The sequence below is a fragment of the Micropterus salmoides genome, unplaced genomic scaffold (assembly GCF_014851395.1).
Source record: "Micropterus salmoides isolate LMB-PRFRI ecotype aquatic unplaced genomic scaffold, ASM1485139v1 Ms_hic_scaffold_16, whole genome shotgun sequence".
In the NCBI taxonomy this organism is placed as follows: Eukaryota; Metazoa; Chordata; class Actinopteri; order Centrarchiformes; family Centrarchidae; genus Micropterus; species Micropterus salmoides.
In genome coordinates, this window is record NW_024040707.1 from 4,022,257 (window position 1) to 4,094,345 (window position 72,089).

At 39.9% G+C, this 72,089-nt stretch overlaps 3 protein-coding genes and 1 long non-coding RNA gene across 4 annotated transcripts in view; 2 read left to right on the top strand and 2 right to left on the bottom strand.

Moving 5' to 3' along the window:
- Positions 1 to 1,950: 1,950 nt before the first annotated feature.
- LOC119905069 (rhamnose-binding lectin-like) lies at positions 1,951 to 38,327 on the bottom strand. The gene is made up of 18 exons (XM_038721777.1): positions 38,282 to 38,327; positions 36,502 to 36,534; positions 34,580 to 34,669; positions 16,052 to 16,187; positions 15,366 to 15,475; positions 15,230 to 15,274; positions 14,987 to 15,119; positions 14,782 to 14,885; positions 13,745 to 13,757; positions 4,487 to 4,677; positions 4,055 to 4,087; positions 3,805 to 3,888; positions 3,442 to 3,577; positions 3,033 to 3,142; positions 2,906 to 2,950; positions 2,685 to 2,817; positions 2,481 to 2,584; positions 1,951 to 2,227 (listed from the first exon to the last, which is right to left on the bottom strand). The coding sequence occupies exons 1-18, from the start codon at positions 38,310 to 38,312 to the stop codon at positions 2,214 to 2,216; spliced, it is 1,545 nt and encodes a 514-aa protein (XP_038577705.1). The 5' UTR covers positions 38,313 to 38,327; the 3' UTR covers positions 1,951 to 2,213.
- LOC119905034 lies at positions 25,200 to 26,444 on the top strand. The gene is made up of 2 exons (XR_005444776.1): positions 25,200 to 25,330; positions 25,978 to 26,444. It is a non-coding gene; the product is annotated as an uncharacterized LOC119905034 (long non-coding RNA).
- Positions 38,328 to 41,107: 2,780 nt separating the features above from the next.
- Positions 41,108 to 46,545, bottom strand: LOC119905030 (L-rhamnose-binding lectin SML-like). Its single transcript, XM_038721713.1, has 9 exons — positions 46,406 to 46,545; positions 46,142 to 46,174; positions 45,521 to 45,625; positions 44,582 to 44,717; positions 42,896 to 43,005; positions 42,757 to 42,801; positions 42,508 to 42,640; positions 42,193 to 42,296; positions 41,108 to 41,472 (listed from the first exon to the last, which is right to left on the bottom strand). The coding sequence occupies exons 1-9, from the start codon at positions 46,434 to 46,436 to the stop codon at positions 41,453 to 41,455; spliced, it is 717 nt and encodes a 238-aa protein (XP_038577641.1). The 5' UTR covers positions 46,437 to 46,545; the 3' UTR covers positions 41,108 to 41,452.
- A 6,060-nt stretch (positions 46,546 to 52,605) lies between these two features.
- LOC119905070 (galactose-specific lectin nattectin-like) overlaps positions 52,606 to 72,089 on the top strand; it is a 22,128-nt gene continuing 2,644 nt past the window's right edge. Inside the window, exon 1 of the mRNA XM_038721778.1 lies at positions 52,606 to 52,645. Within this exon, the coding sequence (XP_038577706.1) occupies positions 52,606 to 52,645 (40 nt within the window). The remainder of the gene's footprint in view (positions 52,646 to 72,089) is intronic.

Genomic DNA, 72,089 nt, shown 5'->3' on the forward strand with positions numbered 1-72,089 from the left:
TGTGTGCCAAACACGTTAGGCATCGCAGGCGACAGTGACGCTGGGGAGAATTGTGTTTTCTTGGAACTACAGAACACATTGTGTGAGCCAGCTGTGGGTTAGCCAAACGGCTAACAAGCAGCCTGGGCTTGCTACAAAGCTGCACATCCTCTCTCCCCTTGCCCCCCTCCTGAAATGGTCAGGTGGCTGGCCTGAGCCCACATGTACGCCTCCCCCGCCCTCTTCCCTTAGCGGGCGAGCGGCGCGCCGATGAGCCCCTGCCTCCCTCCCCTCACCAGGTGAGTGGCATAACGGACAGGCTGCAGCTGGTCGGATGGCTTTCATGCAGTCTGGCTTCGATGCCACAAGCAGAATATTTCCTCCTCGGCCCGCCACCGTCTCTACGAAGTCAGTGGCTGCCGTCACACCGCGTGGACCAGCTGCAGCTGGCCGTGCGGCCTTCATGCAGCATGGCTTCGATGTCGCAGGCTGACCTTTTCAGCATTGGCTCGCTTTCTGCTCGATGCACAGATGGATGGACAGCCTGATCCGCTGGGATCACAGGCTGCAGTTCGCACCCCCCCCCTTCGCCGGGATTGTGGAGACTGTGCTCTCCTCCTCGGCTCAGAACGCCGCTACTTCCTGGTCAGGAAGAAGACGGGCGGTGTGAGGCCCATCCTGGACCTGTCACTGTTCAACACGGCAATTATGGTGAGACCTTTTCGCATGTTAACAGTAAAAACAGTTGATGGAGTGTGTGCACCAGGGAGACTGGCTCTCTTCCATCTACCTGAAGGTCGCGTACTTTCATGTGTCCGTCATTCCCGGACACAGGAACTTCTGCGGTTTTCATTCCAGGGCGCCCAGTACCAATACAACCGGCTGCCCTTCGGTTATTCCCAAGTGTGTCGAGACGGCCCTGGAGCCGCTGCGGCGGTCTGGCATCAGGGTCCTATTTTACCTGGTCGACCTGCTGCTGGCGCCGTCCCGGGACGAGGGGTGGTGCAGACGGCCCAGCTAGTCGAACACCTGTCTTACCTGGGCTTCACGGTGAACTGGAAGAAGAGTGCTCTCTCCCCTCCCGGAGACTCACCTATGTTGGCGTGGTACTGGACTCCTCTCTCAGGAGAGGGTGGATGCTCTGATGGAGCTGCTCCACCATGTTTATTTTGCCTCTTCCTTCTGCTAACATTTTTGGGTGTTAGAGACACTTACAAAATTCAGCATTTGAGCTGCTTACGGGAAAGACTCTGTACATGTGGTCAGAAATAAACCTGGAGCTACAAGAACCCCTGAAGTAATTGTGTCCTGTGTGGCATCTAATTCCAGGGGCTACACAATATAAGCTGATAGCGGCCCAGAATGACTGAGATTCTGGTAGCATTAGGAGTTTGAATTGTCACCTGCCACTTGAATTTTGTGTTTCTCTTTACATAACATTTACCATCGAGTGCAGAAAAATTTATCAGAATGCAGGAATTAGAGTGTTTAATGCTCAAACACTAAAGATTTCTTAAAATCGCATCTCAGTCTCGAATCTACAGACTTTCATCTGTTTGCAATTCAGATAGCGCAACAATGCTTTAAGTGGTTTCCCCAAATTCAGCAGAAAATGCAACTTCTGACTTCTCTAGTCTCAAAAGTCAAGCATTTTTAGTACTTGCCGTTATGACCTGCTGCAAACGAGATTCTGGCAGAGTTCCTGAGGAATCCGGGCCCATTGCTCATGAGCAATGGCCTCCAGTTCAGTAATATTCTGGAGTTTGCGTGCTTCAACTGCCTTCTTCAAATCCCAGAGATTTGAGGTTCAAGTCAGTCGGCCGATACAAGCTAGTTGCATTTCAAACAGCAGAGACAGATCTTTGCTTTTACCACCACGTCAAGTTAAAAATTATTGCAACACAAATAATATTAGCTCTGGGACTGAACTATACCATTTGATCATTTATTGTAATGAACCAGAACACAAGGTGAGGCGAGGCAGATTTTATTTGTGCATCACAAGATGATAACAGAAGAGGCAATTCCTTGATCAAAGGCTTATTAAAGCAAGTTTTGTTCCCATTTTGAGTCATTTGTGGAGCAACTGTATTTGGACACTTAGCCCAGTATGAGATGGTGAACAACAGTTTAATATGCCGCTGTCCAGATACTTTTGGCTATATGCTCCATTTGGAATTTCAAAGTCTCATTGGTTGCATCCGCTGACGCCGTACATTGCCATGTTTTGTTGTTTAATTCCCACGCTCTGCAAAACAAGAGACAAGACATTAGACAGATGAAGTTTGAGAGCTCAAACATGTTCCGTTACTGCCGCCATCGTGACAATATAGACAGTTTTTCCCCATTCCACTTGAAGAATTAATGCAACCTCACCGAATGGCATGTCCTTGTTTTATGTATAAGCAGGAGTCTGCTAACCTACCAATATTTTGCTTTACACGACCACAGATCAGCTTCAGTGGAGTGAAACATCCCAACAGGGCCTTTCAAGTACTTACTTTTACATGTGTAAGCCACCTCCAGGTACTTGTAAGTGCCAACACAGGGGTCTCCAAACACTGAGTTGCTGGCTTTGATAGTACAGCTGTGTTTCCCATTGCACCTGCGGATACAGAGTGAATACAGTAAATGGGGATGTCACATGAGAAAGATGTGGATGATATTAATCCCCATTGTTTAACAAGATGAGAGGGCAGCTGTACTTTTCAGCAACTTTGCTCGTGGGGTTTAAGCAGTTGACATTTCGGAGCTGAGAGGCAGGTCGTTGGGAAGAGCATGTGGTGGAGTCACGGCGTCCATAATGAGCACTGTAGACAGATATAACCTCTTTTGCATCTGACAGAGAGGAGGAGATGGTCAGTATCAGTGTTGAACCGCAACACCTTAATCCACCGAAAATACGAAGGAGAAAGTGTGATCTTACCACACTGCAGCGTTGCCGGAGAGTCCTCGCATGTTACGCTGACGACTGTCAAAGTAAAGATTAACATTAGACATGTTGCACTCACTTCTTTGCGGCTTTGCTTCACTTTTAGTTACGTGCATGTCACCTGCTGGGAGGCAGGTGTAGGTGGTCTCCAGATATTTGTAGATGCCATGGCAGGGATCAGAAGCATGGAAGATGTTTGGGTTTATGTCACACACCCTCTTGCCATTACATCTGCAGGAAGAAGAAAAAGGCTTTAGCTTTCACAATATATACTATGTGAAGCAATTTACACCATGCTTTGAATTGCCGGTGTGTGAAGGACATCATTTAGCTGATGCTTTTATCCAAAGCGACTTACAATTGCTACACATGTCTGGAGCAACTAGGGGTTAAGTGTCTTGAACCCAGGTCTCACACCAAAGGCATGTGTCTTATGCATTGCGCCATCACCAACCCACCACAGAAGGATTCATCCTCTGGTGACCATGACTGTATAAAATCTGGTGCCAGATTCTAATTTTGAATTGTACCTTTTCCCCATATCCACAGTGACCTGCAGAGAACACTTGGTGTTGGCAAGCTGCTGGGGAGATTTGCCCTTACTGCAGGTCGCCTTGTCTGCACGTCCATACACAGCATTCTGCACACTGATCACTCCTTTTGGTGCTACACACCAGAGGGAAACAAACTTGGTCAGAGAGCAAAACTTGGTCTCTCTATACTGTCAACAGAAGTCCGAAACTGACAGTGTTAGTCTGTCAATGTGATCTGTTCAGTTTACAGTACTTTCATTAAAACACAAAAGACTTCAACTGGGAAAATAGTGCACTTACAGGGGACTAAATTGTTTTGCTTGTTGCCTTAAAAACACAAACTTTTGAGTTCAGTCATACCACAGCTCAGGCGTTGGACGTCGTCATCACATGTGATCACTTTCACCTTGGACGAGGGGTCCACAACGGTGGCTCTAGAAAGTCCTAGAATGAAAAATTTGTTCTGGGAGTCATGCATTTTGGAATAAATACACACTTGTTGTGGAATAAGTTTTAAGGATGAGCGTAGTCAAGGCAGAGAGAGAAGGACGATTAGTGAAGTCAGGAAATGAAAGTGACCAGTGGACAAAGAGCAAAAACATCCAGTTACCTGCTCTCATAAGCAAACACATTGCTGCCAGCACTGGAAGAGAAAAAAAAACATGTTTATTAGTCTTGTAACTTCTGTGTAAATCCAGTTTAGCAATGTTCTGGGAGTTGATGGTAACACCATGAAACACTAAAATCTTTCACAGGGGAGCTGAAGTGCCTGCGCAGAGTCCAGAACCCAAGAGATACAGAAGTATCTGCTGTCAGCCAGACTACAGAGCAGCTTCTTCCCCCAGTGAGACCCCTAAACTCAATCTCAGCACTGCACCATGCAAAATAGGCATTTTTTGGTGTGACTTGTTCTTTATCCACTCATCTACAGAATATAAATTGTGAGTAGCTTAAATGGAACTACAACTTAATCTCATTATACAACCCTGTGTTGAAAAATGATGACTAAATCTACCTTGTAGTAAGTTAGTTGCGTACTTACACAGGGTGGTGCAGAGTCTGGAGCAGAGCATGGTGTTTAGAAGATCTGGCTTGAGTTGAGTTGAATTGATTGCAGTGAAACACACACACCTGCTATTTATTGTGTTGAGGGGAAAGACCTGCCTCTCTCTGTGCAAACTAGTCACCAATAAAAAAAACCTGGAATGATGCTGCATTCCAGACCGGTCGGAACTGGGAAATTTCCAAGTTGAAATACACGACTTCCGACCTCACGACTTCCGACCTCAAAGCGTTTCAGTTGCATGGTGGTGCAAGACGCTAAATGTAATTTATGCAAAGTTAAACCCTCAACAGTGCACTCGGTGTTAATTAAAAGGATGGCCATTTTATTTAAAACAAGTGAGAAATACACGTTACTCGTCAACTGTGCATCCTTCTAGCTACATCAGTTGGTAATCCTCAAAAGTCAGCAAAAGTTTTAGGCTATATTTCCAAATGTTTTCACATTTCTGGGCATTTTTAACATTTTCCTCAATAACTTTTGGATACAGAAGATGACTTTCAGATATTGTTTACTGTAAGCAGCTACCTAATTACACTGACAAAATATTTCTACATCACTTTACATGCAGAACAAGTTTTACTATTTGAGACTAGTATGTATTATTTTATTTGAATTCTTTACTTTGCCTTTTAGTTTCCGCTTTTACCATTTACAATGTGTGCTTCCACGGGAGCTGCCATTGTTGTGCGACGTCATTCGGCTGCTACTCGTGAAGTCGGGGTACATATTTTTTCTCCGAGTTCGCGAGTAGGATATCCGACTTCAAATGGCGTTCCAAAGTACTGTTTCTAGTTGGAGGTCGGAAGTTTCCCAGTTCAGAGATGCCTTGAACGCAGCATGAGTTCCTTGTCAGTTGCAGCAAACTGAAGGAGAAAACTTTAAATGGTTACAGACAATCAAATACCAAGACGTGCAACATACAACAAGATGCCTGAGAACAAACAATGCTTCAGTCCTGCGTTTGCTTCGGTTTACGTGAAGCCTGTGGCGATTTCCTAAACCTAACCAAGTAGTTTTTCTTGCCTAAACCTGACCAAACTGCCTATATACAAGATGTGAAAAAAAACAACCTCTCATAGGACACTGAAGTGAACTTTGTGTGTCAAATACAGACTTATTTATAGCTTTGTTCCACTTTTAGTTATGTGCACAAATGTAAGCGACTTGCTGGGAAGCAGGTGAAGGTGGCCTCCAGGTTTTTGTACATGTCAAAGCAGGGATCAGAATCAGAAAGAGCTCATTGCCAAGTAGTGTTTTACACATACGATTTGCTTTGGTGATAAGGTGCCACAGGTAGACAAACATACAGTTGACATAAATAAATCTAGAAATATAAAAATATGGAATAAACAATGCAAGTTATATAAGAATAATAAAAAGAACAGAGAAAAATAATACAACGTGGCAGATATTTACATGTGCCTTATTTCGGGTTTGTGTTGTGACGTATTGCAACGGAAGAGAGTATTGTGTAGATAAATATATAAACGGACAAAATACAAAAATATAGAACAACAAGGATTAACAATTGACAAGAAATATGTGCAATGTGCCAGCTTTGTGCATGAAATGAGACATTTGTATTACTTGAAAGGGGGGAGTATCAATCAGCGAGGGACGGGAAGACGCTGTTTTTGTGGCGAGAGGTCTTGGTCCTGATGGACCGCAGCCTCCTGCCAGCGGGGAGAGTCGTAAACAGTTTGCGTCCAGGGAGGGAGGGGTCAGCTGCAATCTTTCCTGCTCGCTGCAGAGTCCTGGAGGCGTACAGTTCCTGAAGTGAAGGAAGATTGCAGCCAATCACCTTCTCTGCAGAGCAAATGATATGCTGCGGCCTGCCCTTGTCCCCGGCAGTGGCAGCAGCGTACCAGATGGTGATGGAGGAGGTGAGGATGGACTCAATGATGGCGGTGTAGAAGTGCACCATCATTGTCTTTGGCAGGCTGAACTGCTTCAGGGCCTTTTTTGGTGAGGGAGGTGATTTCCAGCTCCCACTTGAGGTCCTGGGAGATGATGGTGCCCAGGAAGGATGATGGGGGAGGGTGGGGCTGTGCTCTTTCTAATATCCACCACCATCTCCACTGTCTTCAGAGAGTTGAGCTCCAGACTGTTCTGGCTGCACCAGGGCACCAGATGGTCAGAAGCACAGACAATGTTTGTGTTTGTTTCACACACTCTCTTGCCATCACATCTGCCGGTTGGAGATAAATATCAAAGGTGTGTCCCTTATCCCTCAAATGCAAGTAAACTCTGAGTCTTGCCCCTGAGACCTGAGGCTTTGGCCCTTCTGTGTTGAGCCATGAGTTTGTGTAGCGTTTGTTTAGTTTCCCCGATATACAGGTCTGTGTTTTCCCCACTGCATTGGATAGCATTCACTAGATTGCTTTTCTTGTTTGGGACCATTCACACCTGGTATCCAGGAATCCAGATAATGAAAAATGCATGTTAATTTAAGGTGTAAATCCCTTGTGAGTGGATCTGTCTGACCACATCTGGAGGTAGTCTGGCTCGCATTAGGTTCAGATCTTTGGTAGGTGTAAACGCAATATGTACGACATGCTGGCATCTGTACCTACCGAACATAATCATTCCCCGAAAACAGGCAGAGGTCAGAAGTTAGCTAAATGGAGGACCAAAGTAGGCTATACATCTACTAGTAGAAAAAGGTAGAAGTGGAAGATGCATGTCCCTTATGCCATCAGGAAACAAGATGCCTAGTAGCTTTATGAGGTGACAGGACTGTCCAAGCAAAACTAGACAGTTACTATAAAAAAAAAAAAAAGGTCAATTGACAACGACATTTAATAACAAATGGAACAACAAGGCTGGTCAACCCGGTCTCACTCCCAAGTCGTCACATATGGACGCTTGGTCAAGAGCCATAATCGTCAGTTTGTGACACACTAGGGATCCCTTTGACGTCATAGTTCGACGTATTGAGGGAAGCCCTGTTGTGTCAGTTTTTGATGGTAAAGGCAAGTATGATATTTAAGAGAAAAGACGAAGTAAGGAGGTGATTGGGGTGGATAGAGGGCCAGAACCCGGACCTTGAAGCAGGAGAACAGGGTTTCTGTCCCGTGCGAAACAAAACATTAAATGTTTTTATTTAAGCGAGTGAGGTAAATTGACATTAACGTTAGTTAACTTAAGTCTTAATTGACATACATAGCTATTTTAACCCAAACCATGATCTTTTCCTAACCTTAACCAAGTAGTTTTGTTGCCTAAACCCAACCAAGTACTTTCTGTGCCTAAACCTAACGAAACTGCAATATTTCACGACTTTAATTATGCGCGTTTCAACATGGCAATGTATCGAAACGTTACGTTTTATCTTGAAAGTGTAACCGGATATTGCATATTTATTGTTGCTAAGCATTGCTAACTTGACTGTGGATCCCTAAACGTCAATAATTGATGCAAAAGGGCTACCCAAGTCTTTAAAAAGCGACGACAAAGGGCCTTGACCATGCGTCAGACATTTGACGAGTAGGGAGTGAGACTGTGTTGGGCTGGTACTCTGCTACTTCCTCATCCACCTTATTCCCCTGTCCTATCCAGTTCAATCCATTCAGACTAGCTCGGAGAAAAAAAAAATCAATCAATCAATTTTGACAGATCACTTGAAACATTTTGCAAAGATCTGCACATCCGCCTCAACAACTGACAACTTAAATTACAAGCAGCACAACTGTGATGGCCCGAGCCACACAGGGGAACAGCCAGCAATGGTAATACAGTACACAAGTTTACCTCATTTTGTTCAGAACACAGGTGAAGGTGTTTATGCAGTCAGCCACACCCCAAACATTTAACAAGACACAATTACAGATGATAGTTTATTTCACTTGTAATATACAGTGGGTACGGAAAGTATTCAGACCCCTTTAAATTTTTCACTCTTTGTTTCATTGCAGCCATTTTCCAAAAATCAAAAAAGTTCATTTTATTTCTCAGTAATGTACACTCAGCACCCCATCTTGACAGAAAAAAACAGAAATGTAGAAATTTTTGCAAATTTATTAAAAAAAAAACTGAAATATCACATGGTCATAAGTATTCAGACCCTTTGCTCAGTATTTAGTAGAAGCACCCTTTTGATCTAATACAGCCATGAGTCGTTTTGGGAAAGTTTTTCACATCTGGATTTGGGTATCCTCTGCCATTCCTCCTTGCAGATCCTCTCCTGTTCTGTCAGGTTGGATGGTAAACGTTGGTGGACAGCCATTTTCAGGTCTCTCCAGAGATGCTCAATTGGGTTTAAGTCAGGGCTCTGGCTGGGCCATTCAAGAACAGCCACGGAGTTGTAGTGAAGCCACTCCTTCGTTATTTTAGCGGTGTGCTTAGGGTCATTGTCTTGTTGGAAGGTAAACCTTCGGCCCAGTCTGAGGTCCAGAGCACTCTGGAAAAGGTTTTCGTCCAGGATATCCCTGTACTTGGCCGCATTCATCTTTCCCTCGATTGCAACCAGTCGTCCTGTCCCTGCAGCTGAAAAACACCCCCACAGCATGATGCTGCCACCACCATGCTTCACTGTTGAGACTGTATTGGACAGGTGATGAGCAGTGCCTGGTTTTCTCCACACATACCGCTTAGAATTAAGGCCAAAAAGTTCTATCTTGGTCTCATCAGACCAGAGGATCTTATTTATCACCATCTTGGAGTCCTTCAGGTGTTTTTTAGCAAACTCCATGCGGGCTTTCATGTGTCTTGCACTGAGGAGAGGCTTCCGTCGGGCCACTCTGCCATAAAGCCCCGACTGGTGGATTGCTGCAGTGATGGTTGACTTACTACAACTTTCTCCCATCTCCCGACTGCATCTCTGGAGCTCAGCCACAGTGACCTTTGGGTTCTTCTTTACCTCTCTCACCAAGGCTCTTCTCCCCCGATATCTCAGTTTGGCCGGACGGCCAGCTCTAGGAAGGGTTCTGGTCGTCCCAAACGTCTTCCATTTGAGGATTATGGAGGCCACTGTGCTCTTAGGAACCTTAAGTGTAGCAGAAATTTTTTTTTTTTGTAACCTTGGCCAGATCTGTGCCTTGCCACAATTCTGTCTCTGAGCTCTTCAGGCAGTTCCTTTGACCTCATGATTCTCATTTGCTCTGACATGCACTGTGAGCTGTAAGGTCTTATATAGACAGGTGTGTGGCTTTCCTAATCAAGTCCAATCAGTATAATCAAACACAGCTGGACTCAAATGAAGGTGTAGAACCATCTCAAGGATGATCAGAAGAAATAGACAGCGCCTGAGTTAAATATGAGTGTCACGGCAAAGGGTCTGAATACTTATGACCATGTGATATTTCAGTTTTTCTTTTTTAATAAATTTGCAAAAATTTCTACATTTCTGTTTTTTTCTGTCAAGATGGGGTGCTGAGTGTACATTACTGAGAAATAAAATGAACTTTTTTGATTTTTGGAAAATGGCTGCAATGAAACAAAGAGTGAAAAATTTAAAGGGGTCTGAATACTTTCCGTACCCACTGTACATATTCATTTGCTTTTAGCCACACTGTTTAAATGAAGTTCGCACATTGTAGGGTTAAGTAATCATTTTAATTTATAGATTTTTTGCCATTTTACCCAGCAGCCTCCTTCCCAAGGCCATGGCACCGAACAGTACTTGAACCCCCAGTTACAGATGACACAGTTTAACCGCCAGTGCCAGCACCTCACTCTCCACCTTCTTAATGCGACCCAAAGTCAAAGAAGGAAAAAGAGGAGAGAGAGAATGTATGCACTCTGGCTAGCATTTAGTAGTCTGACTTGTAGTTTTAATACTTTGCTTCTGTTCTTTCATATTTTGCAGTATTTTCATATCAGCACTCTTTATGGCACATTCACAACCGTTCTGAACTTTGGATGAGAATTCAGCACCCATAGAAGAGATGGTTCTGTTTAAATGTTTTTCTCCCATTTATGAAGGTTTGCTATCCAGAATTTATTGATCCAGTGTAAGAGTATCCCAGTAGTTTAATTGTACTATTGATCATTTGCACTTATGCCTTTTCAGTGGATAATAAAGTTTATTACAAAAGGCATCCGTAGCAGCAAGCAGTTACAACATGTGGAACTCACAAGATTTGAACAGCCATTCTTTTCAGAAGGCATCTCCATCGTCCTTTGAGTAAACCAAAAGCACACTCCACAGTCATACGAGCTTGGCTGAGGCGGTAGTTGAAGTATTCCTGATCGTTAGTTAGTTGTCCATTGTGAAGATAAGGCTGCATGAGGAGGTATAGTGCATCTCCCAGAAGCATGACAGGGACTGATGTCCCATGAATGTCACGGTTGACCTGGAAATGTAACACGCACACACATTTGTTGTATCTGACTGTATATCACTATCTCACATATCTATAGACATGACATGTGTGTGATAGATAAATACAAAAACAAATACAAATAGACTGTATGCAAGTCAAGAGAATAAATATACTACTGTGTACCTAATGCTTTGTCCTGTCAGTATGTATATATCTTGCTCAAAGTTTCATCTTTCTCTTTTTTTCAAAGATTTTATAACTTAATTGAAATGCAATATTACAGAGTGGACTTTATAGAATCCAAAATTTCTTTGCTTTTCATATACTTTTACAAAGCTTTCTTTTACAGCTCTGACAGGAAGGTGTAACATATTACTACAAACACAATTTGCAGGCTCATATTTATTTAAATATAAAACAAACAGTGATAAAGTATTCAGCAGTAAACTATATACACATTTGTAAAGAAACGTTTAGACGGAGAAGAGTCCAGTGGTCCAGCAGAAGCAGAAGTATTTGTCTCCTACAAATGACCCTATGTACTGCAGTGGATATTCTTACAACTCATGGGAGGCAATGTCGCTACCGCTACCTCCTGGTGTAGCTAATAAACTGCTCTCACACTTACAGATCTCTGTTTACAGATCTCTGTGGTACAGATTGGACAAAATTCCACAAATGCGTAAAAAGGAAGTCACAAATGTAACGTGACCTGCAAATTGACAGGAAATGATCCACAAATGCGTAGATAACACTTAAATTATGTAAGTAAGTTGTACATATTTGCTAATTGCTCTGTAACCAGACCCACAAATTGACAGGAAGTAATCTGCAAATGCGCAAAAACTGTTTTGTGTGTAGTCATTCTGTATTTTTGTGGATATGATTTTACACATCACAAATGCAAAAACTACATATTTATAGATAGTGAAATATTTGCGCATCATAGTATACATTTGCGGATTGTTTTCTGTGGGTTACAAATATTGAAGTCCAATAAAATCTTCCATAGCTTCCTGGCCAGCCAACATATGTGTTGGTGAACCCACCACACACAGGCCTACATGCTGTTTATTTCAAACCCACAGAACTTTAATTACAGGGATATGCTGCATACGATCTTGCCTGAATATGTTCTATTTGACGTAAAGTCTTTTTGAAATAGCCTAAACCAAAACTGATGAACAATGAAGTATGAGATAGACTACAAAATATATATAGCTATTAGGGGTGTGATGAGATCTCGTACCACGAGCTCTCGCAAGATTAAATTATGACGATATTTCTTGTCAGATAAAAAGGTGTCTCGCGAGACTCATGCAGTTGCCATTTTTCACATGTAATGTTTCAAATGTAATTATAACTGATGATGCAACATCGGCATACGCCCTGATAGGAATCAACTGAACTGTTTCAGTTACTTTCGGTTTCACATGCAGTCCCAAACTTCTTTGCTCAAACGGTCTGAAGGGGATAACGTTTCTACCAGCGGTTCAATAAGGTAATGCACTGCAGAGTAAAGGGCAGGTAGACTTCTCATTAAATGATGCCGTTAGTCTGGTAATATTATGACTTTATTGTGGGCATGCCAGAGAACACAGATCTGTGGGAGAGATTCTGAATGTGCATAAAGTTTTGAACATGAGTAGAAAACCTGCTGAAACACAGGAGCTATTAGAGTCCAGGAGTTTATAACTAAATTAAAATAAAATTATTTATCATAATAATTGGTGAAAAGGTGCCTCAGTTACATTTAAAGAGGTTACGTCCCCAAACAAAGACACAAGGTGGAGGGAAGACTAAATCATGACTCAGCAGGGATGATAATAATTAAGTTGATCTACAGCAGAAACAGATCCGATGGCAGCACAGAATGACAGAGCTGCACTGACTTAGATTCTGGTAGCGTTAGGCTATAGAGTTTGAATTGTCACCTGCCATTTCAATTTTGTGTTTCTCTTTACATAAATAAAAATTGCACCATAAACTGGTGCAGAAAAATTCATCAGAATGCCGGAATTAAAGTATTTAATTCAGCACTAAAGATTTCTTTAAAATAGTGTTAAAATCTCGTCTGACTCTGAATCTCATTAACCCAATCTCTAATCTTTTCTCGTCACACACCTTTATTTGTTTCACAGGAAGAATACACATAGGCTTTGTTAAATTTAAATAAAATGCAACCGAGCTACAAGCTTGTCCCTGGTTGGGCTTTTAAGGTATAAATGCTATATAAATGACCATATTTATATAGTAAATAAGTTTATTTTCAATCTGTCTTTTGTAAGTACCACAACTTTACAGAAGTGCAATACAAAATTGCCAGAGGAGCAATTTAACAATATCTAACATTTTATTTATTCAATGAAATGGTATTTCCCTACATTATGTTCCAAATATATCAAAGCCTTCTATTTTATGCAAGTTACCAGATAATCCTTTGTTTTAATATGTTTTTTGTGTAGAAAAAAAAAAAGTTAATTTTAAGATATTTAACAAGAATACTTAAAAAAAAAAAAATTAAACACACACAAATAAGCCTCCCCAAATCCCCAGAAATATTAGCTATGGGACTGAACTATACCGTTTGATATTGTGGTGTAATGAAACAGAACCAAAGGTGAGGCAAGGCCAATTTTATTTGTGTATCACAATGAGGCGGAAATTAATTAATTACAGTAGAATCAAATAAAAACAAAAGTAAATCAAATCAATTTTTTCCATTTTTACTTATTTGTTGAGTAACTATATTTAAACTATAAGGCCAAAAGTATGTGGACATCTTACCCCAGTGGTGAACAACTGCATGAATGTAATTTTCAGGTGTCCAAATACTTTTGGACAAATGGTGTATTAGAAATTTTGATAGTTTCATTGGTTGCTTGATTACTTCTGTTTTATCATAAACTGAAAACATTCTGCTGACTCAGTCCGCCTTTTATCCAAAGCACATACATTGCGATGTTTTGTTTAATTCCCAGGATCTGCAAAATAAAGACATAAAACACTGACTTTAGACTGAATTCAGTTTCTGAGAGCAGAAACGTGTTCTGTTACTGCAGAATGACATTTTTTAAAATGGCATTTTACACATTAAAATTCCTCCTTGACTAAGAAAAAGCAGTTTGACAAACAATCTTAACTCACTTACCAGCTTTTAATCACTAGGATAAAGACTAGTAAGTATGCCTTTACTTATCTTTTACCCTTTGTTAAACACAGCCATTGTTCAGTCATAGCTTAGAAACCATAATGTACAACAGACTGGTCATGTTTTACATTTCTCTGGTGTTTATCTGCTGTAAGGTAAGCTGTAAATGTTACCATGTCTAGTTAACTAGCTCACTGCCTGACAGCAGTAACGCATTTTTATTTTCAAGTGTTACAGGTTAAGTTAGAAAAAGACTGCTAAAAAAAAAAATGCTACTACAGACTTCATGTTAACATAAGCGGCTCTGCCCTGATTGGGGGAAGTTTACACTCCAGTAACCCCAGCCAACCTTGTAACCCAAGACAAACACATTACATTTGATAATTATAAAAAAACTTTTCTCTTCAAATATTAAATGTGAAAACATACCATTTAAACATACAAATAAAGAAAAAAATCTCGTAACCCCTCTATACTATACAATTAAAACAAGGTTATGTTAGAAGGAAATATCTGTGTGATCTTAAATATTCTAATCATAATGTGCTGTTTGTTATATTAGGAATAACTAGTAGTAGACTTATGCTGGGTTCAGAAGTACACAGCACAACTGTTTCGTCTAGACTACCATATTTAGCCGGCTGCAATCGTGACCCGGCCCCAGATAAACTGAAGAAAATAGATTCCACTTGAAATCAAGAATTAACGCGACCTCACTGAATGACACGTCACATGTTTTATGTATAAGCAGGAGTCTGCTAACAACATTATGTGGACATACTGATATTTTGCTTTACATGACCACAGATCAGCTTCAGTGGAGTGAAACATCCCAACAGGGCCTTTCAATTACTTACTTTTACATGTGTAAGCCACCTCCAGGTACTTGTAAGTGCCACCACAGGGGTCTCCAAACACTGAGTTGCTGGCTTTGATAGTACAGCTGTGTTTCCCGTTACAGCTGTGGATGAAGAGTGATGTGTTTGAATGTGCACAGAAGACTGGGAAAAATGGGTGTTTTGTATGGTATTTTCCCCATTGTTTAAGAGTGAGCAGTTGTACCTTTCAGCAACTTTGCTTGTGGGGTTGCAGCAGTCGACGTTTTCGACCTGAGAGGCAGGTCGTTGGTAGGAGCATGTGGCGGAGTCACGGCGTCCATAATAAGCACTGTAGACAGATATAACCTGTCTTCCAGCTGTCAAAAAGAGGAGATATTCAATATCCGTGTTTAACTGCAAAAAATATATAACTTTATCACTTTAATCCACCAAAAATACAAAAACAAAAGAGAAAGCTTGATCTTACAGCACTGCAGGTTTGCCAAAGACTCCTCACATGCTACGCTGAAGACTGTAAGTAAAGATAAATAACATTAGACATGTTGCACTCACTTCTTTGTGGCTTTGCTTTACTTTTAGTTACGTGCACAAATGTCACTGACTTGCTGGGAGGCAGGTGTAGGTGGTCTCCAGATATTTGTAGATGCCATAACAGGGATCAGAAGCACGGAAGGTGTTTGTGTTCGTTTCACACACGCTCTTGCCATTACATCTGCAGGAAGAAGAAAATTAGCTCGTTTCCAGCTTTACCTTACACAAGCCTCCCAAAATGTACTATGTGAATTTGCTGTAATTTAGGATGTGAGAAACAGGTTAACATTTAGAAGACAATGGTGACTGAGCGTAATAAGTTTTTTGCCACCATCTAAAACTCAGAGGTGAGCACCAAGTTGTTCTCCAGCAACCACAATGACAGCTTGTAGATGTGTCCACACAAGGGTTTTTTTGCATCAGCTGATGCCAATTATCTTAAAAAGCCTGATATATATTTTTCCTGACCCAAAGAACAGCTTTTGCTGATGTCAAAGACCGAACTGAAATTTCGACCTGATGGTGCTAGAAGAAGATCGGAAAACTAAATGTCACATTTCAATCCATCCAATAGTTGCTGAGATATTTTCATAAAAGCCAAAAATGTCAACCTCATGGAGTCTTTAGGATTCATCCTCTGGTGACCATGACCGTTTGTATAAAATCTGGTGCTAATCATCTAGAAGTTGAGTTATTTTATAACAGGAATGGAAACGTTGACCTGCTGGTTGTACTAGTTTCTAATTTTGAATTGTACCTTTTCCTCATAATGTCCAAGGTGCCCTGCAGAGAACACTGTGTGTTGGTAAGCTGTTGTGGAGGTCGGCCCTCACTGCAGGTTGTACTGTCTGCACGTCCATACAGAGCGGTCTGCACACTGATCGCTCCATTCTCTGTTACACAACACAGAGGGGAACAAGGACAGAGGGGGAAAAATTAGAGAGCAGAACTACAATAGAGAAAGACTTACAGGATGAGATGAAATTTTTTTATTTTTCTGTAGGCCTACTGTCAGATGAAAAATACTGAAACTGACAATGGCTGCGTTCCTATCCACAGTGTACATAAACAGTACTCCCTGCTCCGTGCTCAGGGAATGTCGGTTAAGGGAACTGCTGGATCCGTTCTGCACATGCTTAAAAGTGGTCCTGTCAAAGAAGGCAAATGTGCCTATTCAAAATGATCTAACTAAATCTTATAAATCAAGATACCAAAATGTTTTTTTAAATCACTGGAGATGAAACTGTTCACTACGACGAAATAGGAATATACTTAAAACCTTATTCAGCAGTACATTTTTAATTTCTGACAACAGTGATGACAACAATCTAATAATGTAGCAACACAAAGGAGGCTAAACCTAGCTGCTAGCACATCGGCTGTCAGCACATAGTTGGTCGACATGCATACAGTCGCTGACTTAGGTTTAGGCAGAGTTCAGCCATACCACAGCTCAGGCGTTGGACGTTGTAGGCATCATCACAGGTGATCACTCTCTCTGTGGCCTGTTCAGCTCTGGAAAATCCTAGAATGAAAAGTTTGTTTAATAATTCGTGCATATTGGAATAAACACATAGTTGTTGTGGAACAACAACCAAAAAGATCCAATTAAGTTTCCTATAAACATTTGTTTAGAAACAGTGTTGGTATGAATAAAATGGCAGAAAAAAGTTCCCGTCACACCAAAAGGCGGCACAATGAAAATCATCAGTGCATCTTCACAAAATGATGAGGCTCTAGAAGCTAGTGGATAAACTACAATAACTTACAAGCTAACCACTAAGCCACCCTGGAACACACAAGCAGCAGTCAGTCACGAAATCTTTATCTTTCCTCCAGGCATTTTGTTCTCAGGATGAACATTTGATCCAATAAAGAATTATCGAAGCATTTAAAGAGTTCTGAGCTTGCTGACAGCCGCTAGCTTGTTAGCTCTGTCTTATGAGTTTATTCAGAAGGTAACTCCTTGACTCCTGTCCTATAACGGTCTGTAAACTATGTCTTTGTTGTGGAACAGTTTATAGGGAGCAAGAAAATCCATTCTTCAAGCAGAGACTTTCTCAGCACAATGTTGTTTTTCTTTGTTTAGATAAGGACAGTAGTTTAAAAAAAAATGCTATATTGGTGTTTATTTATAAAATAGAGAAGATGAAGTTGTTGTCACGCCGTGTTGAATTTTGTTTACGCTTTTGTTTACATTTACCAACCTGCAAAAATCATGTCTTTGCCCACTAAAGTAGAAAAATCTGCTTTTTGTAACAAAGTCCAAGATTATAGCAAATATTTTTTTATTAATAATGTGACTGATCAAAGCCACTGTCTAGGACTAGAGGAGTAAAATAACAAATATTTTAAAAAGTTTTGCATTTTAATTGGTTTAATAATTGGGCCATAAAGAGGCTGCCAGCTTAACTTTGCGAGTGTGACTGTCCTCTTTGCCTTCTTGTGAATGAGCCGATGCAGCAAGTCACTGAAAAACTGTGAGCTTCTAGTGATTTCTAACTTTAGAACTCAAGCACAGTGTACGCACTCAGTCCAAAGACGAGGTAACTGACAATGTACGAGTATTTTAGTGGAGGTAGTGTGAGTCACGGTCAGGTGAGTTGATTAGTAAGTCAAATGCTCTAAAAGTTTTTCCAACAGCTGAGATTACAGTTAAAAAGATGGACTCTAGAAAAGAGCGTTGATAAGGACAAAACCAAATTGCAATGTTTTTGCTAAAGTAGTAATTAGTAATTACTAATTGTTGTTTAATGTTGTTGAAATAATAAAGGATTCAATTTCTAATATGCTAGAGTGGAGCTGATCCGTCCGATTATTTTTTCAGATAGAGTGATGAAAGAAATGCTTAATGAAAGATTGCATTGAGTTAGAGAAGCTAGTGGAGAGGCTAAACAGGAAGTGATGTCAGGCCTTCAGCTTTCTATAAGTTAACAGTTTATTGAAAACTACTGTATATATTTTTATATTTATGTATTTTGCCCCGGAGTGAATCCAGTGATTACAATGAGTCTATTGAAATTAATTTCAACATTTTAATGTTAACGGCCTTTAATAGCGTCGGGTTATGATGGCTGCACCGCCTGAATATGACTGGATGTTACTAGTCAGCTGACAGCCACATAGCTGGTGAAAGAGCAAATGAGCATGAATGAAACAGCTGCGAACAGCTAATGCAAGCATGATCAGTGCTGCTTCATCTATTTCAAGCCTCATTTGTAGCGTCTGGGAGGATATTTGCATCACTAACGTCAAGTGGTTTGTTTGATGGTATTTGTAAGGCTGTAATATCAGTCCTGTTGTACGTTTCTGTCCTTGGCAGAGGAGCAGGATGAGCATGTGATAGAGGCAGAAAGATGAAGGATTGGTGAAGAGAATAAAGAAGGCAGAAACGAGTGGACAAAGAGCAAAAAAGTCAGTGTGTGAGAATTAACAGTTAATTTGCTATTTGAGTACTAATCACACAACAATATGTATAGCTTCTGACTCATGTAAATTCAAACAAAATTTACCTGCTCTCATAAGCAAACACATTGCTGCCAGCACTGGAAGAGAAAAACATATTTATAAAGTGTATTAGTCTTGTAACTTCTGTGTAAATCCAGTTTTACAGTGTTCTGGGAGTTAATCATAAATCTGTCAATTGAACTTTAAGTAAACAATCAATACCTGTCTGTAGTAACATATTTCTAGACAATCTGACTTCAGTTTCTAAGTCACCATTAATAAAATGGTTTGTTTGATACTAAGGGCTTTAGTAATGGATAATAAATCATTTATCAGTTCTTTATAGATGCCTTATAAACCATTCACAAGATTAACAGTTGCTGTTTATCCTCCTCCAGTGTAACATTTGCTTTGTTTTATTAGCTGCATAGCATCTGGACCCAACTGATTTCATTAACAACCTATTATGTTAATGACTGAACAGCCAGAGTTTTTTTGTTTGTTTATTCGGTTATCATCATAAAACAATAATTGTACACCTATTAGTGTCAACGCAAACAGTACATAGTGACTGAAAAGTCTTAGGCTGACTTAAAGCTTATATATGCCAATCCTATGTTCATATCAATTAAATCTTGGTGAGCTGAAGTGTCTGCGCAGAGCTAGGGCTGCACAATTAATCGAATATTGATCGCAATTACGATTTTAGCTTCTCACAATTAAATGAATATGATCGCAGCTATATCGCCGTTTAAAATGCTGCTCTGCTCATGGAAAACTCTGCTGCACATCAAATCCTAAACTTATAGCCAAGCGGGCAATTTGGCTGCACGTGCACCCTCCTGCTGCTACAGTACAGAGTAGACAGCAAAGCCCACGAGTCCGCATTAGTCAGCTGCTCCTTGGGTCCATCAGATGTAGCGTGTGCCAGATGCAGCTCTCGGCTCAGCTCCACGAAGAATACACCAGTGTATTTTTGACGGAAACCACGTCGAGCTGCACAGAGCAAATCGAACTGGGCAGGAAGCCAGACACAGAAAGGCATAGAGAATCTGGTCAATTTTCAAAGTAAAACACCCTGTGCATACACCCGATCATAAATCAACAAAAAAAACAGTTAACCCCTTGATGCCTGAAGAAAAAAAATTACAAATAAATTAGATATGATGCAAATTAGCGACAACAGGCATAAACAAAAAAACAGTGCTTGCAAAAGGTTCCCAGGCTATGTATTGAATATGCGCAAACAGGCACTGGGGGAATACATATGCTTTCTCAGCTGCAGTCTGAAAGGAAGAGGTGTGATACGAATTTGCAACAATCACCGTTAAGGGGTTAAAACAGACCTAAAAGAAACATTTATCTACATCTCATCTAAAAGAAGCAGAAAAAGCAAGCGCTGATTACCAAATCAAAATGACGCGGGCAAAACGCTCTGATCCTGAAATGCTCCCTGTGACATATGCAGCCGTGCAGACAACTGAACAAAACCGAGGTTGCAGAGATGCCGTTGCTGGTTAGCAGAGTAGAAGCCATATGTAGAAGCACAAAAAGGACAAAATAACAACAAGCCAACAACGTGCTCAGCTCCTGAAATGCATCTGAGACGTTTTCCAGAGGACGTTAACGCTGTGCATAGGACGGGACAAAACCGTGTGGCAGCAGTAGCCGGATTCAGTGGACTTTCCAGGTAAAATGTTATTTATATTTTGCTGCTAGAAGATTATCATTTTGGCCATAATCGTGCAGCCCTGCGCAAAGCCCAATAGATACTAAAAGACAGAACCCACCAGCCACAGCCTGTTCATCCTGCTGCCGTCTGGCAAGAGATACAGAAGTATCTGCTGTCAGCCAGACTACAGAGCAGCTTCTTCTGTGAGTCTCCTAAATTCATCCTCGGCATGCACCATGCAAAACAGTTATTTTTTTGAGTGACTTGTTATTTATCCACTCATCTACAGTATGTAATATTTCTAGATAATGTTTCTTTTGTGAGTAGTGTAAAGGGAACCACAACTTAATAAATCTACCTTGTAGTATTTAGTTGTGTACTTACACAGTGTGGCGCAGAGTCTGGAGCAGAGCATGGTGTCAGAAGTTCTGGTCTGAGTTGAAGTGATTGCAGTGAAACACACACCTGCTATTTATTGTGTTGAGGGGAAAGACCTGCCTCTCTCTGTGCAAACAAGTCACTAATGAAAAATCCGGAATGAGTTCCTTGTCAGTTGCAGCAGACCGAAGGAGAAAACTTTAGATGGCTACAGATAATAAAATACCAAGACGTGAAACATGAATCATCTCAGAATAAATTACTTCTTACAACAATATGCCTGAGAACAAACAAGGGAGGAACTGAAATTTGATGGTTCAGTTCTCTGTTTTCTTTGGTTTAAGTGAAGCCTGTGGTGATTAATGTAAAACACGTGTACAGCATGTTAAACATCTTAGTTTAACATTTTAGCGCTGTTGTCTAAGACAAGGAAGTATGGAGAAAAAATATATTTATATCTAGTTCAGCTACATTGATAATGTTATAAAAGTGCAATGCTAAGTCTTTAAAATCTTTAAGTGCAGCTGAGGTGGATTGTCAGTTTGGGGGGGTATGTAGTCTCAAACCAAAGGACTGACAACGATCAGAGTTATTACAATTACAAACTGAGGTGACCATGAAAGTGTGGATCAAATTTCATGGCAACCCATCCACTACTTGTCAACACATTTCACTCTGAACCAAAATGTCTACCTCATGTGGCGCCAGAGGAAAAGTCAACCAATCACCTAAGTCGTTCAGGGTGATTTCACACCTGTAGTTCAGTTCATTTGGTCCGGAACAAGTGAAACAAATTATACACTGTTGCATTTTAGTTCCGGTCCGGTTCATGTTCACACTGCAGTTTTACAAACGAACCAAGAGAAGTAACCATGACGTTACACAGACTTACAGGTAACTTGTTGATTGGACAGCTCCTGCATCATCAGGACCCACGCAGGGAAATTCCAGAGACTTAAGTTTATGCAACACTTGAATGCTTCTGATCTGTATCGCAAAGAGCTCACAAAGAAATAACTTATTATAAGCATGATTAGTTATTTTAGACCGCAGATCAACCACATAGACCGTTATGAATAATGACATAAAAACAGGACATGTACATTAAATAGTCGGGCCTTATAACCTACTTGTTATGGGATTGTGTGGTGTGGACAGAGAGGACCCAAATGCAGCACTCTGAGGGAAGGAGGTTTATTGAGGGAAGAAGGGTGAGAGGGACTGGAGTGGAGGGAGAGGAGGACGTCGGGGAAGCAAGGAGACAGGGAGCCGGGGAACACAGGGGCCGAGGAAGCGAGGAGAGGCAGGGGAACAGGGAGGACGCCGTGAGAGAAGTCCGAGGAGGAGTGTGCGGGTGGATGAGCCCAGCCGAACAGAGGACGAGGGTGAGTGTACCGGGTATGGAGCAACAATGGTGTGGAGAACTGGGGTTGAAATACAGGCAGGGATGAGGTTGATTACTGGCAGGTGTGGCAGGCTGACGAGGTGGCTGATGAAATGCAGGTGCAGGTAGTTGGCTGGGCTCAGAAGCAGAGGGAGAGAGAGCACACAGGGGAGAAAACACAGGGAGGCAGGCAGAGAACAGAAAACCAAGGAAAAAGCAGAAAAACTGATAAAAAGGAGAAAAAAACAGGACACTCACCGTCAGCCGGGCTGCCACCACAACGCTACTGTGGTATCACAGATGTTGTATGGACTAAATAAACTGAAAGGTAAACAGAGTCCTACTTGCCCTCCTTGGTTAACAGCTTTTGACCTATTAATCAGGGAAAATACCTGTGCTGACAAGTATATGTTACATACCAATATACCAAAATACTACATACATACAACACCCAGCCAGAGAGAAGGAACAGAAACACCTGAAGGGGGCACTTACAGCCTGTGGATACCCTAAATGGACCTTTGTGAAAACAGCCACAAATGTAACAACATTGTGATTCCATACGTGTCTGGAGTATCAGAGAAACTCAGGAGGATTTTAAACAAACATAACATCCCTGTGTTTCTTAAACCCAAGAACACACTAAGACAGATGCTGGTACACCCCAAAGACCGCACACCCAAACACAAGAAAAGCAATCTAGTGTATGCGGTCCAATGCAGTGAGGAATGCACAGACCTATATTGGGGAGACTAAACAACCACTACACAAACGCATGGCTCAACACAGAAGGGCCAACTCCTCAGGTCAAGACTCTGCTGTCTACTTACATCTGAAGGACAGAGGACACTCGTTTGAGGACCACCAGGTGCACATTTTAGACAGAGAAGATGGATGGTTTGAAAGAGGTGTCAGGGAAGCATCTACACCAGGGTTGAGAAGCCGTCATTGAACAAGGGAGGGGGTCTACGCCACCACTTACAATGCGGCCCTTTCATCACTTCCCAGGAATCTCAACAAACGTAACCTATTGGCCTCAGGTGAAGATACCAACGATGGTCGTTCAGTCTTGGCCACCGGTAGTCCTCACGACTGTAACGACGTTACGCCAGCCAGGAACACTAACAAACCAGCAGTATCGACAATCCTGGCAAACGACCCCACTGAGGTTAAATAGTTTTGATGCCAGGCAGTCAGAACTGAAGAAGTCCTTTGCATGAGGAACGAAACGTCTTCCAGTATCTTCAACCAAGTCCAGTTGCCCTTGACTTTAACCTTCATTGGATAACTATGACCTGGATGACTGAGAATCTTCACAGACAAGTATACGTTACCAAATGATTTTCATAAACATAGTCTAAACATGACTCATACAGATCAATAAGATCGGTGAACACATTTTGCGGTATGCAGATGTATTTATTAGTGGCTTAGCTTTGGGAATAATGCTCAGATCACATGTCTGCTATCATAAAATCAAGTAGTTGGTTCGTTTGCTTTCACATCACAAGTAAACCGCACTGGAGTTTGAAAGCTTACCAAGACCTCCTTGAAGAGGTGATCTTATTCTGTTGTTTGGTCCGCTTTAGGTACGCACCCGCGATTGCTGCATTCACACATGCCCAAACGAACTGCTCCAAGGGGTTATACGAAATCTAGTGCGATTCAACTGAACTAAATGAGGCAGGTGTGAAAGCGCCCTAAGATTCATCCCCTAAGGATCGTGAATATCTGTGCAAAATTTCTTTGTTGTTGAGATATGTTTCATATAAGCGTAATGCACTCGTGAGAAAAGAAAAAGTTTGTTCTTGAGATTATTATCTCAGAATTCAAAATTCTGCGAGAAGCTGTCATTTTCTTGAGAGCCTAACTTCATGGAAATAAACATGTCCCGCCTGTTCTGTTTAGTCCAGTTTTAGTTTGGACAATGTTAATTCAGAAAAACATCTTTAACCTTTGAAAGTTTTGGCTAAAAGAGGCAGAGTCAAACAGCTATCTGTCCACCACAAACCTACTGAAAAAAACATCAACTCACTCGGTGTGGATAGTGCTATTCTTATCAGTATTTCCCATAAATGTTCTCTTCAACATCGGGCCTGCTAAAGGCTCAGAAAAGCTGAAGACCTTATCAGTAGAGGATGAATTTCGCTATGCGACAAATAAAGTACCTTTTACGTGAAATATTCCAAGCCTTTTTTTTTTGTTTTAATTTTGATCTTTATGGCTTAAAGCTCATGGAAATCAAAACTCCAGTCTCGCAAAATGTATGAATAAAGATTTTTAACACAGAAATGTCGACCTGAGAAGAGCTCTAATCAGCTAATTATCTCAAAACACCTGCAAAGGTTTCCTGAGCCTTTAATCTCTCAGTCTGGTTCTGGTGCTCACAGTGAACATTTCCACGATATTCAGTTTTTTCGATGCACCTGTCCTGTACTTATTTCAACACAAAACATGATGTGCGACGCCCTGACTAGAGAGTGATTTATAAATGTGAAATCTTTTTTCCTGCAAGAAATGTATCACAAAGGCAGACTAAGTTAATCCTGATGAGAAATTCAACTCTTTTAGTCTTCATTCCAGTACTCTGTACCTGTCAGGAACTATACTTAATACCTAAACATTTTGTTAAGAATGTGGTTTTTGTGTTCATGTCTTTCATGTTTAAGTCTGTTTTTGGTTCTGTGTTTCTCTGTGTAGTCTTGATCAGTTAGTTCCTAGTCCTGTACATTAGTTAATATATTTTGTGTTTACTCCTGGTCTTGTGTTCCCTGTTCAGTCTTGTGTATTCCCTTGTTCATTTACTGGTTCTGTTTAGCTCTGCATCTCAGCCCTGTGTCGTACTTGTGCATTCTTGGTTATTCACTCTGCTCCATGTCTGCTTGTCTAAGTGTTGTCTCTGTTACCCCTTGTTGTCTCTGCTTGCCTGCCTCTCTGTTTTCCTGCTGTCTCTCTACCTCCCTCGTTAGCATCATGTCTGTCACCTGTGTTGCTCCCGCCCTGCTCGTTATCCCTGGTATATATGTGTGGTCTTTCTGTTCAGCCTTTGTCTGGTCATTGTTTGAGTTACCCCCTGACATCTTGTTTCCTCTGGAGTTTGGATTTCTGTTGGGATTATCTTGTCTTTTTGGACTCTGCTACCAGCCACTTTGTCAGTAAGTGTGCTCGCCTTTTGTTTGTTTTCCCTCAATAAACTCCCGTTGAACTGTACCTCCTCTGCCTTGCGTCCTGCTTTTGGGTCCTCCAACCTGCCTTACCACCACTTACCATAACACATTTAGAATGTGATATCCTTCTTCCTTGTAAACTTACAAACTTATCAGTTTACAACATAATGTTGTATAATGAGATTAATTTGTAGTTGTAGTAGTGGGCCGGTCATCAGTGAATGTGTCATGGTGTAAGGAGTCTTTCATTGAACTCTATGTTAAAACCAAGTACATGATTATTGATTTTAGGAAGTCTTGTTTACATTAGGTGTGGGGTGGGTGGTGCTGGTGTATCGTGAGTCCCTGGTTCAAAAAATACACAAGCAGCAATCCCAGGAAAGTGTTGTTTTTTTTTTTTGTGATGAGTGATCAGTGTTTTAAAAGCTGTTTTCAATGTGTCAGATTTTCAAAACATCTGTTTCAGTATTTTAGAAAGGATTGATAAAAAAATTTTATTCCATGGCCGAGTGTCCGGATACAAGGGTCTTCACTTTCATATATGTATATAATAGTAATAGTTTGAACTCTGTTACTTGAACTTTTTTCACAGTGCTCCAAAAATGTTTTGTGTGCTCCTAATTGTTTTCATTTAGGAGCACATGTGCTAGTCTGGCACCTCCCCAGAGACCACTTTCCCATGGGAGACCCTACCAGGAGCACCAGGATCCAGACAACACTGCTTCATAGGGACTCACAAACCTCTCCAACATGATATGGTGATAGTCCCCAGAGAGGAGGGGTGTTAATCCCTTTCTTTTTAATTACGTCTTTGACCAGTGATGGAACAGTGGATAAGACTGTTGGTTCCGATCATATCTCACTGATAGAGAATTCTTTGTGTATTGATGAATCTCGATCAGAAGACATAAAATGAATTGTGGTGTCTCAAAGGGCTCAATCTGAGGCCTAACCCTTCTTAATTTGTACATGCTGCCGCTTGGAGACGTCGTCAGGAGCCACGGCATCAATTTTCAGTTATGCTGATGACACCCAGCTAAACATTGCCGTGTCCCCTGATGACCCAGGACCAGTAGACGCTCTTTTTTTTTTTTTTCTTTTTCTAAACATAGTCATGGATGGCAGAACATTTTCTGCAGCTCAGTTGGGGCAAAAAAGAAGTATTGGTCATTGGTTCGAATCTCAGACGGAGAAACTTAAAATGAAATTGCGAATGCTGGCACTAAGTCCCTGTGAGAAGGTGAAAAACCTGGGAGTTATCTTTGAGTCAAATATTGGAACTATTTCTATGACCGCTTTTTATCATCTCAAGAACATTGCTAGAGTACGACCCTTTCTCTCTCAAGCAAACACTTATCCATGCTTTTATTACTTCCAGGATTGATTACTGTAATTCTCTGCTTTCTGGGCTTCCGAAAAACAAAATCTCTAAACTGCAGCTGGTTCAAAACGCTGCTGCACGTCTTTTGACTAAGACCAAAACGAGAACACACATTACCCCTATCTTAAAGTCTCTGCATTGGCTTCCAGTTAATTTTAGAATTGCTTTTAAAATCCTTTTACTACTTTATAAGTTATTTAATGGTATTGGTCCAGAATACTTAGCAGATTTGCTTTTACCTTATGAACCTAGTAGAACCCTCAGGTCCTTTGGTAGTGGCTTTCTAATTATTCCTAAAGCCTCAACTAAAACCTACGGTGAGGTATCCTTTCAATGTTATGGCCAGCGTTTGTGGAACTCCCTTCCTGTTGAGCTGAGAGCAGCAGGAAATCTGGACATGTTTAAAGGCAAACTAAAGACATACCTATTTAACCAAGCTTTTAACTGAGCTGTATTTTGGGTGGGGCAGGGATTGATTGTTGGGCTTGACCTGCTTTTATTTAATTTTTCAGTATTTTAACTATTTTAAATGATTCTATAGTGTGAAGCACTTTGTTACATGTATTTATATGAAAAGTGCTATATAAATATTGATTGAAGACACATGCCTTGGTGTGGGAGATCCAGGTTCAGTTCCCATTGCGACATCAACTAATGTGTCCCTGAGCAAGACGCTTAACTCCTAATTGCTCCAGAGGCATGTGACCTGACATGTGTATATAGCAAATGTAAGTCATTTGGATTAAAGCGTCAGCTAAATGGGTTAATGTAATCGTGTTTTTGTAAAACAAAACGTGAATTTTACAACATCAGTCATGTCTGAAGTAGTGAGGAAGAGCATCTTTTGGACAGTTTTACACATGGACAGATAACTGTACATATGTTTAAACAAGAACACTTAAATACATTGTAAAAATGACTATAATACAAATAAGGCTCCCCAAATCCCCAGAACTATTAGCTATGGGACTCAACTATAGTTTCTATAGATTGGAGTTTAATATTTTAATGTAAGAAACAGAACAAAAGGCGAGGCAAGGTGAGTTTATTTGTGTATCATAATGAGGTGAAAATTGATTCATTACAGTAGAATAAAATTAAAACAGACTAAACAGAAAATAAAAAAATATTAATCAAAGTCTTATTGAAAAATAAAAAATAGAATTAAAATTTTTTTTTGGTCGAGGAACTGTATTTAACTCTATGGCCAAAAGTATGTGTACACCTGCGTTCATAATGCCAGCCAGGTATGAGATGGTCAGCAATTGCATGAGTGTAAGTTTCAGATGTCCAAATCCTTTTGGCCATATGGTGATTTGGAATTCCGACAGTTTCATTGTTTTTTTGTTTTTTTTGATTACTTCTCTCATCACAAACTGAAAACATTCTGTTGAGTCAGTACGCTTTTACGCCGTACATTGTGCTATTTTGTTTAATTCCCAGGATCTGCAATGAAACAGATGAAACATTGACTTTAGACGCATGAAATAAATTATGAATGACATTTTATAAACCAACATTTTACACAGTGAGCATCAGTTTATTCTTGAATGTGGAAATAGCAGTTTGACAAACATAATCTTAATGTAAGGTCCACTTCCTAGATTTTTCCAGAGTTTTTAAACACTAGGATAATGGTCAGCAAGTACAGCTGTTGTCCAACCATAGCTTAGCAACCATAACTCCACAGCAGAATGGTCAAGCTTTACATTTCTCTGGTGTTTATCTGCTGTAATGTAAGCTGCAAATGTTAGCATGTCCAGCTAACTAGCTTACTACCTGTTGCAGTAACCTTACCTTAGTATTACTTCGAACGCCAAGCAGCATATCATTGGCTTACTTTTATTTGAAGGGTTACAGGGTTAGGCAGAGCTGCTAACTCTTACACATTGCAACTCATGCAAGTAGCCATGTTTTCATCTACTTGTCAAGCAAATTTAAAACTGACTTTTGAAATGTCTCAATAGAAGAGAAAAAAAAAAGTGAAATAGGTGTGTTTCTATCTGCTGGTTTAGAGCGAATAAACAAGGTTTTGGCAAGCGTAGTTACGTCAGTGGTTGACGTTACACATGGCTGTAATAAACAAGATGCAGAAGTTGCAAAACAGAATCAGTCTCATGGACTTGAGAACCATGGATCTGAGATAAATGGAGAGAGGTCCTCAGGAATATGTTTCAAGCAAGCAAGTTGCTCATAGCCATCTCTCTGCGCATTTTAAGAATATTCGGGAAAGACGCCAACAGCAGAAACAGTGGATCAGTCGTGAGTTACATGGTCAAAACTTATTCGGCAAAAGTGGTTCCATCTACCATTTAGCTCATTAAGTCTTTTTCAAAAAAGGCAAAAACCACCTCAAGCATAGATAGGGTAAAAACTTTTTTGCGAAATTAAGGAAGTTCAAATCTTACCATATCCATCAACCTTTTCTAATGCAATACTTCAAAATGGGTATGAAAAAACGATGGAAACATGGCTAGTTACACTTTTCACATTCTTTCATGCCACACACCAATTTTCTCTCTGCCCAGCTGATGTGACAACAGCACACACCTTGATAGTAATAAAGTGGACCCACTCTCAAGGAAAGGGAAATAATTAGTGAAGAAAGCCGAAGCGTTACATCTGGACTACCCTGCTTAGCCTGCTACCACTGCATAAGAAAGAAAATGGATGGATACTGGATAGGTCCTGATTTTATGTTTTAACAGTAGTCTGTTACTTACATTGACATGTGTAAGCCACCTCCAGGTACTTATAAGTGCCGACACAGGGGTCTCCAAACACTAAGTTGCTCGCTCTGATAGCACAGCTGTTTTCCCCGTTACAGCTGTGGATGCAGAGTGATGTGAGTGAATACAGGTTTGAATGTGCACAGAAAAAGAGGAAATATGGGTGTCATGTGAGGAAGATTAACATTTATAGTATTTTCCCTATTGTTGTGCAAAAAGAGTGGGTAGCTGTACCGTTCAGCAACTCTGCTTGTAGGGCGCGAGCACTCGACATTTTGGATCTGAGAGGCAGGTCGCTGGTAAGAGCATGTGGTGGGGTCACGGCGTCCGTAATCAGCACCATAGACTAATATAACCTGCCCTTCATCTGACAAAAAAGGGAGGGAAAGTATTCAGATGTGTGTTGAAATGCAAAGACAATATAACTATGACATTAAAGCAGGAGTCGGTAACAACTGAATCTAATTTAAAATATAATGCAAAGCTTCTTTCTCCACTGCTCATATCACTTCACCAAGCCCCTCCCACTAAACCCATAAGAAGGAGCTGGTTGCCCTGCAAAACCTCATCCCACATGGGGCTCGTCAAAATCCCAGTCGCTTCGACTCATCTTCTCACAGACAAAACTCCAAGACTTTGCAGCCCAGGGCAGAGCGGTCAGGTAAAGGAAACCTGGGGAGTCAGTTTGAATGGGCCTGATGCAGCTGATAACATTAATATCTAGAAAGCATTGTTATCTATAATTTATAGGGGCTTTGCTTAAGTTTGTAATAGAGTATATGCCTCAGCCAGTACTAGCACAAACCCAGTCCAGACGTCAACCAGTACGAGCACAGCTAGAGATGTACAGGCATCATCAAATACAAGCATCTCAGAGGACAGAGTTAGAGCAAAGAGGTCCATTCAAACTAGCAATAAATTGGGAAGAGGTTTCCACTCAGGGTTATTACAGACTGGAGGGAGAATTGTATTGAGAGCACTGCGGTGTCAGGTGTGATTATGCAGCAATGGTAAATTCTTTACATGACTCACGAGTCAGGTAGGCTCCCATAGCTGAATTTTGTTTAGGGACGCAGGGAGGTCAAGACCAGCTCTGGTGGTTGATGTTGTGAAATGGCACAATTTGGTTAGATTTAGGTACCAGAAATACTTGGAAGTTTAGAAAAACATCATGGTCACTTAAAGATTCAGTGTGTAATATTTCTGAGGATCTATCGACAGAAATGCAATATATGTTTTTATTACCTTAGAATGAGACATTTATATCTACATAACCGCGGGGCCCGCCTTCCATGGACGTCGCAATGTTGCCTCATGTTTCTAAAGTAGCTGAAAACGAACAAACAGTGCTACAGAGCACATTTCGTCACTAAGTTCTTGTTCTACTTCTGGTAGAATTCAGGCAGTGCAGACACTCATCACTATGTTGAATATGTACGTTAGAAGAAGAAGTAATAATAATATACTGCAGGGATCTGCAAATAAGTTTTTCATCAGAGCAATATTTTTATTGCATTAACATGTTGTTCAGTTAGCTCAGTTGGTAAGGCGCAGGACTCACCTTGAGACAACTTTTTTTCCCCTCTCTCTTCAGCAAATGGATTCTGCAGCGAATGTTTCTCACATCACGGCATGTGCTGCACTGTTTTTGTTTCAGTGTTTGATCCACATCCATCAACCTACAGATGCTTTTGCAATTTCCTTTATCTCCAGGCAGAGGACATTTAGGGGAATCATGTTTTCTGACGGCTCTTTCGGTGTGTCAAGCAGCTACAGACTCTTTTAATGTCGTTCAGAATTTTTCAAAGAAAAAGCTCAGTTCAACTCCAAATACTGCATTACAGTAACCAAGCTTCTCACACTTTTATTTTGTAGACAAAACCACCAAAGAGGAAGTGATAATGTGAGTAACTGTTGCTGCCATGACTATCAAAGCACCACTATCAAAGTATTTATTTATTGATATTTTTTGCCGCTATCAAAGCACTGTAATCTGGCAGCGGGCCAAATGTTATTGTTGGCGGGCCGTTTTGGAGAGGGTCTGTCAGTGGCCTAGTCACAGTAACACATGGTTTTACTGAATAATTAAGTAAATATAATTTCTTAATAAATATACATAAATAAACCTAAGTTCTTGACTGGCTACTCTCTGCTGTCTCAGAAGAGACACCTTTTGTGCTGTTGTCCTGGAGGGATAAAATAAATTAGCCTGCTGCATCACTTATTTGCACACCCCCCCCCCCCCCCCCCCGCCCGTATATTAGTACTTTTTCTTCTTTGAATGTACGGGCATATTCAGCGTAGTGATGAGTGTCCCATGCCGAAATTGTACTAGCAAGAAAAAGAACATGTAAGAGGGACCCGCAGTGTATGCAGATAGAAATTGCTCTTTTTAAGGTAATAAAAACATAACTGTTCATTATGTAAGGTCTTTATCCACCACTGAAAACATAGTTATCTTTATTACATTTATGTCAATAGATCCTGCGAGAAATATTACACACTGGACCTTTAACTTGTTGTTATGACATGCTAATGACTTTCACCAAAAACATTGTTTTTTTAATTGGGATTTTTAGCTACTGCCTTTCTGTTTTCCGAGCATGGTAATGTAGATAAATGTGTGCATGCTTCAGTGAAAGACATGGCAGTGCCAATAATACACCGTTGGCTTTCAAAAAATTGTATTGCCGTCTAGCAACACCCCTGGATGGGCAGTTCTTCTTTCGCAGACGTAGTGTTTGCAAACGTCTATAGCCGCTTTGAAAATATTGAGCTTGACTGAGCATGTGTGAAGAGGGGAACTGCGCAGCGTGTGCATGAGCAGTCATTGACACTGTGTTAAAGACTCCTGGCTCTAATTTGTTGTTTTGACTCTGCAGATTCTTGCAAATGGCATTAGGAGGCAGAGGAACCAGATTTCATTTACAGATTACTTGTCTCATGTACTCCTATCATGATATAGTGACATTTTCATTAAGTAGTATGCCAAAAAGTTAATTTGATAAAACCTTCTGAACCTTTAATCCACCATAAATACAAAGGAGAAAGTGTGATCTTACCACACTGCAGGTTTGCAAAAGACTCTTCACATGCTACGCTGTAGACTGTCAAAGTAAAGATAAATCACATTAGACATATAACATTGTTTCACTTTTAGTTATGTTCACATTTGTCACTCACTTGCTGGTAAGCAGGTGTAGGTGGTCTCCAGGTATTTGTAGATACCGACGCAGGGATCAGAAACACGGAAGGTGTTTGTGTTTAATTCACACACCCTCTTTCCATCACATCTGTAGGAACAAGACATAGAGCTTCCATGTTTAGTGAATCAAACATATCCCTTAAAGGTACTATTAGAAGCATTTTACACATATTAAATTGCTTTGTATTGCCAATGTGCTAATTGATTGTAACATAACTTCAAAAATGAGACCATGACACCTACAGTAGCTTGGTAAATAGCGACATGGTACTGTATTTGATTTGATTTTTGTTTAGATCATAAATAAGACAAGAATTAGGTTGGAAATGACTGATTTTTGTTAAACTGGATCATATTTTATGGAGAAAATATTTCCTGCATCTTTGATGACCGCCGGCTGGGAGATCTGGGGACAGGGGGAGTAGTGATGTATGCACATCTGGCACAGCTGGGAGGAGGAGTTTGGAGAAGTGCTGGGATGGGCACCAGAACTGGACGAGTGGAAAACGGAACACAGCTCAGCAGCCTCCAAGTGAACATGGCCGGACCAGGACAAAACACACCCAGAGACTGATGAAGGCCAGTTTGATGACAGGGAATACAGGGAATAAAGAAAATACAGTACTGAGGATACTGAGGTTTTCACAGAGGCTGTGTTCGGTCCTGGTCCAGCCATGTTCACCATTTTGGACGATGCCGAAGATGCTTGTGCCTACGGAGCGTGAGTGTGGCTGTAGAATCTGTACAGCATAGGACACCCTCTATCCTTAGATCCTCTGATACTCTAAGTGAATGAAATAAACTTATTGTGGTGGGAACGGGGGCCAAATAGAGGCCAAAATCTAGAAGATGTTAAAGGTTTCATGGCATGAATGAAAATGTTGACCTGCTAGTGACGCAAGATTCTAATCTTGAACATTATTGAGTGTATACCTTCTCCTGATGACGTCCACAGTGCCCCGCAGAGAGCACCGTGTATTGGCAAGCTGTTGTAGAGGTCGGCCCTCACTGCAGGTTGTACTGTCTGCACGTCCATACAGAGATGTCTGCACACGGATCGCTCCATTTTCTGTTACACAACACAGAGGGAAACAAGGAGAGAGGGGGGGGGATTGTGTGAGCAAAAATGTAATGGAGGAAAATTTACGGACCTCTTCCAGCGTGATTCGCCTCAACTCTACTCGCCTTTTTGGGTTTTCACTGGGGAAAAGTTGTACCTGGTAACAGCTACCTGGAAATAGTTTTTTCGTATAATCTCTTGGAGTTGAGGAGCTCAACAAGTGCCGATGGGGGGAAGCTAATGAGCCAGCCTTGTCCTACAGTCACACAGACCACTGCAGCCAATGCAGCAGACTACTCCAGCAACAGTGGCAGAGAAAAACACAGCTATAAGATTTTCGTACCGCTGTTCTATCTTTGCATGTTTTAACTTAAATCAAGAGGAATCTGGTGTGTGTGGATCCAGGGTGTGTCGCGTTGAACATTACGTCTCTGCAGTTTCATGCGGCGTCTCATGACAAGTAGCTGAATTGTAGGGGGTACTTACTGCAATGGAAAAACGGAGGACGGTGGGCCAAAAGCGAGTTGAGGTGAGGCCAGTTGAGCTGTTACCAGCAATGGAAAAGCACCGTTACAGGATGAGGAGACATTTTTAATTTGTCTCTAGTGTTAACAAATCCCACAGAAAAGCCTGACACTGACAATATGTTAGTCTCTCAATATTTTCCAACTTCCAAAGCTTCTCTGTAGCTCTCAGATCTGTTCCTACTGAACATGTAAATCTTTAAAAATACAAGTACTTTCATAAAAAAAAAGACTGAAACAACTGGGCACTGTAGTTTTTAACAGACTACTAAATTATTTTATTGTTGCCTAAAAAAAACCCAACATGTGTACTTGTCGTTGTTTGAGTTCAGTCATACCACAGCTCAGGCGTTGGACGTTGAAGGCGTCATCGCAGGTGATCACCCTCTCTGTGGACGAGGGAGTAGTCTGTTGGGCTCTTGAAAAGTCTGGAATTAAATGTTTGTTTTATAGTTAGAGCATATTTGAATAAATACATAGTTGTTGTGGAATAACAACCAAAAAGACCAAGTTATGGTTCTTATAAACATCCACTTAAAACAGTGACACAGTGTGGGCCTGTACAACATATTAGAGAAAAGGTCCAGTCACACCTGAACGTTTGAACAAATAAATCCATCAGTGCATCTTCAAAAATGATGTGGCTCATACTATAGCTGAATGTTTTTAAAGTATTGCATTTTGTTTAGTTTAATAATTCGGCCACAGTTTGCCCACTTGATCAACTACTGCAAAACTTTTCATGAGCTTCTAATGATTTATACCTTTTAAGTGTCAGATACGTGGACATTGTCAGTTACGTCTTTTTTGGGCTTTTCTGAGTGGAAGTAGTGTGTCTGGGTCTGTAAGTTTTGTCTGTAAACAAGTCTTAGTTTATGGTTATTAGTTTGTCCAAAAACTGTTTCTTGGAAGTGACGGTAAGATCCTCTTCTTCTTCTCTTCCCATCTCCATCAGATTCTACTGATTTAAACAACTTGGAGAATTTTATGGATATGGACAAACCCAAATTATTCTTTTTTTGTCATTAATTATCATGCCATCATAGAACAAACTACACACAGTTCTGGCTGAACCGTCACTGACACCAATGTTAAAGTCAGGGCTGCTCCTTCCATGCTTGTTTGTGTACCGCTCTTCTTCTTTTATAAGGTTTGCCAGAATTATTCCTGCTTCCAGGCTTCCCCTGGTAACCCCTGCGTTTCACGCTATAAACCAGAGGTATTCAATTAAAATTCAACAAGATCCAGTTCCCCAAGCAAAGGTCCGGAAGATCATAATGACTAACTTACGTTATCATTCAGTGCCATAACCTATAGTTGTATCTACATGTTTTTACAACTGACTGTCAAATCAAATTATATTTCAAATAATTTATTTTACTACTTTTTATATCAAACTAAAGGGATTATAAATAATAACTTTTCTAATAATAAATTCTAAATTTAAATAAACTAAAGGCTAAAAGCAAATTTAAAAAATCTCTTATCTTGAAATAAAGTGCTTATAGTGCTTACATCCTAAGAAATGAACACCTTTCCCTCTGTCCAGATTTGAGTGGGTACGTTTGCTCAGAACATTTAAGCTTTATCTCGTAGTGGTGCTTCATATTGCCACGTTTAATAATCGCGACAGTCTCAGATCATATGAGATTCTGGTTTTGAACTGCTCAAGTGAAGAATGTACATGTAAGAATCTGGCCATTCTTGATAAAAAGCCATGTGACATCTCTTTTTTTTTTCTTTCTTTCTTTCTTTCTTGATCTCTCTCGATTGGCTGAGTAGCATTCACATGAGATGATGAAACATGTGCAAGTGGTCTGTGAGTTTCCAGGGCCGCTAAACCAGTACAGTAAATGCTAGAAAAGGGTTAAAATAGAAACGCTCTGTCACGAGGTTGTGGTTCTCGTTAATAAATCGGCTATAGGTTCAGGTCTGGAGAGGATGGCGGCTGGGCCCAGGTCAATTAGTGACCTTGGCAATAACCTGCTGGCAATTCCCTCAGGCAAAGTCTGCACCAATGCAGAATTACGAAAGGTGTCTAATAAAGGGCTCAAAAAGTCTGCGAGAGAGCCCTCTCCCACATGCAAATTAAAGGTCAATTAAGTTGATCTCACTGTGAAAAATGCGTGCAGATTTCTTTATTATTTTTGTTATTTATTGAATCCATTGATCGCAATAATTCCATTGAAATTTATTAATTTGAACGTTTTAATGCTGATGTGACTGGTCATAAAAAGCCAAAATTCAAACATCCATTTACCTGCTCTCAAAAGCAAACACGTCGCTGCCAGCACTGAAAAAGAAAAACACATTTTTAAAGTTTATTAGTCTTGTAACTTAAGGTGTTATCAGTAACTCCCAGAACACTGTTGTAACACTGTTAAATAGCTGCAATCTTTCACAGGTCAATATTTTGTTTTATAATTAACAGTACAACAGTAATTTGAACTTAAAGCTTTGAATTAATACTTGTCTGCAGTAACATATGTAGACCATTCACTTTCTAAGTCACTCTTTATAAAGGGTTTGAGGGGTGTAACTTAGGGCTTATAACTTGATGATATAGTAACGACACTTTATGAATGACTTATTAATAACCTGAATGTCAATGACTCAACAGCCAGAGTTACCCCCCAAAACCTGGCAACCCAAAATGTCTCATAAATTTTTATATCTCTAAACATCAGTAAATGCTTTATTAACCATTAATAAAGCATTTCCTTATGACTTATAAAGGCCAACTTATTTAAAAGTGATAAGTTCTAAACATTTAATGGTGCTTAAGTTCATTCAAAATGTTATTCAGGATGTAAATTTTAAGTCTGTTCTATAAAAGTAGAATTAAAAGTTAGGAAAAGTATAAAAAAACTTAAAATGCAGAAATTAGTTTGAGCGGATGCTGGTAATTTTACCCTTTTCATCATTTTTTATTATCTTTAATTCTAATATTAAAGCCTGACAATATTTAGCATGCTTTCCCCCATTCACTCAATTTATATATAGTTTTCATCAATAATTCAATAGTCAAATAATGGTACAATAATTTGACTCCGTCCCAGGCCACCCTGTTCACGCAAACCACCATATTGCTAATTTTGTGGACTAACTCTATTTGCTGATGTAACAGGTACCAAACTAGGTATAGTCTTTGACACTATGTTCATCTACTGACTTTTGGGACTGATAATTAAAATAGCCTATGTGAAAACAGAGATTTCAAGGTATTGTAAAGCTGTGGGTGCACCCTCAAAAACTCCAGAGTAATAGCCTAGGCTAGCTACACTCACCACAGCACATACAAATGTACAAAACTCGACACAAAAAATAAGCCTAGGCTACACTTTTAAAGAACAGAGTAAGATATAAAGAGTTTGCTCAAATGTTGAAAGTTTATCTTTATATACAAGCATCAATCATATCAATCATACCATGTTCACTGAACTTGAACATAACCCTTAAACAATGACAGTAAGTCAATGCATTTAAGACTTTTACATTAAAGGTCTAGGCTGCTTGTTTGCCTGTTTGTTCACATGAGGGTGCAGTGAGACCCCACGGATCCAAAAGAGCTCTTAACACACAGAGATAACGCTAGATTGAAATCTCTCAAGTCTCCCGATGGCCAGTCCTCTAGTGGCTCGGAATATTTTTGGTACCTATCTAGCAAGCATCAGTGATATCGGTGAGATAACTGCAGAGCCCAAAGGATACTAAAAGACAGAACCCAGCCTGCCACAGCCTGTTCCCCCTGCTGCCATTTGGCACAAGATACAGAAGTATCTGCTCTCCACCAGACTACAGAGCAGCTTCTTCCCCCAGGCTGCCAGACTTCTAAATTAATCGTAGCAATGCAGCATGCAAAATAGTTATTTTTTGTGACTTGTTATTTATCCACTGTGTGTGTATATGTGTCATATATATATATACAAATCTTTTGCGAGTAGAATAAATGGAAATACAACTTAATGTCGTTATACAACTCTGTGTTGTAAAATGATAAATAAATCTACCTACTACCTTGTAGTTTGTTGTGTACTTACACAGTGTGGTGCTGAGTCTGGAGTGGAGCATGGTGTCCGAAGATCTGGTTTGAGATGAAGAGCTGAAGTGCTGGTGGTGAAACTCCTGGTTTTTATTGTGTGAGGGGGTGAGAACTTGCCCAGGTTATACAAACAAGTCACCAATGGAAAAGCCTGAATGAGTTCCTTGTTAGCTACAACAGATGGAAGGTTACAGATTACAATGAAGTGAAACTTGAATCATCTTGGAACAAAAGTCTTCTTTCTATAGTATTTGTTATCATTTAGAAAACAAGGTCCCTGTGAACAAGCAGCAAATAACTGCGATATCATGGCTCAATTTTCTGTTTGCTTCCATTATGTGAAGCCTCTACTGTTACAATTGATGCAATAGGAAAAGTCAAGGGATCACCAAAGTGGCTTAGATTCATCCTCTAAGGAGCATAACTGTGTGTATATTGTTGTTGAGATATGTTTTATACGTAAGCGTAATGTTTTCACTTGAGAACATTTTTAAATTTTTCCAGTTTTAATTTGGACACCGAGAGATGCTCATGTCTACGGTAATGAAATCATATAGCACTGTTGGAGGTTCAGGCTGATTAGCAGCAGCAAGACTCCAGACTCCATGCATGTAAGAGCTTCTCGCAGGATTTTGAGCTATCTTGTTAATTGAGATATTAATTTTCCCCCACAAAAACCTTTGTCTGAATTCTTGTTAATTCAGAAAAACAGGGCAAACACCTCTAATCGACTGGAAGTTGACGTTAGGCTAAAAGAGGCAGAATCAAACAGCTCTCTATCCACAACAAACCTACTGAAATACACAGTGGACACACCAACTCACTAAGTGAGGATAGTGCTAATCTTATTAGTATTTTCCATAAATGTACTCTTTAACATCAGGCATGACAAAGGCTCAGAAAAGCTGAAGACCCCATCAGTTCTTTCAGGTATATTACAAAAATGCGTCTCTCTTGCTGGGAGTTAAAAACAAACATTGGATTTATAAATTTGAAATCTTTTTGCAAGAAATGTATCACCCACCTACGTGTATCCGGATAAGAAATTCAACCCATTCAGTCTTCATTACAATGAACTTTCTGGAACTACACCTGTGTGGACAAAAGAAAAACATTTGCAATTTGACATGTTCTTCCTTGTAACTCTACATTGTACAAGATACCTCGCTTATCATTTTACAACACAGTGGTGTATAACGAGATTAAGTTGTAATTTCCTTAAGGGTGCCAGTTATACAATGACAGGCAACGGTCAACGGTCAAGTTGACAGTCAACTTTCTTTTGCAGGTAGGTCATAAAGGAAGCGTGTGCTTCAGTGAACTAAAATGTTGCAAAGCTTACAATATCCTTGCTTGTTTAATTAATGTCTGCAGTCTGTAGATTATGATAAACCATATTTATTACACCAGTTAATGAGTGACACATACCACACAAGTGTTGTAGTCAGGGGTCACCAAGTATTCTAGAGCAAAACTTCCAGCAAGTCAGACACACAACAGCAGACCTTCATTTATGCTCAAACACAAACCCGCACAATGCTAGATTTGAAAAGTGCATTGAGATGACTTTTGTTATGAATTGGCGCTTTATAAATAAAGCTGAAACTGAATACTTTTGAAATCACAAAATATTTGTGTTTTTGATTTTTACATTTACCTAACCAGATAAAACTCCTGAATTCCAGAGTGACAACAAATGGCATGCTTATTGTAAAAACACTCACAAAAGACTTAAAATGAAATAATAAACTCTACATTGATGTCAAAATATATCTCTACAATAACTAATCCTCAATTTCACTGCTCATGTCTAAGCACCACTGTTAGCAAACAACTAGATAATATATGACATTTTATAGTGGTAATGAAATGACAAGGTTATCAGCTAACTAACATCAGATGGCACATTTCTTTGACTGTTTGAGCACCAAGCATCACCATGTAAACAGTCCGCCTCCTCTCATCTCGCCGGAGCCTTGCGCTCTGACAGAAAACAGTGCGCCCACTTAGTGCTCTGGAACATTGATGAGGCAGGTCTGTGGAAAAATGTGGGCTCAACAGTCTTCTAATTCCTGGTGTTTGGCAGCATGAGCCCCATTTCCTCCAGACCGGACATTTACTAGGAGCAGCCTTAAGTCCAAGCTGGGCCAGCATGGCTCTATCCCGGCTCTCTTTCCTCTCCTCTGGAGCGATCACAGCAGATGAAGTATATGCATATTGAGCAGTAATCAGAATAGAAAATGCCCGGTTCAAAATAACATTCAATAAGCTGATCCATACTGGGGCGTTGAGAGCAGACAAGGCTATGGCTCAGAAGGAACGGAAGAAGAGAAGTATTGCGAGCTAACGCAAAAGCATTCCAAAGGAAAGCAAAGTAGTCCTCAAAAATATTCCTCTCCTGATCCTTAGGAGCCACTGTAAGGTAAGGAGTCGCACAGTTTGGGGAAATTAGCTCCTCTGATGTCTGGAGTACGACAGACGGCTGAAGAGTGTACAGGTTGTGACTGAGGTGGGTTCTATCGTTTATAATCGTATACGAAGGCACCGATCCAATATCACTGATGCTCGGAGATGGGTTCCAATGATCCTAAGAAACCAGTTTAATGTGCAAACCACCGGCCCACATCATCTGTGAAGCAGCCAAATCAGAAATATCTCTTAAAATAATTTTCAACACAAGACACCCTCTATCCTTTAACCCTCTGAAATTCTAAGTAACTATATAAAACATATTATATTATGTTGAATACAATATCTGAGTACACCCCTCACATTTTTGTAACTATATAATTATATCTTTATATGTGACACAACACTGAAGAAATGAAACTTTGCTATTTAGTTTATTTGCACTTTTAAAACACAGGAGATTCAAAGTGCCTTACATCAGGCAAAAATGCATTTAACACAAAAATTTCTAAAGCTGAATCAATAGTTTAATAAAACTTAATGACATAATAACAAAATTAACCAAGTTGTCATTCAGTTAATAGAAGTGCAGTAGAAAGTGCAGTAGAAACATTCAAAAGGTACAGTGGTATCTATATAGATTTCCTTTTAAATCAGAATTGATCGATTTCATTGGCTTCTTGATTACGTCCAATACTTCTCTTGTCATCGTATCACTGTCTTATTTCAGTAAGAACGTTATTCATTCAAAAGAATATTGTTATATGGTTTGCGCAGGATCTGCAAAAGAACAGATAACAAGTTCATGTTAGATGATCAGAATCAGTATCAGAATCAGCTTTATTTGCCAGGTATGTGTACACATACAAGGAATGTGACTCAGGATTGTACATTGCTCATGATGTGCTTTCTCATACAATAAAGGAAATAAATACAGTAAAGGAAATTGTAATACAATAAAGGAAATGATTTAAGTGACTGATCAGTTATATATTATTATTATATATTAACATATTTTATTACTTAAATTTTTACTTTACTTAAATATTACTTTTGAATTATTAAATAATTGTTATTAATTAATTATAAATACAAATGTAGCCTGTAAATAAGAGAATGCTTTTGAATTCACAGCCTAAAAGTTTGGATTGGCTGTTTTGTTATTGCAGCACTGTTTTTTTTTTGTTGTTTTTTTACAGTACACACTACCTCTACTACTTATACTTATACAACATTGTGCTGCGGTGAAAGTACTTTTATTCAAGTACTGTACTTAATAAACTGTGTTTCTCCAAATGTGTTGATTTTGAATGTTTACTTTTGTGTACATTCTGCTAATAATACTTTCTTACTTTACTTAAGTAAGGCTTAGAATGCAGGACTTTTAGTTCTTGTGGAGTATTTCAACAGTACTTTTACATAAGTAAAGGGTCTGAATACGTCTTCAACCACTGCATCAGGACCACAGATCAGCTTCAGTAGAGTGAAACAGCTACTTACATTGACATGTGTAAGCCACCTCCAGGTACTTATAAGTGCCGAAACAGGGGTCTCCAAACACTGAGTTGCTCGCTCTGATAGTACAGCTGCTTTTCCCGTTACAGCTGTGGATGCAGAGTGATGTGAGTGAATACAGGTTTAAATGTGCACAGAAGACTGGGAAAAATGGATGTTATTTGAGAAAAGATTAACATGTATGTGCCCTTGATTGTAACCCACCTTGGAAAACTATGACCTGGATGACTGAGAGTCTTCACAGACAACATGAACGATAATAATCTCTACTGTTAAAAGACAAACAGTGGGCAGCTGTACCTTTCAGCAACTTTGCTTGTGGGGTTTGAGCAGTCGACATTTTGGACCTGAGAGGCAGGTCGTTGGTAAGAGCATGTGGTGGGGTCACGCCGTCCATAATCAGCACCATAGACTAATATAATCTGCTGTCCATCTGAAAAAAAGAGGAGGGGAAATATTCAGATGAATGTTGAAATGCAAAGAAAATGTAACTTTATCACATTAACCCACCAAAAATAAAACAAAACTAAGGAGAAAATGTGATCTTACAACAGTGCAGGTTTGCCGAAGAGTGCTCACACACTACGCTGTAGACTGTCAAAGTAAAGACAACATCAGACATGTTACATTCATCAAACGTATTTGTAGCTTTGTTTCAATGTTAGTTACGTGCACAAATTTAACTGACTTGCTGGGAGGCAGGTGTACTTGGTCTCCAGATATTTGTAGATGCCATCACAAGGATCAGAAGTACGGACAACATTTGTGTTTATTTCACACACCCTTTTGCCATCACATCTAAAGGGAAAAGATATTTTGCTAATAGTCAAAAGTGATAATGGCTAATGGGATCACCAAAGTCCCTAGGATTCATCCTTGGAGGACTATGAATGTGAGGTTAATAGTTGTATAGATGAAAGCCCATCGTTAATAATATTTTCTCTGGAACATAAAAAACACTACAATACCCTCCCCCTTACATTTACAAAAACAATTTATTTATGGAAAACATAAAAAAACTGACTATTTCATCTACTTTTAAACAAAGAGCTCCTAAATAAACTTTTATCGCCAAATGCAATCCGTTTTCACTCCCATGTCGTCATATACAGTTGTGCTCAAAAGTTTGCACACCCTTGGAATTGGTAATAAATGTACCATGTGTAAAGAAAACATGAGTGAGCAGGCAAAATACATGTCTTTTATTTCTTATGGGATTCACATTGAACTGTAGGTCATAGCAGAATGACACCATAAAACAAAACAGTCTGGTTAACCTTAGTTCTTAATACTGTGTATTGCCACCTTTAGCATTAATGACTGCGTGCAGTCTTTGTAATAGATGTCAATGAGGCCCCGAATTCTTGCAGGTGGCATTCATCTTGGCAAAATGCCTCCAGTTCATGCAAAGTCTTTGGTCGTCTTGCATAAACCGCACTTTTGAGATCTCCCCAGAATGCCTCAATGACATGAAGGTCATGAGACTGTGATGGCCACTCCAGAACCTTTACCTTTTTCTGCAGTGACCACTGGAGGGTCAACTTGGCCATTACCATGCTGGAAAGTCCAGCAGCATCCCATTTGCAGCTTCCGTGCAGGAGAATGCAAATTGTCTGCCAGTATTTTCTGATAAAATGCTGCATTCATCTTGCCATCAATTTTCACAAGATTCCCTGTGGGGATGGTATTCTGTTCACTATAGGCCTTGTTGACCGCTCTTCAAACATAGCGCTTATGGTTGTGGCCATACATCTCAATTCTGGTCTCGTCACTCCAATATCTAGCCTCCTCAGTGCATCCACGTGAGGGCTAACAAACTCATTGACTATTAATAAACACCAACACTAATAACACTGTGACACATCCACCAATGAGTCCCTGTGCAAGACACTTGCTCCAGGTGTGCGACCTCTGACATAAATAGCAAGTGTAAGTCACTTTGGATAAAAGCATCAGCTAAATGAATAAATGTAATGTAACTGCAATTTACAAAGCCACTGGTGTGGGAAATTAATATTTAATTGCCATTTTCACCTGCGTGTCACTTTGTGACAGGCCAAACATTCATGGGTATGTAAACTTTATTATTTCTGTTATTATTATTATTGTTTAAAAAGCAGCCAAACAACTATGTAAAAAGAGATGTCTTCATATGATCACTATCCTTAAATCAAAGACAGTTATTTTGCATGATCGGTCATATTTTCAAAATCAATGCCAAAATTTCAAAATGTCTGCCAGCATATGGACACATGGTCAAAACCCTTTGGCGTCAGTTTGTAACTTTTAGCTGTTACAACTCTTTACTTGCTTGCTAACTACTTTTTGAAAAAAGTAGAATACAACAGATGACCTTATTTTATCAGATGTGTACCTTTTCTGGAGGACCTCTAGAGTTCCCTGCTGAGAGCACTTTGTATCGGTAAGCTGTTCTGGAGGTTTCCCCTCACTGCAGATCTCACTGTCTGCACGTCCATAGAGAGCTTCCTGCACACTGATCACTCCGTTATCTGTTACAGTGGAAAGAAACAAGAACAGAGGAGAAAAAAAATATAACGACTTCTCTTTGTAAATCTTTATAAACAGTCACAAATATATACAATCCTTTCTTTTTTTGTTAAAAGAGAGCTGGCCACTGTAGTATTTAGAAAACAGGAGGAAATAGTGCATCACAGTTGGGGACTATTTTTAGCGGCGGATTAATCCACACGTGGTGCTCTAGTGAGTATTTGGGGCAGCAGGATGGTGCATGTGGGACTGAGTCAGAAATACCTCCAATGTGTGTGATCATCGTGATGAAGCAACATGTCACCCAGTGTGGCTCACTGAAGGGTTTTAATAATTTCATCGGATTATTTTACGATTAGAAAATTATAGATTATCACCAAACATAACATATAATTTAAGTATTTGATATTCTCTCTATTTATCAGAGTTGTTTTAGTCGGCTGTTGAATCTGATGTAGGCTATGTCATTGATTAAATGTATTATTTATAATTACTAAACCCACTTTTGTAACATTAAGGGTTGGATAATCTGTTCAAATGCTGATCATTTTTACTTTCAAATTTCCACAGTCTCAGGGCATACCACAAACGTATCTCTTTGGGGCAAATGTGTTAAAAATGTATCCTATAATTCTGTGCATATATACAGTGTGTTTTCTTTTCATTTAGATCTAAATGTTTCAAAGCCTTCTCAACACTGCATGTCATTCTGGTGAATAACCCTAAAAACAAGCAAATTTTAAGATGTTTTGTCTAAATAAACCCCCCTAAAAACCATTAAGTTGTTTCAGTTGTTCATGCATACCACAGCTCAGGCGTTGCACGTTGTTGAGCTCATCACAGGTGATCACGCTCTCTATGCCAGTGGTGGTGGTGGTCTCAGAGTAGTGCAGTTGACCTCTAGAAAAGTCTGGAATGAAAGCATATTTGCTGAATCAAAAGTTGTGTAATAACAAATGTCTTCAACTCCTGTCTTATAACTTCATGGTACCTCATTCTGGATGTCTGTTGTTGAGCAGTTTATAGAGACATGAAGTGAAACTACAACTTCTGGGTTCTGTTGCAAAAGTAAGAAAATCTCATTCAAAATTCCCCATACATTTGGAACTACACTATTACTAAAATACACATTACTAAAAATCCAGCACTGGGGCAGAGCGACAGTAGGTCGTGTCATGTTTCGATAAGGTTTACAAAATGCTGAATGAGAGATTGCATTGAACAAGTGGAACAGAGGATACAGGAAGTGATGTCAGAACTTCAGCTCTTAAATTCACATTTTACATGCGTGTATGAGAGTTTTATCTAGCACAGAACAATGTGTTACTGTGTTGTTGACTCAAAAAATGTCCAAATGATGATGCGAATATACTAGTATAGTCTATAGAAGCCAAACTTGTCATTCAACACTCAAACATACATTTACCTGCATTTATGAGCAAAGACGTTGCTACCAGCACTGGAAGAAAAAAGCATATTTCAAAGTTTATTTATTGTTTCACTTATCTACTTACAGTGTAAAATCCCCCTTTTGACCATATTTAGCAGTTGTAATCACTTTTTTTCCATTGATACCAAATCTAACATAATAAAAGGGTTTCTCAACATCTTCAAATCAAAATTCAAGCCTCCTGATTTTAGACGAACCTACATAATTATCAGGTCTGTCATCAGTGAGTTGTGTACTCACACAGTGTGGTCCCGAGGCTGCAACAGGACATGGCTTCAGAAGATCCGGTTTGAGGTGTAGAGTTAAAGTGATGGTGGTTGAAACAGACCCCTGATTTTTATTCTGTTGTGGTAAGAACTGCCTCTCTTCATGCAAGAGTCCACTAAACACAAAAGTAGTCATGATAACATTTCTGTTTGTTTGCAGATTAAACAAACAAGATATGAGAACAGCCACTCTATGCAAGGCGCCAACGGAAAAGCCAAAATGTTGCAACTCAAAAGAAACACGGACTGAAAGTAGAAACTCGAACAGAAGACATATCAAAAAGCTGCCCTGAGACTTTGCTTGAACTCGTTATACTCACTGACACAGAACAGGCAACCCACAAACACGACTCAATCAGACAAATATCCAAAAAGGTTTATTCCATCAGCATGAAATCAAGGGCCTTCAAACACGTATAATTATAAATAAACTGCCTTAAAATATTGATTAATGACATACATTACAACTAATCCACATAAAGTGTTCTTATAAAAGAATTTGTTATCATTTGGCAGACAAGTTATCTGAGAACAAACAAGGGAGAGAACTGAGATTTCATGGTTCAGTTCTCTGTTTGAGTTTAATCTGCATCAAACTCCATTCAGGTCCCTCAGCTTCTACCAACAGACACATTTAACTTGTGAATACATGTCCGCAAATCAGCTCATATGTCATAGAAAATAGACGCTCCTTATAACTTTAGAACTTTCCATAAATCATGAACTCCAACTTTGTTTGAAGACCTGCAGGGTCTCCGAGCGACATGCAAGTGGTTGACTGCACAAACTGGAAAAGTGCAAACTGTTCCAGACATTCAACTTGAGGACCGAAATAAAAATTGTTCATTTCCCACTCTTGTACTAAGGCTAAAAACTAAAATAAAGCTACTGTAAAAGTGGTCACCAGACACATATTTCACTTATACATCAACGTCCATGAATCTGCTTAGAAGTCATAGAGAATAGACGCTTCTTATAACTGCAAAAAAAACATGATGTTTTCAGTTTCAAAGTAATCCAGTGATAGTTGTCAGTAATTTCCTGGGTACACTGCAAACAGGATAATTTAGTACATTTTTATGGTGCCAATTTGACAAAATGTCAACAAATATAGGCTATATAATAATAATAATAATCCTTACTTGTAGAGCACTTTTCAAAAACAAGTTACAAAGTGCTTTAACAAGTGTAAAGAATAATACAAAAAAAAGATAAGAGCATGAAAATTTAATATAAAATTAGTAAAATACAATAAAATAAAAGGGATAAAATAAAGTCAAATAAGATCGGGAAAAGCTCTCCTATAAAAGTATGTTTTAAGAAGGGACTTAAAAGAGTTCACTGACTCAGCCGACCTGATTTCCTCGGGCAGGCTGTTCCAGAGCCTCGGGGCCCTGACAGCAAACGCTCTGTCCCCTTTAGTTTTCAGTCGAGACTCTGGAACAGACAGCAGACCTCTGCCCGAGGATCTCAAGGTACGTGCTGGTGCGTATGGGACTAAAAGGTCAGAAATATAACAAGGCGAGAGGCCATGAAGAGCTTTAAAAGTGATCAATAGAATTTTAAAGTCAATTCTAAAACATACTGGGAGCCAGTGTAATGAAGCTAAAATAGGAGTAATGTGGTCATATTTCTTTGTTCTGGTTAAAAGCCTGGCAGCTGAGTTCTGGACAGTCTGGAGTCGATCAATAGATTTTTGGGTTAAACAGGTGAAAAGGCTGTTGCAATAATCCAGGCGTGATGAGATGAAGGCGTGTAAAATGGTCTCGGTGTCCTTAAAAGTTAACATAGATCGAATTTTAGCTATATTTCTAAGTTGATAAAAACATGATTGAACAAGCTTTGTGGTGTGCTGCTCGAAATTTAAATTACTATCAAACCAAACACCAAGGTTCTTTGCCACAGGCTTAATGTGATTTACTAGGGAACCAGCAGATGGCAGTATTTGATTTGCCATCTGCTGGGACCCGATGACCAGGAGTTCAGCTGGAGGAAATTATTTGACATCCATTTTTTAACTTCACAAAGGCAGTTGTTAAGTGAACTCAGCATTCCAGGATCTGTGGATCTGACGGGCAAGTATATTTGTGTCATCAGCATAAATATGAAAAGAAATGCCATGTTTATGGATAATATGTCCAAGGGGAAGCAGATACAAGGAAAACAAAATGGGTCCTAAGACCGACCCCTGAGGCACACCATATTTAACTGGACAGAATGAAGAGACATAGTTGTTTACAGACACGCAAAACTTCCTATTTGACAGGTAGGATGAAAACCATTCTAGAGTAGTACCAGAGATCCCCACCCAGTGCCTCAGTCTGTCTAACATGATGTTGTGATCAATGGTGTCAAAAGCAGCGCTAAGGTCCAGGAGTACAAGGACTGAGCACATGCCTTCATCAGCAGACATTAAAAGGTCATTGGTGACTTTAAGCAGGGCAGTGTCAGTGCTGTGGTACTTCCTAAAACCAGACTGAAACTTTTCAAATATTTTGTTATTTTCCAGCACAGTAAAAATTTTTTAGGTATTATATCAAGTGGGCCGGAGGACACTCTCATTTGTGATATTGTTTTTAAAAGCTCAGACAAGTCGATGGGATAAAACTGGTTAAAACTCTGTTGTTGCTGGTGAGGAACCTCGGAGTAAGAGGCCACGGGGGTAATAGAGGCTCTGATTGACACCACCTTATTGGTAAAATAAGATAAAAACAATTCACAGTCATCATTACTTCTAGCTGAGGCACAAGGAGGGGTTGGGTTTACCAGCTGATCCACAGTCTTAAACAGAAACCTGGGATTGTGTTTATGTGTAGTAATGAGTTCAGAAAAATAGTGTGTTCTCGCATCCTTAACCATTTTATTGTAGTTAATTAATAAATCCTTCAGACTGAGGTAATGGACTTGGAGACTGGATTTTTTCCATCTGCGCTCTACTTTCCTGCATTCCCTTTTTAGGCTGCGAATGCTGTCATTTATCCAGGGTTGCTTACTAGCTTTAGACGTAGGCCTAACCTTTAGAGGAGCAGTAATATTTAGTGACGACAAGCAGATATGATTGAAATGATCGACCAGATTGTTGGTGTTGGAATCAGACAGGTGTTGGCTTTGGCTCTGAAAGAATGCGCAAAACTTTGTTCATTAAAGATGCGACAACACACGGAGCTTGGTGAGGCGGCATGAGTAACAGGCGAATCGCAGCTAAAAACAATACATCTGTGGTCAGATATGGTCATGTCCACTAATTCCACAGAGGAAATGCTGACACCCAGGGTAAAAACCAAGTCCAGTGTATGACAACGGTTATGTGTTTGCCCTTTGACATGTTGTTTGAAGTTAAAAGAAGTGGCCATATTAAAAAAGTCAGTTGCATTAACATTGTTGGGGTCATCAACATGAATATTAAAATCGCCACAAAGAACAATTCTGTCATAATTTAAAACCAGAGTAGATAAAAATTCAGGAAGTTCTGATAAAAATCCTCCAGGCGGTTTTGGGGGGCGATAAATTATAACAAATATGATAGGTTGCAGCCCTCCAACTTTAAGAGTGAGAATTTCAAAGGAGCTAAATTCATCACAGCGTACTTCATGACATTTAAAATTTTTCCTATACACGCTCACTAGCCCACCACCACGACCACTGACCCTCGGTTGACTAAAGCAATCATATTGAGGCGGACACAGTTCAGCTAGCTGGCTATAGTCATTCATTTGCAACCAGGATTCAGTTAAAAACATAAAATCTAGATTTGCAGACAAGATAAAATCATTTAAGATAAAAGTCTTACTTGAAAGTGATCTCACATTGAAGAGAGCCATTTTAAATGAGTTTGTTCTGGGTGCTGGAGTTGGTGCAGTTGTCCTAATCCTTAAGAGATTACTATGATTTCTGTGTGGGATGTGCACATTTCGGTTTACTGGTCTATGCTGATGATGACAGGAATAGAAGTCTGTGGAACAGCGCTGGGAGCAGACGGCTTTACATGCCAGCAGGTGGAGACAGTTGTTTGTGGCAGTGAGGCAGAGATCTGTTCTGTGAGTGGTGGTGTGTCCAGGTGTGCTGCATGAATGATGAGTCATTCACGTAAGTCATGTGTGGACCGCACCACATGCTGTATGTGCGCAGCTAACATTTCTGAGCCCCGTTTGTTTGGGTGAAGTCCGTCTGTCTTAAAAAGAGACATTCTTTGCCAGAAAATATTAAAATTATCCACATAAAACACACGGTGAGCCCTGCAGGCGGACTGGAGCCAGTCGTGGAGGCCAAGGAGTCTACTGAAGCGGCCAGCATCGCGACCGACTGTGGGAATGGGACCAGAGATAAAAACGGACTTTCCGCACTGCTTTAAAAAGTTAAGAAGACGGTTAAAATCTAATTTTGTCAGCTCAGACTGCCGAAGAGCTGTGTCATTTGTTCCGACATGGACTATCACTCTTGTGATGGAGGACGGGAGCGACGGCATCAGGTCCTGGAGTTTTTTTAAAATGTCAGCCGTGGTGGCACCAGGGAAGCAGCGAGTGGTAGCGTTAAAGAAACGGAGGTTTCTGGTTATGGAGTCACCAATTATTAGTGTGGTTGGGGAGAAAAGAGGACGAGGAGATGCTGGTTGTTGGGATCCAGAGCAGGACTGAGCAGAATCTGCTTCAACACTGCGTGCGGACTGAGGATGGAGTGTGTGAACTGTTGAGTGTTGTGTTGGAGTAGCAGTAACAGACCTGACAGAAGGGCTACCCGACGGTGCAGGGTAGAGACGGCCTCCGGAGCGTCTGAGCACAGCCTCCTTCAGGATCCTATGTCGGGAAGCGGAGGTTTTTGACCGGGATGACGGCCGCCGATCAAGTCCGGCGGCAGACCGGCGGCCCAGTGCAGGAGATGTAGCCGTTGGAGGAGATGCAACAGTGTCGGCAGGCACTGTGCGCCGAAAGAGATCCGTATCAGGGAGACTCGAAGCCGCAGGTGAATCCGCTGGATGGACCGGAGTGTCGTTAGACAAGGCTGCATAGCGGTTGGAGAGGCCGATGTCCGGAGGAGAGGCAGCCCCATCCGAGCCTCTCTTGCAGCCACGGACCACCACTTCAGCCCAGGTTGACTGATGCTTCGGAGTCGAGCAGGATGAAAGCCTGGGAAGACTAGAGGGGTCCCAAAACACGGTGTCCTGGATGTTAGCGGTTGCGCTAAGAGAAACAATCTGTTTGGCTTGTACTGAAGCTACATCCATAAAGCCAGTCAGCAGGGAATCTTTCTCTTTGAGTTCCTCTGAAAGTCGTCGGATGTCTTCCATAAGGTCAGCAATCTTCTTGTTCGCTTTCTTAAGGAGTGAGCAGTCCTCAAGGGGCAGAGTTATCTCGGCTTGCATAGTCACCGGAGCTTTGTTGCGATCAGTAGCGTTGATCGCGTTTTTACGGTCATCTATCTTAAAATCCATGTCGGATGACTAAAATCCTTAACCCACGTAAAACTTAAATAAAGTTAAGTTAAATAAAAGGATATAAAAAACGAAAAAAGTGGATTAAAACTGGATAAGAGTCCGGTTCAAGACGGAGCTTCCGACAGGTGGCTACAGACGCCAACGCATGCGTAGAGTGCAGATTACGTCAGCAATTACGTCAGAGATCTTGTGACAAGATGATGCAAGTGAAATGTTAATGTGAGTGTCCATCATCATCCCATTTCCCTACTATGCTACAGTGTCATACTTAATTTATTTTGTTTACTTTCTACTTCATAGTCCCTAACCTGGAAATACTGCTCTCTGCACTCGATGTTTTCTTATCAAACAACCAGCTCTTCAAGTTAAAACATATGTGAAACAACATTCAAAATGATTTTCCAAGACTCAGTTCAGAATGAGGTCTGAGCAGAGTCATGAATTTAATATAAATAGTCATACATCTGATTTGATACCTATAGGGGAGAGTCTGGAAGTGGATGGAAAATATTACCTCCCCCCTCTTTGTTTATTGTTGGTTTTTCTAGTGGGAGATAATTTCTAAGAAACCAGTTAAAGGTGCGAACCACGCCACTTCTGAGGCTTATTGATATTTTTAAGTGACATGGCCAAGCAAGGCAAGTTTATTTGCACTTTTCTACCACTGAGGTGATTCACAGTGCAATACATGAGGTGAGTAATACAGGATAATTTTTGTGAATCGCGTGTTGAGGCTTGTGTTGATGACGTATGTGGTGACGTTCGAAGCCTCGCGAGTGGGCGGTACGTGACCGATTCAGGATCTGCAAAAGGACTGAACAAAACAAATATATTGTATTCTTTTTTTTTTTACCGAATGCTTTTGAATTGACAGAACCTGAAAGTTGGAATTGCAGCAACTTTTGTCGTGGGCCTTGGGCACCCTTTTCTACTGGCAGTTTGCCTACAGAGCCAATAGGTCTGCGGATGATGCAATAAGCATGGCCCTCCACTTTACCCTTCAGATCATCCTTCGGCTCTGCTGCAGGACCAGCTCTCCCATCTCAGTATGCCTAACTCCACCTGCACTTTCTTTCTGACAGGAAGCAGCACATGAAGCTGAACCTACAGGTGGACTCATCCCGACGATCATGGAGACAGAACAACTTGGTGCTTAATGTTTTTAAGTGGACTGTGGATTTCAGGAGGAACATTATAAAATCCTTAAAGGTTCAGGTCATCAGGTTTTGAGTGTATGCTCTCATTATGGTGTCAACTTAAATTTAACACCAAAGGAGTAATCTGCTACATACAGTATAGCTTGACATTGTCAAGTATCATGATTATGATGCTCTTCAATATGTGCTTCTATATTTAAGACAATTCAGAAAAGGACACATTTAATCTTCATCTTCCCAAACAGTTTAAAAGTAGATGTGCTAGGAAATTATATAAATCGAACCAATTAAACTGTCCACAAAAAGTAGATCATCATTTTATTAGAAGCTTTAGGTGTTGCAGAAACAGAAGATTTTACAACTGCATTTGGAAAATAATGTTAATGTATTTTAACCATGGCCACTGTGTTGACACAGAGACATAGTAGAGAGAGTGTCCAGTAGGTCTAGTTAAACCAGAAGTCATTCTTTGTCTGCTGTCTGAATGAGTGGCTGAATGTGTTTGCTCTAAGCAACTTTTTGTCATGTTGTGTGGACATAAGTCTGTTTACACAGTCACACTGTGGGGAAGTTTTACGGTAAGGCAAATAGTGGTTATGGTTACAGTAAGTCTCCAGGAAATTAATGATGTAATGTCCTCTGACGTGATAGAAACACAACTGTGTTTGTGTGCTTTTGTACTTTGTACACAACTAGAAAGTGGTGGTTGTAGTTGATGATTAAGGTTAGAGTTGGGGGCTGGGAAATGCAACATCAGTAAGGGTATACACACAATTGTATTAGTACAAGCATGTGTGCGCATGTTTAGCCTCAGTAGAGTGAAACAGCCCATATTAACTACCATTCATTATCTCAGAGCTACTCACTTTGACGTGTGCAAGTGCAACTGCAAGTACTTTAGGGGCCGAAACAGCAGTGTCCAAACTGAGTTGCTCAATCTGATATCACAGCTGTTTTGTACCATTACAGCTGTGGGTACGGAGTGATGTGAGACATTAATGCACGTTAAGATCTGGGTGTTTCTAGTTTCAGTAAAGATAGGCAACTGTACATTTCAGCAACTTCGGTGATGGGCCTTGAGCTGCTGATTTTTCGGGTCTGAGGGGCAGGTCCTACATGTGGCCCAGTTGCTGGGACCATAATCAGCACTGTAGACGGATATGACCTGCCCTACACCTGAGAAAGAAACATTGGAGAGGTAATGGAGTTAATGCAGGTTTGCAAAAGAGACAAATGCAATGCATAACCTATTTATTTAACCTATTTTTCCCCCTAGGTTTTTATTTATTTATTAAGTATTGTTCCTTTTTGTATTTATTGTTGTATTTGCTTCGCTGGTAAGTCAGTGCCTACTGTTTGGTGCTGACATGTATGTGTGTATGTCATGTCTAGTGTTGTGTGTTGGACAGAGAGGACCCAAACGCAATGCTCAGACGAAACAGGTTTTATTAAGGGAAAAAAAGGAGTTGAGAGAGTGGAGGTGAGGGAGAGGTGGATGCCGGGGAACACGGGGACGGGGGACCGAGGAGCAAGTAGGGCAGTAGGGGCTGAGGCAAGGGAGCCGAGGGACACCGGGGGCCGAGGACCAAGGAGGCTGAGACGAGGGAGCTGGGGGGCAACAGACTGAGGAAGAGAGGAGGCACAGGATAACTGACTGGGGGTTGGTGGAGGAGTGTGGTGGAAGACGCCCGAGGGGGGAGGGCAGGTGGGCAAGCCCAGCTGACTCGACGGTCGACAGAGGTGAGTGAACCTGGGGAAAGGCAGACGGTAGTGATGTGTCAGTCCGTATCGAGGCTGTGTCGAGTAATACAGGATGATTTTTGTGAAGCGCGTATCGAGGCTTGTGTTGATGACGTATATGGTGACGTCCGAAGCCTCGCGAGCCAGCCGTACATGACTGATTCAGGAGATGGTTTGCGGGTTTGGCGTGTGATTCGAAAGGACCAGCAAAATGCAACGGACCCTCCTCAACATTTTGTGGACTTTTGAACTTGAACACAATGAGATTTTATCTACAGCTCATTTTAAATGACAAAAAAAGTTTATCAACTTATGTCAGAATTGCTTTGATCAAATAACTTAAAAAATTGTGATGAAACAGAGGAAAAGAAAGTGTTGACATTTTGTGGCTTTGGTAAGAATTAAACTCTTACCCCATATTACCCTAATAATAACTTTCTAAGCAGGTAGAATCATCTCCAAAAAAAAAAAAAAAAAACACCTGAAGCACTGTGGAAGTGTTATTTTTAAATAAAGATGAATAAAATGTTGTCTCTATTATCTAAAGTCACAAACCAAGTTATCATAACCCTCTCCCTTTTTTCCACTTTCCTTCTGACTCTGTCATTGTATCATAAAGACAGACACCTTATTAAAAAGCTAATCAGTCATGGATTGGAATCACGAACATCATTCATTCATTTATTAAATTCAAAGCTTTACACACCAAAGCCATGTTGCTGTTATAATCACTCTGCCTGTTTTACATTTATTGTCCACTTGATGGCACAGTAGAGCAAATGAAGCACCGTGAAGCTTCAGCCCATGAGTGAACCAATTGGATGGAAAGCTTCAATGCTTCATAAAGCTTCATCTCGCCATCACTAGCAGACAGACAGACAGGCTTAGTAACTGGGAAAACAGAACGGGGAACAGAGATGTTGCAAGATCAAAGCTTGAGTCAAGTAGTGGCACCAGGTCAGGAGCAACGATGATCAAGCGGAGATTGTGTGGAGAACCGGGATTGAAATACTGGCAGAGATGGAGTTGATTACTGGCAGGTGTGGCAGGCAAAGGAGGTGGCTGACGAGGTGCAGGTGTGGATCGTCAGCTGGGCTCAGGAGCAGAGAGAGAGGGAGAGCACACGCAGGGGGAGAGGAGGAGACACAGAGAAGCAGGGAAAACACAGGGGAAAACAGAACGGTAGGAAAAACAATGAGAAAATGGACAGGACACTCACTTTCAGCCGGGCTGTCACCACAACAGTCTAGACTGTAAAGTAGCAATGTGCACTATGTGGCCAAGGAAAAACTCTCCTTGGAGATAATAAAGTTTATCTAATCTTAACTTATATGACCTGCCCTATACCTGGGAAAGAATGGTAATGGAGTTAATGCAGGTTTGCAAGAACGAGAAATGCAATGCATAACCTAATTAATATAATTCTTCCATAATGAGAATTTAAGACAATACAGGTGCTGGTCATATAATTAGAATATCATCAAAAAGTTGATTTATTTCAGTAATTCCATTCAAAAAGTGAAACTTAGATATTATATTCATTCATTACACACAGACTGATATATTTCATATGTTTATTTCATTTAATTGTGATGATTAAAACTGACAACTAATGAAAATCCCAAATTCAGTATCTCTGAAAATTAGAATATTACTTAAGACCAATACAAAAAAAGGATTTTTAGAAATGTTGGCCAACTGAAAAGTATGAACATGAAAAGTATGAGCATGTACAGCACTCAATACTTAGTTGGGGCTCCTTTTGCCTGAATTACTGCAGCAATGCAGCGTGGCATGGAGTCGATCAGTCTGTGGCACTGCTCAGGTGTTATGAGAGCCCAGGTTGCTCTGATAGTGGCCTTCAGCTCTTCTGCATTGTTGGGTCTGGCGTATCAAATCTTCCTCTTCACAATACCCCATAGATTTTCTACAGGGTTAAGGTCAGGCCAGTTTGCTGGCCAATTAAGAACAGGGATACCATGGTCCTTAAACCAGGTACTGGTAGCTTTGGCACTGTGTGCAGGTGCCAAGTCCTGGAAAATGAAATCTGCATCTCCATAAAGTTGGTCAGCAGCAGGAAGCATGAAGTGCTCCAAAACTTCCTGGTAGACGGCTGCGTTGACCTTGGACCTCAGAAAACACAGTGGACCAACACCAGCAGATGACATGGCACCCCAAACCATCACTGACTGTGGAAACTTTACACTGGACTTCAAGCAACGTGGCTTCTGTGCCTCTCCTCTCTTCCTCCAGACTCTGGGACCTTAGTTTCCAAAGGAAATGCAAAATTTACTTTCATCAGAGAACATAACTTTGGACCACTCAGCAGCAGTCCAGTCCTTTTTGTCTTTAGCCCAGGCTAGACGCTTCTGACGCTGTGTCTTGTTCAAGAGTGGCTTGACACAAGGAATGCGACAGCTGAAACCCATGTCTTGCATATGTCTGTGCGTGGTGGTTCTTGAAGCACTGACTCCAGCTGCAGTCCACTCTTTGTGAATCTCCCCCACATATTTGAATAGGTTTTGTTTCACAATCCTCTCCAGGGTGCGGTTATCCCTATGGCTTGTACACTTTTTTCTACCACATCTTTTCCTTCCCTTCGCCTCTCTATTAATGTGCTTGGACACAGAGCTCTGTGAACAGCCAGCCTCTTTAGCAATGACCTTTTGTGTCTTGCCCTCCTTGTGCAAGGTGTCAATGGTCGTCTTTTGGACAGCTGTCAAGTCAGCAGTCTTCCCCATGATTATGTAGCCTACAGAACTAGACTGAGAGGCCATTTAAAGGCCTTTGCAGGTGTTTAGAGGTAATTAGCTGATTATAGTGTGGCACCAGGTGTCTTCAATATTGAACCTTTTCACAATATTCTAATTTTCTGAGATACTAATTTGGGGGTTTTCATTAGTTGTCAGTTATAATAATCAAAATGAAAATGAATGAACACTTGAAATATATCAGTCTGTGTGGAATGAATGTATACTTTATACAAGTTTCACTTTGAATGGAATTACTGAAATAAATCAACTTGTTGATGATATTCTAATTACATGACCAGCACCTATAGTAGAAAGGTCAAGATTAAGTTCAGTACTTTCCTCCTGCAGTTTGCCTACAGAGCCAACAGATCTGTGAAAGATGCAATGAGTGTGGCCTAATACATGTGTACACATACCTGGCAATAAAGCTGATTCTGATTTCTTGTTGCAAGCTGTTTTCCAGAACATTTTTAATAAAAGCTTTGAAAAAGTGATGGTGTCCTGTCCCCCAGTGTAAATGACACCTATCTTTCAGTACTTTGAAATGTCCCACTCGTCAGTTCACGACAAGCGACGAGCTACATTCAGCACACGGATGCTTGAGAGGCACCCGCGCTTCTCTTCTCTCTTGTCTCTCTCCGCCAACAGTGTTTAGCAGGCAGGCGAGAATGGGAACATGACCATCATGTAGCGCCCAGAGTAGGCTACCTGATGGAGAGGGCAGAGGACAGTACCGGCAGCTTGGGAGAAGTCCCGGTATGCAAGAAAATGTCCGGTACGCCAATGAGTAAAATGTCGAGGTGCGGTCCAGCCCGCTTCAAACACTGTTGTCAACAGAATGTGTTTGATTGTTTGATCCTTTCTAAATGTCATTTTTCTTATTTCATTACTTTAAATAGTTCTTCACCCTTAGAAATGTTTTTGTACTGCTGTAACATGTACATGCTCTTTGAGGGGATCAATAAAATCTCATTGTATCTTGAATACAGCCTTCATTTGTGAAGATCAGTTGAGGTCACATGAGGTGTCTTGCTCTGATGAAGATTTTGTTGATCACTGAAATTAACTATCATAAAACTTCTCGCTGTTTTTTGTTTTTTTTTACACTTTAATGGTGTGATAGCAGACCAGGATGTTAAACAGGATTATCTTAATTAAACACTTAGAGGTGTTTGTTTAGAGATGCCATTAAAGAAGTCCACGTCATCAGGTTTTGAGTGTATGCTCTCATTATGGTGTTGACCCTGACATCAGATTTAACACCAAAGGAGTAATCTAATAGATACAGTATATCTCAGCACTGTCAAGTATCATGATTATGATGCTCTTTAAATATGTGCTTATATATATTTATCTTCCCAAAATGAATCTTGCATAAAGTAGGTATGAGTGTATTTGATCACTTCATATTTCTTAATTAATTATTGCTTTCTTTCTTATGTGTTATCTATTTATCTTCTCTTTTATTGTTGTATTGTTATTATTGTTATTGTTGAGGCGCTCTGAAATTATATAAATCGAACTGATAAAACTGTCCACAAAAAGTAGATCATCATTTTATCAGCTACAGAGCAGCTTCAGGTGTTGCAGAAACACAAGATTTTAAAGTTGCATTTGGAAAATAATGTTAACGTAAATTAACCGTGGCCACTGTGTTGACAGTCATAATAGAGAGTGTACATTAGGTCTAGTCATTCTTTGTCTGCTGTCTGGATGAGTAGCTGAATGTGTTTGCTCTGAACAACTTTTTGTCATGTTGTGTGGACATAAATCTGTTTACACAGTCACACTGTGGGGAAGTGTTACAGTAAGGCAAGTAGTGGTTATGGTTAGGTTTACAGTAAGTCTCCAGGAAATTGTAATGTCTTCTGAAGTGATAGAAACATGACTGTATTTATGTGCTTTACAGTGTGCACAATTATTAGGCACTTGAATATATATGATCATTTTTATGCATCGTTCCCAACTCCAAGATGTATAAAGTTGAATGCGTATTGTATTTAAGAAAGTCAGGTGATGTGTATTTGTGTAATACCCTTTATCAAGGTGTGCATACATTTTAGGCAGCGTCATTACCTCAGGTAAAATGGGCCAACAAAGAGATTTGACTGACACTGAAAAGTAAAAAATTGTAAAATGCCTTTCAGATGGGATACAACACTCTTGAAATAGCTAAACTTTTGAGGCCTGACCACCAGATAAACTTTTTGTTGCTAATACTCAACTGGAACGCAAAAAGCGCATGAAGAAGAAAAGGTGCAAGTTAACTGCGAAATATAGCAGTTTCTTGATTTGTTGATGATCAACTTTCACTGAAGCAGGATCTACAGCCTCACAAATGCTGTTCAAAGAGGCGTATTGTCTTCCCTGAATGTAAATCTCACGTTTGAGAAGGCCCCACAAGTTCTCTATAGGATTTAAGTCAGGTGAGGATGGGGGCCAGGTTATTATTCTGGCATCTTTGAGGCCCTTGCTGGCTTCTTGAATGCTGAGAGTCACTTCCTGTACTACTGCTTGAAGAAAGTATCTTCTAGAAACTGGCAGCAGGTTTGGGAGTTGAGCTTCAGTCAATCTTCAACCCAAAAAGGTCCAACTATCTCATCTTTAATGATGGCAGCCCCTAACAATACCCCTCCTCCACCTTGCTGGTGCCTGAGTTGAAGTGGTGCCGTGTTCATCAGTGATCCAGCCACGGACCCATCCATCTGGTCCATCAAGACTCACTCTCACTTCATCTGTCTAGAAAACCTTTGAAAAATCTGTCTTCAGGTATTTCTTTGCCCAATCTTGATGCTTCAACTTGTGAAACTTATTCAGTAGTGGTCGTGTCTCAGCCTTCCACATCACTGAGCACTTGGCACCTTGTACTTCAAGACTCTCCAAGTAGATTGCAGTTCTGGAATATGGTGGCACTGGAGGATAATGGGTTTCTGGTTGCTTCACGTTTAATTCTACTCAAGTGTTTTGCATTTAATTTGCGCTTTTTCTTCTTTTTGAGAAGAATACAAACCATTCTGATACTGACCTGTCCTGACCTGTCCTATCAAATCTTTAAGTAATATTTATTTAAATTTTGATGTTAATTGAAACATTTTAAATGCCCCACCACCACCACCAAATGAACACCACAGTCAGTCCTCTGATGGTAAATGCAGTGCTCCTACAGCTAAATTTCTGGCCCCATAACTAGGACTTTTTCTCCCGTTGAATCTCTTTTGATGGATTTTTTGGCATTTGCAACAGATTGAGAATAAATTTTATAGATATACATAAAACCAACTTGAAGAATTTCATTTAAAAATCCTTCATTTGTGAAGATCAGTTTAGAACACATGAGGTGTCTCGCTCTGATGAGGATTTTGTTGAATCATCACTGAAATTAACTATCATAAAACTTCTCGCTGTTTTGTTTTTTTTACACTTTAATGGTGTGATAGCAGACCAGGATGTTAAACAGGATTATCTTAATTAAACACTCAGAGGTGTTTGTTTAGAGATGCCATTAAAGAAGTCCACGTCATCAGGTTTTGAGTGTATGCTCTCATTATGGTGTTGACCCTGACATCAGATTTAACACCAAAGGAGTAATCTAATAGATACAGTATATCTCAGCACTGTCAAGTATCATGATTATGATGCTCTTTAAATATGTGCTTATATATATTTATCTTCCCAAAATGAATCTTGCATAAAGTAGGTATGAGTGTATTTGATCACTTCATATTTCTTAATTAATTATTGCTTTCTTTCTTATGTGTTATCTATTTATCTTCTCTTTTATTGTTGTATTGTTATTATTGTTATTGTTGAGGCGCTCTGAAATTATATAAATCGAACTGATAAAACTGTCCACAAAAAGTAGATCATCATTTTATCAGCTACAGAGCAGCTTCAGGTGTTGCAGAAACACAAGATTTTAAAGTTGCATTTGGAAAATAATGTTAACGTAAATTAACCGTGGCCACTGTGTTGACAGTCATAATAGAGAGTGTACATTAGGTCTAGTCATTCTTTGTCTGCTGTCTGGATGAGTAGCTGAATGTGTTTGCTCTGAACAACTTTTTGTCATGTTGCAGTTCTGGAATATGGTGGCACTGGTGAATAATGGGTTTCTGGTTGCTTCACGTTTAATTCTACTCAATTGTTCTGCAGTTAATTTGCGCCTTTTCTTCTTTTTGAGAAGAATATAAACCAATAATTGGTTTGCATCTGGGCCCAAACCTCTTTTTCCTGTCAGTGCATGAGCTGATGGTTTCCAAAGAATCAAAAGCTGGCAGGGTGGAATATTATCTTAACTCATCCTTGTGACTTTTTGAGCCAATCAAAAGCTTATGAATTAGGTTGTGTTAATTATTAGGATTATTATTATTATTGTTATTAAGAAGAAGCTTGGGTGGTGGGTAATATAAAGACATGACACTGATTGCTGAACAGGAGATATTGGTTTATTGATTGAAATGAAAGCACATACTGAAAAACAAAGAAGAAAGGAAAATGGAATAAAAAGCCAAGTCATTTGTACCTCCATTGTTAATATCCATACAGTTTTCTTTTCAGCCAGAGTTGCTGTCCCCTGCAGACCAGCCTTTGAAGTCAAACTTGGAACCATCGCTCCACAGCCACACACCCTCCTGAAAGGAAAGGTTTTAACGGTCAATTCACGCTAGTCACAAAAAACGAATCCCCCCAGTGGCATCTATGGCTGATTGTGAAGAAATATCCACCACTGAGATTCATGTCTTTCACTCCAGTACAATAAAGAGGAGTATGCATTTGTTTGTGATGCCAAAAACATAAAATTAAAAATTACCTTTTGAAAAACATTTTTTCAGAAATAATGTCAATGTTACTGAAGATAATCCACAGATGTTGCTGTGAGCATGTTTCAGCAGGAACTATTTTGGTAAAAGAAAAACTGTGAAAACTGATCATGGATCAGTAACATTAAGTTGGTTTTTCAGTTTAAATGTTATTATTTAATGGTTCCATTCACCACTTGGATTTTTTACAATTATGTTTTAGTTGGTTTGTTTTATGAAATATTAGTTATAGTTGTGTCCTGTTAAGAATATAATTTTATTAAACCATTATTTATTCAGGGAGCTTCACGCAGAGCAACCTCTCATTTGCAGGAATGAAAGAATTTTCAAGATAATACATTATGATATAGGCCTACACATTAATAAATGAAAGATTAAAAAAAAAAGCGCCATCAAATGCGTCTAATGCTCCTGTATTGCCGGCTATTTGCATGAACTCTGTTTGCTTCTTTCAGATTATGGGGGGTGGTGTTGGGAAGTCGATAAAACGCGTGACAGTGTGTGGAGCTGGAAGTGCTAAAATTGTTTCCATGAATATTAGGCTTATTAATGGTTGTGACGGGCCAAAATCATCAGCATTGCTGCATTTGTCCTGTAGAAAATAAACAAAGTGTCATCTCCACCTTCAATTTAACTGAAAACGCATTACTGTGTAAAGTCAGTGGTGAGATAACGCCCCCCATCAATTCGCTGACATGCCTGCGCTGTCCGACCCCGTATTATTAACTGCGCGTCGTCAGAATTCTTGTTCTCCTCTCCGCATGTCTCTGTCTCCACAGCACCATCACAAGCCCTACTGGCAGCTCCTAACCACTTCTCGAGCTGTCTTAAATAACTGGGAGAGTAAAAGTGATTCTTAGCTTTGAGAAATTTGATAACTTGCTTTTATTCTTAAGTTTAAAATTAGGAGTAAATTTCATGAATTCTCAGCACTTAAGACTGAAATGGCACGTTGAGAAGCTTTATAAATACCGGCCCTGGTCTGGTTGCCACTGACCATTATGGGGCTTTTGGGCACCTCAATGGTGGTAAATGAGGGAGGGCAAGCACTGTTTTTTTACTTTCCACACCCAGATTTATCCTGCCTGTTAAACTGGTGACCTCCAGGTCACAAGCTTGCTTCTCTAACCTTTGGGTCACCACTGCCCCACCATCAAGAACATCACATTGGTCAGATTACAAACGGGTACATTACAAGCACAATTTATTCAATATAAGACAGGCACACACGGGACAGATTAATCAGATCCTGTTTTTTGCTAAAATGCTCACCTTTGCAGTATCATAGCCTCCAACCCAAGTTGGTTTATCAACGCCAGTCACCTTACCAATCATCTCTCTGATGAACTTGTACTCATCTGTGGTTTGAAGAAGCAGAACATTCCCACCAAGAGATGTGTACAAATGCTGAAGAAAGAGACAAAGTGAGAAGCAAAATAGACAGAAAGAGAACTAAAAACAGAGCTGGATCAAAAATTCCTTTCATCAACTAACATCTCACTACGTGCACAATCTTGAACTGTGTGTACTAACAGAGTGGACAATGGAACAATGGATCCTGTGTAAATGGGTTTCTCTTCATATAAATAAATACATTTCCACCAAGTGGTGCAGAGAATGTCCCCCCTTCTCATATATTTTAGCATCAAACATTTCTTCACAATAGTGGTAAACATGGTGACCCAGGTGTATCATCACTTTTATACACAAAGTGATGCCCTTGTTGACAGCAATCGGCAAACTCTAAAATGTTGAACTTGTGCATGAATGGTTGAAAATTTAGCACTTAGCATTAACAAATGAATCAACAAATGAGTTTTATTGAATAAAAACCTAAAGGAAACAGCTGTTTTGTCCAACTAGAATTAATATTATAGCCTACTAGTGGTAAGCTTTATTAGTAGTCTATACCATTTGAAATTTGAAATCTGAAATTATAATAAATACAAAAACATTAGCCCTATCTTAACCACAGGGTTGTAATGTCAGAAAACAGTTTTATTTGTGAACAATTTAAATTGTTGAATCTCAACTAATATAATAATAATATTATAAAATATTTGTTATACCTATCATATGTGTTATAATTTATCGCTCCTCAAAACCGCCTGGAGGATTTTTATCAGAACTTCCTGAATTTTTATCTACTCTGGTTTTAAATTATGACAGAATTGTTCTTTGTGGCGATTTTAATATTCATGTTGATGACCCCACCAATGTTAATGCAACTGACTTTTTAAATATGGCCACTTCTTTTAACTTCAAACAACATGTCAAAGGGCAAACACATAACCGTGGTCATACACTGGACTTGGTTTTTACCCTGGGTGTCAGCATTTCCTCTGTGGAATTAGTGGACATGACCATATCTGACCACAGATGTATTGTTTTTAGCTGCGATTTGCCTGTTACTCATGCCGCCTCACCAAGCTCCGTGTGTTCTCGCATCTTTAATGAACAAAGTGTTTCAAAGTTTTGCGCATTCTTTCAGAGCCAAAGCCAACACCTGTCTGATTCCAACACCAACAATCTGGTCGATCACTTCAATCATATCTGCTTGTCATCACTAAATATTACTGCTCCTCTAAAGGTTAGGCCTACGTCTAAAGCTAGTAAGCAACCCTGGATAAATGACAGCATTCGCAGCCTAAAAAGGGAATGCAGGAAAGCAGAGCGCAGATGGAAAAAATCCAGTCTCCAAGTCCATTACCTCAGTCTGAAGGATTTATTAATTAACTACAATAACACTGTTAAGGTGCGAGACCACACTATTTTTCTGAACTCATTACTACACATAAACACAATCCCAGGTTTCTGTTTAAGACTGTGGATCAGCTGGTAAACCCAACCCCTCCTTGTGCCTCAGCTGGAAGTAATCATGACTGAATTGTTTTGATCTTATTTTACCAATAAGGTGGTGTCAATCAGAGTCTCTATTACCCCCGTGGCCTCTTACTCAGAGGTTCCCCACTAGCAACAAGACAATTTTAACCAGTTTTATCCCATCGACTTGTCTGAGCTTTTAAAAACAGTAGAGTGTCCTCCAGCCCACTTGATGTAATACCTACAAAGTTTTTACTGAAAGTAATGGATTCTGTTGGGCCCCATTTGATATCTGTTTTCAACAGCTCCCTATCTACTGGTTGTGTCCCTGATTATTTTAAAACGGCTTGCGTGAACCCACTTTTAAAGAAACCTGGTTTAGATCCCTCCCTCCCACATAATAACTGCCTTTTATTGCAAAGATTCTAGAAAGAATTGTGTCCAAACAGCTGCTCACTGTACTGGAAAATAACAAATTATCTGAAAAGTTTCAGTCTGGTTTTAGGAAGTACCACTGCACTGAGACTTCTGCCTGCTTAAAGTCACCAATGACCTTTTAATGTCTGCTGATGAAGGCCTGTGCTCAGTCCTGGTACTCCTGGACCTTAGTGCTGCTTATGACACCATTGATCACAACATCATGTTAGACAGATTGAGGCACTGGGTGGGGATCTCTGGTACTGCCCTAGAATGGTTTTCATCCTACCTGTCAAATAGGAAGTTTGGCATGTCTGTAAACAACTATATCTCTTTGTTCTGTCCAGTTAAATATGGTGTGCCTCAGGGGTCGGTTTTAGGACCCATTTTGTTTTCCTTGTATCTGCCTCCCCTTGGACATTATCCATAAACATGGTATTTCTTTTCATATTTATGCTGATGACACACAAATGTACTTGCCCGTCAGATCCACAGACCCTGGAATGCTGAGTTCACTTAACAACTGCCTTTGTGAAGTTAAAAAATGGATGTCAAATAATTTCCTCCAGCTGAACTCAGACAAAACAGAAATCCTGGTCATTGTGGGAACCAGCAGATGGCAGTATTTGTTTTGCCATCTGCTGGTTCCCTAGTAAATCACATTAAGCCTGTGGCAAAGAACCTTGGTGTTTGGTCTGATAGTAATTTAAATTTTGAGCAGCACACCTCAAAGCTTGTCCAATCATGTTTTTATTAACTTAGAAATATAGCAAAAAAAAAAAAAAAACGATCTATGTGAAGCCGGGACAAGTTACACACGCACACAACTTCAAATACGATTTGTGGGGTTTCTTTTTATTGTTTTCCCACCTTCAGGGCTGGTAATTTAATGTAAAATAAAGCAAAAATGCAGTCGCTCCACTGAAGTAACTGGTGAATGTACGAATGTATGAAAATAAAATGGTCTTTTTTGAGTCGAAAATAGAAACTCAATACTAATTCTGCAATGATGCAGCAACTATTACATATACAACAGGAATGCAGCCCAAAGTTGGCACATAAAGCGACATAAACACGGTTACAAAAATACAGCAGTGGCACCTCTATTAAGAGGACAAAAAAAACAATTACAACACTGCACAGTGAACATTACACATCAGTTGTGCAGTTATACAAATAAAAACAACATTCATTAGGTAACTTCCGTTTCATACCTAACTCACGGATAACGAGCTCTCGTGGCCAACGCGTTGGGTTTCTTCCACAAGCATCGGCTATCCTATACGCAACAATTACATACAATGTGGAATACATAAATCATACACCACTAAACAAACACATTAGCATATTGTGCGTAATAACTCACAAGAACAAAACATTATTAATAAATGTTCTCACCGATAACAGCAGCAGCCAGTCCATGCAAAATAGTGCAGTTTACTTCCTGTATTTTCCCGGCGCCCCTTGACCTCTCGGCCAGCATGCGGCTTTTTGAGCCAGCAACCCTATGCCCTCTGCTGTCTAAAATCAACACCTGCAACATTCTCGCTACAGCAGAAAATTGTGCAAACAGGTTTTATAACTTGAATGTCCTGTATATTTAAGGTTTGACAATATCACCTGGTTACATTTGTAAATTTTTAACCTTAACTTTTAGACCGTTTTACACGCCTTCATCTCATCACGCCTGGATTATTGCAACAGCCTTTTCACTTGTTTAACCCAAAACTCTACTGATTGACTCCAGACTGTCCAGAACTCAGCTGCCAGGCTTTTAACCAGAACAAAGAAATATGACTACATTACCCCTATTTTAGCTTCATTACACTGGCTCCCAGTATGTTTTAGAATTGACTTTAAAATTTTATTGATCACTTTTAAAGCTCTTCATGGCCTCCCGCCTTGTTATATTTCTGAACTTTTAGTCCCGTACGCACCAGCACGTACCTTGAGATCCTCGGGCAGAGGTCTGTTGTCTGTTCCAGAGTCTCGACTGAAAACTAAAGGGGACAGAGCGTTTGCTGTCAGGGCCCCGAGGCTCTGGAACAGCCTGCCCGAGGAAATCAGGTCAGCTGAGTCGGTGAACTCTTTTAAGTCCCTTCTTAAAATCATACTTTTATAGGAGAGCCTTTCCCGATCTTATTTGACGTTATTTTATCCCTTTTATTTTATTCTATTTTACTTATTGTATATTTATCTTAAACATAGTTTTTAGTCATTTTAAATGTTTTCTTCCTTTTATCTTGTATTGTTTTTGTATTATTGTCTTTTGGGCATTATTGTCTTTACACTTGTTAAAGCACTTTGTAACTTGTTGAAAATAAAGATTATTATCATTATTGTTACAAATACTCTATTGTGTGACCTGTAAATTTATTAATGTTATACTAACATTATATTTTGTATTTATCTGGCACTTTCCACTTCAAGCACTGACTGAAAATGTACCTCTGCATCAGCCCAATGCTGTTCACTGTTGTGGAACATGTAACATTGTTAGCCAAACACAGTCCAACCGTCAGGGCAGGTTTTATAGCAACACAATTCCTCCAATGTTCCAAGGCCAGTGGAGGTCTTAGAATATTGTTCCTCAGCACAACATTTATGGACACATTAGAAACAGTTAAGTAACGAGCAATCTTAGGATCAAGTGCAGCTACAGTATTTCACCTCCACCACTCTGAGCACTAACCTGATTCTGTCTCACTTGATGCCTGTGAAGACACAGAACTGATCTGCAGTATGTAAATCATCTCGGATTTGCCTCTATTTGGAACTTTCAATTTGAATTAAAAATACAGTGTCTGTTAGTTTTATTGATCAAGATGTGTTTTGTTCACTTCACTTTTGTTCAAAACATTCAATTTCATAAATTTTGGAAACATAATGTTGGGCTGTAAGAGCCCTTGTAGGACCGTTTTTATTTAATGTTTAAGTTATTTTAAGTTTAGGTATTATAACAGGAAGATAAAATAAAAATAGAACTACATGAAAATGAAGTGAACACTAAAAGTAATTACGAACAGATGAAAACTTGTTTCTGTAAGAATGAGAGCCGTGCTTTGTTGTGATGATCAGATGAGTTCCACTTGCAGCAGTAGCAGGTAGCAGGGTCTCGTTGAGAAGGAAACCCAGCGTTTATATACCTTCTCTGGGTGCAACTCACACACCTGCAACATGTCTTTCTACGATCACATGATATTGTTTGACTATTGTAGTAAAACACAAGTAATCTATTATGTACATAGCCCTATAACTATCACCTACAGCATGTACTTCAGAAATTCAGCAGGGGTCTGTGGAGTGATGCTACCCTGTGGGTGTTTGCAGTTTATGTTAAACCTCACATTCCAGTCCAGTCTACTAACAGTTACAAACAAGGACTATATGGAAATTAAGCAAACATCATTGAATGGCATTGTTTTGGACTCTTAAAACCCTCATTATCAAATCAGATTCATTTTTAAAAAACTAATAAAAAAGCTTATCATATATACATATACATTATAATTGAGTCAACCACTCTTGGGTTATTATGAATACTTATATATATATATATATATATATATGAATAATTATTTAGCTTTACTTTAACATCTTGGTTGTACAATTAGTGCCAAATTGATTTTTATGTCTATGGAAGCCAGCCTGCATGGCAACCGACTTTTAATCGTTCTTCCTTTACAACAATGACTTCAATTTTATCTTTGTTTAATTGAAGAAAATTCTGTCACATCTAACTGTTGATTTGTTCAATACAGTTACTCAGCATTTGTATGGGATCACAGTCACCTAGTGATATGGTTATGTAAATCTGTGTGTCATCTGCATAGTTATGATAACATATTTTATTGTTTTTCGTCATCTGAACCAGTGGAAGCATGTAGATGTTAAACAGAAGGGTTTAAGCTTTGCCTCGTCAGAGCAATCACTAACAATCTTAAATTTGTAATAAGTCTTAAAATGAAACTTTGTTAGACCAAGATAACAGCATAGCTGTTCTTATCGAGTCTACCCTCCCACCTTCAGTTTTATGAGCCAAGCTAGAGTGCATAAGAAAGGAGGTGGAGTTGCCATTTTGTTTAATGACTCCCTCCAATGCAAGAAGATGTTTTGAAGATGTGGCTCTTCAGTTGAATTTCTCTTCTCAAGCTACATTCCTAAGTCCTAAATAAAATAAATAAATCAAGCTACTCTTAAAAAAGAGTAATCTAGACAAGTCACTTATGAGCAATTATAGGCCCATATCAAATCACCCATTTTTACGTTAAATCATTAAAAAGCTGTTTTGATGTCTTCCAGTCATGATTTCGACCACACCACAGCACTGAGACGGCTCTTGTTAAGGTCTTCGCTATCATTCATTTAAACATTGACAGTGGGAGAATTTAGTACTTAGAACTTAGTATTATTGGATTTCAGTGCTGCTTTCGACTCGGTTGACCATAACATATATTTCTAGACAGACTGGAAAACGAGTGAAAAAGAGTGGGATTTTCTGGCACAGTACCAAACTGGTTTAAATCCTACTTAAAGGACAGGGACTACTTTGTGTCCTTTGTGTTTGGTAATCACACATCTGAGCTAACAAAAATGACCTGTGGAATTCCCCAAGGCTCCGTCTTCTGTTTAACAGCTACATGCTTCTACTGGCTCAGATTATGATTAACAACAAAATATGTAATTAACATAATCATGCAGATGAGACACACATTTACATAACCATATCACCAGGTGACTATGATCCCATACAAGTGCTGAGTATCTGCATTGAACAAAAACAATTGGATGTGCCAGGATTTTCTTCAGTTAACCAAAAATAAAAACAAAGTCATTGTTTTTGGTGCCAAGGAAGACTGATTAAAAGTCACCGCTCGGCTTTAATCAGTAATGTTAAAAACCTCAAACCAAGCCAGAAATACTGATGTAGTCATGGACTCAGACTTGAATTTTAGCAGCCACCTTAAGACAATTAGTCACCCTACTGTCAAGAATATATTAAGAATTAAAGGACTTATGGCTCAGCAGGACCTGGAAAAACTTGTTCATTCATTTATCTTCAATCGACTCAACTACTATATAGGTGTCTTTACAGGTCTCCCTAAAAAAATTTAGTTTCAATTATTTTAAATCAAGACTGAAGACTTTTCTTTTTACAACTGCCTTTAATAAATCAAATTTAAGACTGTACATTAATACCTTAATTAATAACACTTTAGCTTTTACTGTCCTGTTTTATCCTGTTTTAATTTTCTATTTAATTTTTAAAAATTGTATTTCAAAGTCTATTTTATATTTACCTGTTGCTTTTATGTTTTATGTAAAGCACTTTGAACTACCTTGTTGTTTAAAACTTCTAAATAAATAAACTTGCTTTGCTTGGCCTAGTCAGGCTGCAGTTTGCTTTTCGCCACTTGTTTTACATTAGCTGCATGTGTGTCCTGCACATCTGAATGGCCAAGTGGTTTGACCACAAAAATAGTTGCCCTGCAGGTTGGCTTCTGTAGACATACTGTATATGAACATCTGTGGCACTGAGGCACTGCCAAGATGTTACAGTTAAAGTTAAATAAATTCATCATTACAAAAGCACTGGAGAGGTTTACTAAAGTATAATAGCAATCTTGGAGCCCTAGAGATTAGCTTTTTTATTAGGTTTTTAAAAAATGTATCTGCTTTCAAATCATCTGAGTTTGGGAAAACATGTTGGGTTTATGAGGTTAGTTACAATGATTTGATGATGAGAGTCCGAAACAATGCCATTCAATGATGTGTGCTTGATCCAGATAGTTCTTGTTAGTAGATTGCACTGGACTGTGAGGTTTAACATAAACTGCAAACACCCACAGGGAAGCATTGAATTTCTAAATTTCTAAAGCACTAAATGGTTTAGGGCCAAAATATATTGCTGATCTTCTGCAACATTATTAACCATCCAGACCTCTCTGGTCACCTGGAACAGCAGCTTTTAGTTTTCATGCTCCATATATCTGGAACAAACTGCAGGTTGGCTGAAAGTGTCAATTCTTTTAAATCAAGACTGAAGACTTTACTTTTTACCACTGCCTTTAATAAATTTAAGGCTGTAGATTAATAACTTAATCAATACTAAACTTTAGCTTTTACTCTCCTGTTATATCCTGCTTCTATTTTAAATTTACCTGCTGCTTTTATGTTTGGAGTTTACATGTTCTCCCCGTGTCAGCGTGGGTTCTCTCCGGGTGCTCCTGCTTCCTCCCACCATCCAAAGACATGCAGGCTAGGTTAATTGGTGTCTCTAAATTGCCCTTAGGTGTGAATGTGAATGTGAGTGGTTGTCTGTCTATGTGTGGCCCTGCGATGGACTGGCGACCTGTCCAGGCTGTACCCCACCTTTCGTCCAATGTCAGCTGGGATTGGCTCCAGCCCCCCGCGACCCTGTACCCAGGATAAGCAGTTGAGGATGGATGGATGGATGGACTTTGAATTGCCTTGTTGTTTAAAAGTGCTATATAAATAAACTTGCCTTGCTTTGCCT

Excerpts from the sequence above, each read along its gene's own strand:
- LOC119905069 (XM_038721777.1), bottom strand. The coding sequence starts at position 38,312 with ATGCTCCACTCCAGACTCAGCACCACACTGT. Across the intron at positions 3,889-4,054 it reads GTGTTTGCTTATGAGAGCAG|GACTTTCTAGAGCCACCGTT; the intron begins GTAACTGGATGT and ends TTTTCATTCTAG. Across the intron at positions 2,951-3,032 it reads CTACACCTGCCTCCCAGCAG|TCGTCAGCGTAACATGCGAG; the intron begins GTGACATGCACG and ends TTACTTTGACAG.
- LOC119905030 (XM_038721713.1), bottom strand. The coding sequence starts at position 46,436 with ATGTCCTGTTGCAGCCTCGGGACCACACTGT. Across the intron at positions 44,718-45,520 it reads CGTGCAACGCCTGAGCTGTG|ATAACGGAGTGATCAGTGTG; the intron begins GTATGCATGAAC and ends CCACTGTAACAG. Across the intron at positions 41,473-42,192 it reads GGTGGCTTACACATGTCAAT|ATCCTGCGCAAACCATATAA; the intron begins GTAAGTAGCTGT and ends GTTCTTTTGCAG.